Below are 72,089 nucleotides of genomic sequence, written 5' to 3' on the forward strand. Positions count from 1 at the left end.
GCTGGGGGCTTGGGGAGGCGAGAGGCGACCGGGGGCTCGAGAGGCAAGAGGCAATCGGGTGCTCGCGATAGGGGGCTCAGGGAGGCGAGAGGCAATCGGGGGCTCGAGGGGGCAGGTCGGGGTCGGGGAGGTGAGAGGTGGTCGGGGGCTTGCAGTCAGGAGCTCGAGGAGGTGGGAGGCAATCGAAGGCTCGAAGAGGCGGGTTAGGGGCTCAAGGAGGCGGCTGGGGGCTCAGAGAGACGAGAGTGGGCTCGAAGAGTTGGAAGGCAGCTTAGGGCTCTAGGAGGCGGTCGGATGCTTGCGGTCGGGGGCTTGAGGAGGCAGGAGACAGTCGAGTGCTCGCGGCTAGGGGCTCGGGGAGGCGGAGGTGGGGGAAAGAGGGGGTGGGGGAAAATAAGGGGGGGTGGGAGGGCATGCAGGAAAAAATGAGGGTGCACAGGAGAAAAAAATTTTTTTATTTTTTTGGATAGACTATTAGTGACAGCATTTTCTGTCACTAATGCCATCGCTAATACTATTAGCGACGGTGTTCCTGTCTCTAATGCCATCGCTAATTACTTTTAATTTTTTTTTAAAAAATTTATAATTAAATTTTTTAAAATCTATTTTAATCATAGTAATACATAAATCACTGCTATACAATATATGATAGTGGTTGCGCAACCGCTGCTATAGAGGTAGAATATAATTTTTTTTATGTTTTTGAATATAATATAATTTTAAAATTTAAAATTGATCTTCATCATTCATTATCTAAATAATTATTATTAGAGTATCATTACAAAAAATCACCTCGATCTAGTAGCCTAGCTATGTCGATCAATAAAATTTAATTTCGATGGTCATAAATGACTGCATGATGATCTGATAAATAGAGACTACCAATGAGTCTGAAAATTTACAACGATAATTTCAGTGATATTTGTAGTATACTATCAAAATTTTACTTTAATTGAACATCATTATCATATTCTATTTAGCATAAAATAATTTCGATCGTTAAATAAAAAATGAGTGATCAAAAGGTCAAACGATATCCCATTAAGATAATTTTTTAGATAAATAATCTTTGCTACTACTTTAATTATTTGTACGGTAGTGATCATAAAATTTAAATCATGTATATATAAACCATCCACATTAAATAGATCTTACAAAAGTACAAGTATAATTACTTAAGAATTTTGAGAATGAATATCAAGAGACATATAGTTTTAGATCGTTCGTATACACATGGTTTAAATTTTATGATCATCACTGTACAAATGATCAAAATAGTAACAAAGATAATTTATCTAAAAAATTATCTTATAATCAAATACCATTTGGCCTTTTGATCACTTATTTTTTATTTAACGGTCCAAATCATCCTGTGCTAAATTGACCATGATAATGATGTCCAATTGAAATAAAATTTTGATAGTATGCTACAAATATCATTGAGATTATCATTGTAAGTTTTCAGACCCATCGGTAGTCTCTATCTATCAAATCATCATACGATCGTTTGCGACTATCGAAATCAAATTTTTTTGATTGACATAGCTAGGGCTATTGGATCGAGATGATCTTGTGTGATGATACTCTAACGATAATTATTTAGATAATGAATGGTGAAGATGAACTTTAAATTTTAAAGTTATATCATATTCAAAGAAAATAGAAAAAATTATATTCTGCGTTCAATATTAGCGACAGTATATGCCGTCGTTAATACTTTTTCTGCCGTCGCTAATAATTTCAATAAATTAAAAAAAAATATTTTTAGAATGGTAGATGCCATCGTTAATGATTATTAGATGCGGCAATACCGTCGCTAATACTCTTTCTATTGTTGTTAATAATTTTATAAATATAAAAAAAAAATTACAATGGTGAATTCCATCACTAATAGCGCTATCGCTAATAATTATTAGCAACGGCTACCATTTCTGCCATCACTAAAGCTACTATTAGTGACGGCAAAAATATCGTCGCTAACAGCCATCGATAAAATAATTATTTATGATGAAAAAATTATCGTCGGTAATGCCGTCGCTAATGACCATCGCTAATACTTTAATTTTTTATAGTAAAAATATATAATTAGAGGTGAAAGTGGTATGGATATTATCCATCCAGATCCATTTTCATATTTGAATCACTCCGGATATAAATAAAAATTTAAAGATTCGACTAATATTCATATCCGTATCTATATCCATCAAAGAAAAATAGATATAAATATGGATAGATAACTATCCAATCCGTATCCGAATATTCGAATCTATATATAATTCTATATAATTTTATATATTACGTATTAATTTTTAAAAAATATATATAATATATAAACATATTATTAACTTGATTTATCATCTATTTAATAATATTTTTGATTCTGTAGTCATAAAGTTTAATTATCTAAGTAATATCTTAAATTATATCCATACTTTCAATATCCGAATTGTATCTTATCCATTTAAAACAAATATGGATATAAATTTTTTTATCTGAATAATATTCATATCCATATTTATATTCGTCAGATAAAATAAATATGGATATGATGGTATGTGATCGGATTTCAGCCTTAATATAATGGATAATATTTTGTGTTCCAACGAGATCCTATACGACTCAAGAAGATCAGGTATTGAATGAGGCAATATGCAAACTTGACTTTATAAAGGTTTTGATAGATTTAGTCATTTTTATTTCATTAGACTTCTCCTAAGAGGCAATTTCCTTCGAGATGGACTGTTTGGATTGCCAATCCACGTTTTTCCTCCAAAACTTCGGTCAATGTGAATGGTGAAGTTGGTAATTGTATTTTTGGTAGACGGAGGCTACCTCAAGCAAGGAGACCAACTCTCACCTTTCTTGTTCGTACTTGCAATGGGTCCTTTTTGTAAAATGCTGTGTGCAGCGACATCTGAAAGATTTTTTGAAGGCTTTGGGAATTTTTGGATCTATGGTGGCACCAAGATACTGCAATATACAAATGATACATCGGTGTTTTTTAAGACAGAAAAAGAGAACTGTACAGTTGCGAAAATTATCCATCGGTGTTTCTTAAGACGGAGGAAGAGAACTGTATAGTTGTGAAAATTATCCTCTTCTGTTGAGCTTATCTCGAGCTTGTGCATTAATTTTTGTAAAAGCTAATTTTTTTATATTGGACATAGATCTGAGAATGGGTCAAGGTGGGGTAAATGGCTCCATTGCCGATTTCTACTCTTCTTAAATACTTGGGCATTGCTGTTGAATGGTGCTAAACCTATCAAGTTGGACTAGCAAATTCTGTTGCAAAGAATTGAGAATAGATTGGCATCTTGGAGAAGTATCCCTTATTTGGAGGTAGACTTACTCAAATTAATTCAATTCTAATCTTATTGCTTTGGAGGTAGACTTAAATTAATTCAATTCTAATCTTATTGCCATGTCTTATGTGCTGTTGCCTCAGGTGCCAAATTCACATGGACTTGATCCACTCGCCAGCATTGGCCCTCTGTGGTGGAAGAAAACTTTGATTTGCTTGGCCAACATCATGTTATTGATATGCCCACCACAAACTCTAGCATGCACCTTACGCATCACTTGCTGGACTTCCTCCTTTGTTAAGCAGCGCAATAAAACATGGTTTAATAATTTTTTATAGAGTTGTTCTCTACACAACACAGCGGGTGGCTAGTCTTCAGACAATCTGATGGCCATCACAAACTCTGGATATGATTGGGGTACTTCACTACATGTCGATGTTCAAATTACCAATTTAGATCATCAAAAGGATCGACAAATGTAGACGTTCATTCCTTTGGATGAGTACCTCCAATGCTTATAGCTGCTCCTGCGAGATAAATTGGGAAGAGTGTGTGTTTGCAAAATGAAGAGGGGGTTGGGTTTCCAAGACATTTAGCATATATACCAAAAAAAAAAAACATTTAGCATATTAATAACGCATTGTTAGTAAAATGGGGATCGAGGTATCTTAGGTAAGACTTTGACATTTGCAGAATGAAAGATGAGTTGGATATTTTTAATGATAAGATTGTGTTATGAAAATTCAAATCATTTCTCAACCAATTAACCGAGATATCTCAATAGCAAAATCAATTGCTCTCTCTCTCTTGATACAGTCAGATAATCACACCAATCTAATGTCAGTACAGTTCAAAAAATCAACATACAAAATATCATGCAAGACCTCTAAATATCTTTTGTCTTGACGCCAAATCTAGTCTCTGATATAATTGGCAACAAAGGAGGCAACTCAATCTATGACGTTGTTTGCCTTCCAAAATACATGTCGAACAGTCATCACAATGAAGTAATTTAGAGACCTCCAGATGTCTCAGAGCAGAGGATAAACTTTCAGATGCTTTATCTCAATTTAGATCCATCCAATAACAGTAGCAAAATCATCCTCAATGAATATTCTCTCTGTCCAAAATACTTGTCGTACGCAGATGATATCTGTCCAGACGGCACAAAGCTTCACTCTGAGAACCAACGACTCGAAAAGGAGTGAATTCCAGCAGCCAGCAGTCTAATATCTGAGTCCTAGATGATGTAGCATACATCACTTCTGTCGTTCCTGATACTATCATCGAAATTGATCTTGACAAACTTCAAATATGGAAGCTCTCAGGATATGAAAAGAACCTCTTACTTGCTGTCTGCGCAGCAAGAAAATCTCAAGATCTTGGGATAGCAAGGGACTAGCCAGTATAGATGAAGACATCCCCCTCATCGGCATCTTATTATTGGTTCATTAATTCTAGAGGGGCGAAGTGCACGCTTGCATCCTCGCTTTAGAATGCCGCTGTGTCACTCACGGTAAAATGTTTTTCATGGCTTTACTAGGAAAAACGGCTCAATACTGGAGACACATTGGAAGGAAGCATGGAAGGAACGTGGGAGGTTGTGTATTGTGCCAGCACTTAGTGGAATCAGTGGACCTCCTATTCTTAGATTGCATCTTCTTTGCTACAATATGAAAACTTTCTGTCAAATGTCAGGAGTGCTGCAATCTCACAGCGAATTTGAGGGCCTTTGTTTGGGTTGAACGAAGCGGAATTTTACGAAAGCTGCACAGCCGATGGCCCTGATGCTCATGCTGCGATCATGCTAGAGAGAAAGGAACAATAAAATTTTCTTGAACAAACAATCTTCTATAGGCTCAGTTGCAACTCAAAGCCCTCACCTCTTCCCCTAATGGTCCAGTCTCTTTAATATGAAGTTGTTGAATAAGCATGCAAAGACTTGGCACCAGATTAAGAGAACACATGCTCTATTAAATAGGCTTCATAAAAATGTAGGTCTAGAGTTCCAGAACATCTTCTTATGATGTTTTCGGTATTTTTATTAAAATATTTCTTAAGCTCGGTGTTGGGATATACCGACTGACCCCTATACGCCGACTTATCCTCAGAATGGTGCGATCGACGTCCAACTCTACCCACCGGATGGACGGACGACTCCGACAATGACTGCCGACAATATCCGACCAAAGGTATGCCAGCCAAACAGGCCAATACTGTTTCCAACCGGCCGAACGGTCGAATCCAAATCACCAACTCACTGTCGGAGGTGGCAGCCGACGTCTGACTTCCACAAGGCACCAGATCAGCCGACGGTGTTTTCGAGTCATCACCCGATGTCCCAGCAACCAAATACCGACATATAGTCGGCCAGTCTGTCCAAACGCCGTACAACCGCTATGGGCTGTTGTCCTGTCAAGGACATGCTGCACAACTGCCATGGGGCATTATCCTGCCAAGGACATGGGTTAATTCCAATGACTTGACAACCCATGACGAATTGATAGCCTCCGACGATTTGACAACTCTCCAGTTGTCTACATCATTAATGGCGGGACCATAGGACTTTCCTTGCAGGTGTGCGTCCCCAGCGATCGGGCGATGAGGGGATTGGCCGCAACAGATTTGGCACGTCAAGAAGGGGTTCGACGGAGGTAAGACAGCGAGCTCCATAGAGCTTGAAAAATCTCTCGAGATGATAAAAATCAGGGCTCAGGATCGAGAGCTATCGGATCGGCGAGGCACTCTTCCCGCCAGGAAGAGGCCCCTCTTTTACCCTCTATGGCAGAATCCAGCTCTCCGCATCCGGTGGTGACCATGGAGGCACAGATTGCGGCGATCGTGCGGCAAATGACTGTTCTGACGGACGCGGTCAAAAACCTCCAGCAACAACCGACCCAGTTGCCGCAACCGCCGGCGGAACAACCGGCGGCGCACCCAATGCCGTCCAGAAGCAGCCGCCGACGCCCGCGTCAACTTCCGCCTCCTCCTCAAGAGCAGCCATCCCAGCACTCCCATCGAGAAGGGGAGAGGCCGCTACGGTGCGACACCCACCGGTCTCGGCATCCCTCTCCTTCCCAGCTGGAGCGAGCGAGGAGGAGAAGCGACCGCGGACACCGTCCGCCTCACTCTCAAATTCGTTAGGAGGTTTGACCCCTGAGATTTCTCAACACCGACGGTTGGACGACTACGAATGTAAGATCGAAGAAATCGACTGTTGGCTTGCCCAGTTCCAGATGGATGGTCAGAAGTCTTCAAACGACATCGACTTTCGGACAACCCAATCTCTCTCTCAATTTATCCTCGATGAATCGATCCCTAGTCGGTTCAAGATGCCTCATGTGGAGCCTTACGATGGCTCCACCGACCCAGTTGACCATCTGGAGAGCTACAAGACTCTCATGACAATTCAAGGGGCAATCGATGCCCTCCTCTACATCGGCTTTCCCGCCACACTATGTAAAGCTGCCAAGGCCTGGTACTCCGGCCTTCACTCAGGAGGTATCCAATCCTTCGGACAGCTCGAGCATTCTTTCGTGATCCATTTCAGCACCAGTCAGAAACCATCACGAACCTTGGACAGTCTTTTCTCCCTCAAGCAGGGAGAAAATGAGATGCTCCGACACTTTATGGCCTGATTCAACGCGGCGACACTTGAGGTTTGGGACTCAACGAAGACATGGCTATCTTGACCATGAAGAGGGAGCTAAGGGGGTCCCGATTCACATATTCCTTAGACAAAACTCTTCCCCGGACATATGCCAAATTGCTGAAACGTGCGTACAAATACATGCGAGTGGACGAAGGAGCTTCTGACCGGTGTCTGACCGAGAGCAGGGCCAAAAGGAGAAGCGGAAGAAAAATCGGGCTCCTGCTGAACCCAGCAGGCCCCCGACCGATAAACGGGTCTCGTCCCGACAACGAAACCCGAGATCGCCCCGACGGTGGAGTCCGAGACCGACGCATCGTAGGTATGACTCCTACACCCCTCTCTCTGCTCTTCATGCGCAGATCCTGATGGAGATCGAAGGAGCGAATACCTGCAACGGCCTCCACCTCTGAAGGCAAAGGGCTGCGACCGGAGAAAATACTGCCGATTCCATCGGAGCCACGGTCACAATACCGAGCAATGTATCCAACTCAAGGATGAAATAGAGGCCCTCATACGATGAGAGTATCTCAGAAAGTATCGAAGGGACTCATCGACTCGACCCCATCCCGACCGATGACCCCAACCGACTGAAGAGGCAGCAAACAATCAGCCTACTACCAGAGTCATCAACATGATCTCCAAACAACTGGACTGAGGGACGACTGCTGAAGGGGAGTCGACGAAGAAGCCACGCTAGGATGATGTAATCACCTTTACAGATGAAGATGCTTGGGGAATCCAAACTCCCCATGATGACGCTGTTGTTGTCTCGGCAACAATAACAAATTATGATGTAAAAAAGATTCCTGTTGATAATGAAAACTCGACTAACGTTTTGTTTTACTCGATCTTCTCCCGAATGTGACTATCGACCGACCGACTTAGGAGAGTCTCTACACCCCTAATAGGTTTCGCCGGGGAGGCCGTCGCAATGGAAGGAGAAATTGCTCTTCCCATGACAGCTGGGGCCAAATCACGATAAAGCACCGTCTACATGACCTTCACGGTCGTCCGAGTATCTTCGGCCTACAACGCCATACTTGGAAACCCGGACTAAACGCTCTCAGAGCGATAGTCTCAACATATCACTTGCTGGTCCAGTTCCCGACTAAAAACGGAGCTGGGGTAATGCGTGGGGATCAACAGCTCGCTCGGTGATGCTTCCAAATCTCAACTCGAAATAATAAATCGAAGATTTCCTATCGGTCAACAAGTTGGACCAACGAGAAGAGGAGGAACGGGGTGAACCGGCTGAACAGCTGATTTCCATCCCGATGGCAAAGAATCCTGAATAGGTGATTTGGATTGGGTCGCAGTTGTCTAACCCGGAGCGACAGCAGCTGATAGAGCTATTGAAAGCCAATGCTGACATATTCGCTTGATCGACAGCGGATATGTCCGGCATCCCTCCAAAAATAATGACTCACTGACTCAACATCGCCCCTGGCATGAGATCGGTGAGACAGAAGAAACGGTCTTTCGCCTCCAAAAGACAGAAGGCCATCGATGAGAAAGTAGACAAACTACTCGAGGCGGGCTTCATCAGAGAAACCACATATCCTGACTAACTCGCCAATGTCGTCATAGGGAAGAAAGCTAACGAAAAGTGGAGGATCTGTATCGACTACACCGACCTGAATCGAGCTTGCCCGAAAGATAGCTTTTCATTGCTGAAGATCGACCAACTGGTGGATGTGATGTTCGATCATCGACTGCTCAGCTTCATGGATGCCTTTGTCGGATATAACCAGATCCGGATGGTGCCCGAGGATGAAGAGCATATGACCTTCATGACCGTCAAGGACCTTTATTGTTACAGAGTGATGTCCTTCGATCTGAAGAATGCTGGAGCCACCTACCAGCACCTCGTCAATAAGGTCTTCAAAGCTCAAATCGAGCGTAACATGGAGGTGTACAGGGACGACATGCTGGTGAAGAGCGCACAAGCTTCAGATCATGTTGAAGACTTAGAAGAAATCTTTCGTACTCTTCGACGACATCAGATGAAGCTAAATCCGACCAAGTGTGCCTTCGGGGTGATTTCGGAGAAGTTCCTCGGGTTCTTCATTTTTCAACATGGAATTGAGGCCAACCCCGAGAAGATAAAGGTGATTATCGACATGCGGCACCCGAATACCAAAAAAGAAGTACAGCAGCTCAATAGAAGGATCATCGCTCTCAGCCGATTCATTTCTCGATCGGTTGAGAGATGCCTCCCGTTCTTCAAAACCCTGAGGCAGACAAAGGACTTCTCTTGGCCGAATGAGTGCCGGCAAGTCTTCGAAGATTTGAAGAAATATCTGACTTCTCCACCCCTGCTTGTAAAGTCAGAGGTCGGAGAAATATTGTACCTTTACTTGGCTACCGCCCTAGAGGCGGTTAGTTCGGTACTCGTCCAGGAGAACAAGAGCCAAATTCACCAACCGATATATTATACCAGCAAAATGCTCCACAAAGCTGAAACTCGATACTCAAGAGCGGAGAAGATGATATTTTCCTTGGTCATATTAGCGCAACGACTCCGTCTGTATTTTCAAGCGCACACCATCGTGGTCCTCACCGACCAACCCCTAAGGGCAATCCTGCATCGTCCTGATACATCAGGATGACTGACGAAATGGATGGTGAAGTTGAGCGAGTTCGACATCCAGTACCGACCGTGACTGCTTTGAAATTTCAAGTCCTGACCGACTTCATTGCGGAATGCCCGACAACTGACCAAATATCGGAAGACGGGAGCTCCAAAGAAGCTGCGACCTCTGAATATAACCCCGGGTCAACCTGGGTATTACACATAGACGGAGCTTCCAATGCTCAAGGGAGCGGGGCCGGGTTCCTACTTACCAACTCGAAGGGAGTAGTTATCGAGTACGCCCTCTGATTCAACTTCAAAACCTCTAATAATCAAGTCGAGTATGAAGCACTTCTCGCTGGCTTGAGAGTGGTGAAGGAGCTCGGGATCGACAGTCTTAGAGTCTTCTCTGACTTCCAGCTGATTGTAGGGCAAGTCAGAGGAAATTCGAAGCACGGAATCTGACCATGATAAAATATTTTCAGAAGGTGAGAGATCTCGTGGCGCACCTCAAGTATTTCGAGATCTCCCACATTCTCAGGATGGAGAATGCTCAGGCCGACGCACTCTCCAGGCTTGCGACATGCACCTACGGCGCTTTGGGCCGAACACTTGTAGAGAGTCTCGAGCAACTGAGCGTCGACAAGGCTGAGGAGGTGCTACAACTGACGATCGAGCCAAGCTGGATGGATCCGATCGTTCAGTATCTGACTGACGGAGCCAGTCCTGAAGATCCCACAGAAGCCAAGCAACTCCGATGGACGGCTTCCCAATATGTAATGATGGACGGATAACTCTACAAAAGGTCGTTCTTCCTTCCCTTGCTAAAGTGCCTAGAACCGACGGACATGGACTACGCACTCAGAGAGGTGCATGAAGGATCTGTGGAAGTCACCTGGGGGATAAATCCTTGGCCTACAAAATCCTACGGCAAGGTTACTACTGGCCCACCATGAAGAAAGATATGGCTGATTTGGTTCGGAGGTGTGAGCCATGTCAAAAGTACACCAACATACAACACCGGCCCGCCAACTAGCTGACTTCCATTGTCGCCCTGTGGCCCTTCGCCTAATGGGAATCGACGTACTCGATCCTTTCCCTCCGGCGTCTGGCCAAAGAAAGTTCATAGTCGTCGCAATCGACTACTTCACCAAGTGGGTGGAGGCCGAACCCCTGGTGCAAATCACCGAGCATAAGATGGAAGACTTTATCTAGAAGTCCATCATCTCTAAATTCGGACTGCCACACACTATCATCACCGACAATGGGTGACAGTTCGACAACCAAAGCTTCAAAGAGTTCTGTGCAAGATTTCATATCACGCACAAGCTGATCTCGATCGGGCATCTACAGTCCAGCAGAGAAGTCGAAGTAACCAATTGGATCATTCTGTATGGATTGAAAACTCGACTGAACGAAGCTAGAGGCCTCTGGGTCGAAGAATTGCACTCGATCCTGTGGGTATACCGAACGACACTCCGTGTTCCGATCGGAGAATCTCCTTTCAATTTGGCCTATGGGATGGAGGAAATAATCCCACTCGAGATCGGGCTGCCATCAACTAGAGTTGAGCAGTACTGCGAACCAGGCAACTCCGAATGTCGGAGAGCTGACCTGGACCTCCTACCCGAGCTCCGACCGAGGCTCAACTCCGCATGGCTTCCTATCGACAAAGAGTGGCCCGATACTATAATGCTAAAGTTAAGCCAAAGTTTTTCAGACCTGGAGACCTGGTTTTAAGAAAGCGGAAGTCTCGAAGCCTCTGGATCAAGGAAAACTGTCCCCGAACTGGGAAGGATCCTATAAGATAGCGGATACCTGCAGGCCGGGAGCCTACCGACTTGAGACCATGGAAGGGACGGCCATTCCCTGAACTTGAAATGTCGACAATCTGAAATTGTACGATCAGTGAATTCTGTATGCCCTTGCTCGAAATACAACTCAATTTCAAAATCTCAGAGTCTACAAAGTTCGGCTCTCCATCGTGGGTCGGCCCTCGTCAGAAGTACGAGCCCCGACGCCCCGACTGGGCCCAACGTTTCGTTGGGAACCTATGGCCCGATCGCCGATGACATATCGGACTCTTACGAGAACCGTTCCATCTACACTAACAGAAGGCCAGCGCTGGCGATGAAACCTCTCTAAGTTGAAGCCGCGCTCCTTCCATAGTCGACTCTCGATCAACGCGGCTGGCTAACTTGCCGACTTAGCTTCGACTAAGAAGAACAAAACGTCAAGACGACCGTGATCATACTTGCGACATACCGACTTGATCATGACCAGTCGAAGGATATTCGGCTTGCCACCGTTTATAATACATCACGACGTATACGCGGACCAAGGGCCGGACAACGGATATTCGACTTATCATCGTTATCCTAACCAAATACGTCGGATACTACTCGACTTTCAGATTCTACAGAATGATCATGTCGACAAGCTACGTTCGGAGATTGACTGACATCCGGCCCGACGTGCACGTCCGACCAAGGTCCGGGCGATGGACGCTCGACTTACAATCGGGACGGCTCTCAACCATCGGATCCTACGCTATCTGTATGACAGTCGGGATGTCGGCCTGCGATCGGGGCTTGCTCTGGCCTTAGCATGGCGCACGCTACTGACTACTTTGATCAACTATGCTGGATCCAACCGAATGTCCTAACGAGGTATGTCGGAGCTACGACCTATACACTCGGGAATGTCTCGGTGAGACATACATTTTGAACCGCATGCAGAAAAAAATTTGAAAAATCTTCGATTTTATTTAGTTGAAGTTAGACTTACAAAATTGGACCAAAGCCCGATTACAAGTATCAAAAGCGAAACAAAAACAAAATAAAAACAATGGAGCAGATACTCTGACTACTCGTCGGAATCGACTTCCTGCACCGGGAAGGGTTCGGGAGCGACCAGTGTACCCACTTGGGTCAGAGTGGGATCGGAGGTTGGAGCCACCTCACCTTCGGTAGCCCATTCCACCGGCCCAGGGACGGCCTCCTCCGCAGCCGTCTGATCCTCGGTATTGGATCGGCCTCCTCCTCTGTGGCTTGGTCCTCCGACCCCAGAGGGACGACACTGCTCAAGTCGAGTTCTAGGTGCAGCCTCTGAATTGCATCTCGGGCGTCTTCGTACCCCACTCGGTAGGAGGTGAAGCCGCTCTCGAGAAGCTCCTCCCGGTACTCGTCCGAGCCATGGAAGTCCTCCACCGTCCGGCTCAGCGCCTCTTTAGCTGACTCCGCCTTCGCTTTCACTTTGTCGGCATCGGCTTGGGCGGGGACAGATTCTCCTCGACTTTAGCCAGATTTTTCAAGCTGATCCAAAGTTGTTCGCGCTCGCCTCGAGCTCACTAATGCAACCATCTCGCTCACGCCGCAGCCAATGAACAGAACGGGTCTTGCGCTTGACCTGCTCGCGGGCCGACTGAAGTTCGGCCTCCGAGGCAGTCAGACCGTCGGTGAGTCAGAAAATCTCCTCTTTGAGCCTGGCCTCACGTTCGACCGACAGCTTCAGCTGTTCCACTAGCGTCTCCTTCTCAGCTTCGACGATTTTGGCCCTATCCTTCCAGGCCGTCCGGACGTCGCCAAACCTTCGGTACCCGCCTCCAACTCGGACATGTTGTAGATCAGCTGCAAGTAGAAGGCCGGTCGTTAGAAAAATAAAATGATGAAAATAATAATGGAGAGGAAAGAAAAAGAAGAACTCACCTCGATCATGGTTGGGTAGAATGAAGAGAGCATTTCGGTCACCGACTGACTCTTCAAGAGCTCCCTGTCAGTCGGGAGAATGGTTGCCTGACACAATCTCCTGACCAAATTATGGTTGGCCAGGACCGATGACCCCTCGAAAATCCGAATATCAGATGACACGACGTGGCCCGCCGACCTTGAGTCGTCCGCCGGTGCCATCGGAGCCTTCCCCTGATCAATCGCCCAGGCCTGAAGATCGGAGAAGGATGGAAAGCTTGAACTCGACTGAGTTCCTCCCGAGGGTGCGACGGGAGCCGCCGCAGGTCATTCGGGCTCTCATGCTTCGATCCGAACCTCTTCCACAAGCGAGGCCATCGATACTCCTTCGGCTGCCCCCTCTACCACCCCTTCCTTGGACGGTGCCTCGAGTGGCACCGTCGGCGCCGATAAGGCGATGACCGATTCAAAGCCCGACGCTCGTTCGGTGTCAGGCTGCGTAGCCGCCATCACAATGACAGTCGGGGATGATATCTGGGCCTCTTGGGTGGCCGCAAAGGTCCGACCCCGAGCATCGATCTCTTCCTCGCCGCATGCTGCCGAATATCGGTATCTGTTAGTCTTACTCTCGCGGCATGCCTGCAATTTCAGCAAAAAATTAGCACAAGTCCGAAGATGGATAAAAAGTCAAAAGACGACCGACAGACCAAACTGTACCTAAGCGGAGAATCGAACTTAGACCGACGTCATAGAGAGCTTGTTCGGTGACGAGCTCTCTCTGCTTCAGCACCGACACATCCTTCAGTCGATGAAAGTCCTCTCAGTCTTCTGCCTCCACCCGACTGTTTTCGTTCAGCTGAGTTCGAGGGTCGCCCCAGCGAGAAGGAAACCCCCAGGGTAGCGAAGAAGAAGCGAAGAAAAATTGATTCTTCCATCCATGGATCGACGATGGAAGACCGGTAATGAATGAAAGGCCCTTTCAGGGATTGAAGAACCACCACCCTCGGGCTTTCGAATGAGGTCGGAGGACGAAGAACGCCCGGAAGAGAGAGATGCGGGGAAAGGTCAGCAAGAGCCGACACAACAAAGTGAAGCTGATTATTAACCGGACTGAGTTTGGTGCCAGTTGCGCCGGACAAAGTCCGTAATAATCCAAGATATTCCGGACGAACTCCAAAATCGAGAAGCGAAGACCTATCCGAAGGTCCTCAACATAAAAGGCCACCTGACCCGGAGGCGGGTTGTTAATCCGACCCTCAACCCCAGGGGCGAAAAGTCAGAACTGCTCCGGGATACCATATTGCTCTCTAAGCCATTCGATGTTCGGCCCCGAAAGTGAAAAAGCCTCCACCTTCGGGGTCGATCGGGAATCATCGGTCGAGTTCTCCAACTGACTTCCTCGAGGAGAGGTTCTAACCATAACGCTAGCCCCAAGAAAAGAGAATAAAAAAGAAAATGCAAAGGGAGTGAGGATGCAAGGGGACAAGAATAAAAAGCTTCGAGAAGAGCTTTCAAAGGAGGATGGAAACAGCTACCTGAAATTGGGAGATAACTCGACAGGGCCTCAGCGCCAGAAACAGGGCAGTAAAAAGTGAAGCTTTGGATACGAGTGGCCTTATATATATAAGGCCCTTCGACGGTCGAGATGAAAGCACACCAAATGAGGGTTTCCCAGATGTTGACACGTGGCAGCGCCTGAGCCCTTCATCGGTCCGACGGTTCGACGTACCTGCCCCAGATCGAGCCACGTCGCCTCCATCCGCGCGAATGGTTCCGGCCCAATAGCCCCCCGACGCATGGCGAAAAAACCACATCTCGAAATTAATTAACCGACGGCGGTTTGCGTTCCCGATGAGATGTCTGACATCGGATTGTCCATTGGTACGGTCGCCAGAGTCGGGGCATGACGTGATGAAAAACCACTCCTTTCGTCCGAGGCCATCGCCCACGTGGTAACACGGGCCAACACGACATCGGACTCAGGAGTGGGGGGGCAACTGTTGGGATATACCGGCTGACCCCTATATGCCGACTTATCCTCGAAACGGTGCGATCGACGTCCGATTCTACCCACCGGACGGACAGACGACTCCGATAATGACTGCCAATAATATCCGGTCAAAGATATGCCGGCCAAACAGACCAATACTATTTCCAACCGACCGAAAGGTCGAACCCATATCACCGACTCACTGTCGGGGATGGCAGTCGATGTCCGACTTCCACAAGGCACCAGATCAGCCGACATGTTTTCGAGTCATCACCCGACGTTCTGGCAATCAAATACCGACATATAGTCGGTCAGTCCGTCCAAATACCGTACAACCGCTATGGGCTGTTGTCCTGCCAAGGACATGCTGTACGACCGCCATGGGGCATTGTCCTGTCAAGGATATGGGTTAATTCCAATGACTTGACAATCCACGATGATTTGATAGCCCCCGACGATTTGACAACTCTCCAGTTGTCTACACCATTAATGGCGGACCATACCGCATTCTACTATAAAACGGGATAAGGCAACAGTTTTGGTAAGCTCTCTCTCTCGCTGAGCCCCCTGGTTTTTTCACTGTTGCCTAGTCCCCTCTCTGACTTAAGCATCGGAGGGTCCCCGTCGAAGACATCTTCGGTTAGTGAGGACTTTTCTTACAGATGTGCATCTTCGATGATCGAGCGACGAGGGGATTAGCCGCAACACTCGATTTTATAAGGATCAATGAGAATCCAACATAAAGTTTTGGAATGTTTTTGGAATGCCTCAGAGTGTGCCAGAGCGCAAGTTCAAAAAACCTTCATGGTACTAAATGCATTCAAAAAATTCAGAATGCTGGATTCTTCATTATCCTTTTCAAGATGCACTGGGCTACTTCTAGTATGATACGAGGAAGAAAAATTCTGTACACCGCATGCGGTGCAATAAAAACGCACCATTCAATCACATTAGAACACGTAACACGAATAGATATTAATATTACTCTGCTTTTTCTTTCTCCAATTTCAATGATGAAAATATCCTTCCATTCATAAAATAAAAAAAAAATAATATTATTGCTTCTTGATATCTTGTATGACTGTCGTAAATATATATGACGTCTTGAATAATATATATAACTTTCTATGTATTTATAATATTCTGAACAATTTATATGACTTTTTGATGCGTTGTATGATTTTGTATATATATATATATATATTTTTTTTTTTTTTTTTTTTTTTTTATATATATATATATATATATACTAAACAACATATATAGCTTCTAATATTTTATATGACTTTTTGTGAATATATATAATATCCTAAACAATATATATGACTTTCTGATGTCTTATATGAATTTCTGTCAATCTATATTGACAAGAAGTCATATATATTATTCAGGATGTCATATATATTGATAAGGGATCATATAAGGCATTAGGAAGTCATATATGCTGTTTAGGACGTCATATATATTCAAAGAAGGTTATATATATTATTCAAATATCATATATATTCACAGAAAATTATATAAGGTATTAAAAAATTATATATATTATTTAAGATATCCTATATATTCATAAGAAATCATATATATTATTCAAAATATCATATATATTCACAGAAAATCATATAAAATATCGAAAAGCTATATATATTGTTCAAGATATTATAAATATACAAAAAGTTATATATATAATTCAAAACGTCATATATATTCATGAAAAGTCATACCATGCATTAAGAAGTAATAATACTATTTGTTCTTTGTTTTATGAAAGGATTGATATTTTTATCACTGATAATTGGAGAGAAAAAAAAATTGAACCGAATCAATATTCTGGTCATTGATTACCGTCAACCCATTATTCATAGGTCGGTCCGATAGAAATATCTATCCTATTATTAAGTGCGCTATGTACTCCAATGTGATGGCGTGGTGCGCATGTGGTATACAAAAAATTATTCAAATAAAAAATATTACAATTATCTTTAATTTTCTTTATCTATTCTATTTTTTCATTTCATATTTGTTTTCTTCAACTTCTGAACACAAACTTAATAAGGCTGTGACTACCATCTTTCTTTTTTTTTTCTTTTTTTTTCACTATTATATATATATATATTTTTTTTCACTTGAATAAAAGCTGGGTGGCTGTCTTTTTCCAGACTCTTTATTCTCAAAAATAAAAAATAAAAAACCACCAACTTCTGTCTTTTCTCCTATGTGGGTACAATCATAGGGATATTACACAATTTTCTTCTATTAGTAAAGAATGAGGTTAAATAATACAAAAAAAAAATCAATAGCTATATTATTTTATTTTTTTCTTTTTTAGATATTTTTATTTAATTTGATATTTTTCTTATATTACATTAGGCTATCACATCAACATTACAATTGTACATCTATAATTAATTGTCCCAAATGGCATTTGATCAAATGCTCATCTTATTATTTATTCTTGTGTTGTTAGAATATAGTACTACAAAACCAACAAGTACATCCACATAAATCTATTAGTTTGCTCTTTGAGCATCTAGACTAAGCTTTTATCTACCGTTAGGTTGAAAATAACAACAACCCTACTATTGCTTAATGCATCAAAAATATCATCAGCACCACAACTGCCGATGGAAGTTTTTGCTACCGTTGTTGATTAAAGCTTGCAACATCTTTGGTAAACATGATAAATACTTTTCCTATACCACCCATTCATAATAGCTTGTTTATACTGTAGTCTTTCTGGAAGGTCATTTATTGGACAAGATCATCCTTACTTTATTAAATAATGTGTTATTACTACTATATGGAACAAATGCTTAAAGAATCGAAGAAATGTTTTTAAAATGAGAAAAGAACTGAAGAAATTAATCATGATTTTGTAACTTGCCTCATTTGCATGAATTCCTCACAAATAAAACGTCTAAAAATCATTACAACTTTGCTTTAGATGGATGAGACCAAGAAGCAAGGTCACAAATAGACCATGAGGACCTTTTGGAAAATGGTTGAGTGATACATCTAGCCTTCTCACATTTTGTGCTTTCTTATCTCCTCAGGAGCCTATTGGAACTCTTCATCTGAGTCGGGAATCTCTTCTAATAAAGAATTTTTTTTTTCAATGAGAAATAAAATCACCAGTTAAAAATAATAATTATAATAATAATAAAACTCTTTCCCTTTGTTTTCTTCCAAAATCGTAACCAACTTGTGCCCTCTATTCCTAGAAGTTGGGACTCCTTGACCCCAACTTTCCAGGTTGACCACTTTATCTTGTAAAGCATATGATGCCCGGTCCCCGTGCAAGCCTTTTGCAAAAAGATGTACATAGAGAACAAACTTAGAGAGAAACTAAAACAGAATTTTACTAATATACACTCACGAAGTAAGCCAAGCTAGTACTCTTGGCTTCTACTCTTTCCGCAACTTAAGTCTCGCTTTACTCTGGATCACATTACTTGCCACTCAAATGGTAGATAGTGCCCCCATATCCTATGATTGTATCATTTATTTAGTTTATATTATTGAATTCCACTCATTAGATTCATATCTGAATTAATATCTATATTTGGATAAAAAAATATCAAGATCACTAATATCCACCTAATATCTATTTAAAATAAATATAAATATGTTTGATATCTTTGCATCTGCATTCTTTTAACACAAATATGGATATTAATTGTGATATCATTTTTTTCTACATCTTTTTAAAATAAATATAAATACTAATTACGATGTCTTTTTTCCTATACATCATTTTGATGTTGATTTAATGCTCACTGAAAAATAAGTAAAAATATGGATACAGAAATATCCATATTCAATGAGGATCCTATCTGTTTTCAGCCCTGTCAACCCTTAGGACAGAGTCACGAGAGAATATATCAAGAACGAACTAGGTGCTCCTGATCTAAAAAGAAAGAGGAGCAGTATTGGCCATGTTCATGTACATGATAAACTGTTAGCCTCATTTAGATAGGGAGACACCGATCCAACAATCGGGAAGCAGGCACCCTGAAAACCCCATAACTTTGAACAATCGTCTCGGACACAGTCTGGTGTGTTTTTCCCCGTCTAATTTTTCCATTTTGTAAGTGCCTTTTTCAGACTTTGTCTTCACTCAGATCTTTCCTTTTGCTGGCATGAATGCTTGTTTCAGATTAATATCAGTAAGTAATGAGCATGCCTTCTTTTCAATTTTATTTTTCAGATACCAGCCATGTGAAAAGTTGAATGCAAAATTCACCCAGCAGTAGATTGATCAATTTGGAACACCAAATAACTCACATTCTTGACACGGTGACTACAGAGCATGTCAACAAGAAACTTCTTTCCCTTATGTTCAGAAGTACAGATTAATGCTGGAAAAGTCGAAAACCATTACCAGATAGAAATATAGTAGGTCAAACAAAGAAAGATTACAGAGTTATTTCTACTATAACCTATATGTCTCTATTTAGCATCAAACTTGTTCAAAAATGCGCACATGCAAATAAAGATGATCGGATTGTTCCACCTGTAGATCATCGCCTTTTCTTTTCCTTTTTCATTCCCTTTGAAACTGCATGTATAGATCACCAGCAACGAACAGCCAGCAAGTACAATAGCACCAATTATCACCATTTTCCTGCACACAGTCTCTACATGTGAAAGGGGAGAAAGCATTGCAAATATGTGAAACTCAAGCTACGTATATTAGATAGATCCCACTACCCAGACACACACAACATAACAGTTGTATTATCACGGTTTAGTTTCTAACTGACATGGATTGGAGAAGGGTGCTTCTTCTCAGTTGTGCTAAAATTTGAAGTAAACAAGAGCATATGCCATTTATGTGCGACTCCAACTGTAACATAAAACAGTTGGGAGGTTCAGATATTTTTTGGAGATTACTTATCAAAAATTTGTACCTACACTGAAATAAGAAGAAACATGACAGACATGTTGAGAAATCAAAGTTTGCAAGCAACAGATCTTGGTTGTACTGCTGCACTGCTCCAAGAGATGCATGTATAGGGTTCACACCTTGAAAGAAGGAAACTTTATTAGGTCTAATTCCTGAAACAATCTTCCGAGAGAAGCTGTTACATAAATTGGCCCAAGGGTGGAAAACAAGCTAATTCCATCTTAGAAGAGGACATGAAGGTTTTGGATTTAGAGCAGAAATAAACCTGAAAGAAGATTCTCCAAAACAATGTTGGGAACCTACACATTCACAGTAAATCAGAAAATAACATACAAAAAACTGCATGTCCAGTACCTCCGATGGAGGATCAGATGTGTCATTTATGGATGATTTTCTTCCTACAAGAAAAATAACAACATGAGAAGATTGCGAAATGATAAATAACTAGAAAATCTAACCACAATAGGCAAATAGTTTTAGTGACAGTATACAGAGAAGGCAAAGAAACAAAATGGAATCTTTACATCCCCTAGAGTAGGGAGATCAATTAAGGAGATGAACTTGCAAGATCTTTGAAAAACAACACTATTACATGGGATTAGGAACACGAAAATGGCACTGGATATGATACGTGATCACATGGAAAATAACATAAATGGTGGGAAACTTGTGAAAAGTCTAATAAAAAAAACATCCACATAAAAAAAAATTGATGGTGGAATGTTAAGGTCCAAAAGATGACCAAAGGAAGACGGTCATGCTCTGAGAGCAACAACGGAGAAATGACAGAATCTTCAAAAGATATTTTAAATAAAGATATATATATATATCCTGTATTGTTATATATGATAGAATGGGCTCCAAAGAAGGGCACATAGGAAATTCTGCCAAAAATGATGGACAGCAAAAAATGAGTGCACTAAATAATGAAGATATCATAATTTGGCTAAATAATGGTGACATGTAGAAAAATGTACAGGCAATTTTTAAATAAAGACATAAGATGAATAAATTTAGAGAACACTGAGAAAGGCAACAAAGATTCAAGATGAGTGACTGCGTGCCATCACTTAGAAGAGAGAATAACGACATAGAGATGGAACAGGATGCAAAGGGATCAAATGAATTTGAAATTGATGTTTAGAAAATAATGGGGTTAACTAGGCTAATTTAGTTAACTAGCCAACAATCACATAATTCTTACATTGAAATCATGGATAATATCAATGATGGTGGGATAGGTACTCCATTGCTCCGATAAGGATATAGACAAAACATCAAATTGCACCTACAATCATATAATTGAACTTTTATGATGCATCATTGTGGAGTTTCAGGGTAATGTGATGGACCAAATGTTAAAATTATGACAGATATCTCACAGGCCCAATTTGATGTTATGCCACAAAAGTCATTTTCAACATGGATATTTTTTTCAAAATTAATAGAAAAATTCAAAGAGAGGTCAAAAATGTAGACAAAGTTATGCATCAACCTGGAGCCAAAAAATGATGATGGAGTACCATTAGGGCTCCTTTAATGTAAATTATGAAACTAAAGCATATGCAGGGCAATGTTATAAACCCAGTTACCTGGATCGAATCGCTAGGTTGACTGTGTCATGGATTTCCAGTTCCACCACATCTCAACCAGTTCTCCTTGGAAAAAGAAAAAAAGACAGAGAGCAGGCCCAGGCCCCACACCTCTTGTATTTTCTCTACCCTCTTGAAATTTGAAACACTAAACTCAACCTTTTCCCCCTCATCCTTCAGACACCGAACCAAATCCTCTCCTCCACACGCCCCGCGCCCCAACCCCACCCCCCCCCCCCCCCCGCATCCACCTCTACTGCACTATCTAAAATCATAAGATGGAGAGAGAGATCACCATACTCCATTGAATCTAAGTTACACCATCTTGGAGACAATGAGATAGGATTGCATCATCTCCAAGGCCAGAAGATGTGGCAGCCATTCCTCTAATCCAACGAGATCTGGCCACCATGCCCTTGATCTGGTGAGATGTAGCCACCTAGCCTCCAATTCATCGAGAACTACTCGCTTGCCCTTCACCAGTAAGATCTGACCACGTGGCCTCTTATCTGGTGAGATCCAGCCACCTGGCCTCTAGTCCCATGAGATCCGACACCTCACAGGTCCAACCACACCATCTTCTTGTTTGATCAGGCAATGTTCCACCCATAATTGGAGGAACTAATGAGGCCCTTGGGCAACTCGATCTGACATAGGCTATGGGCAACAAGTTGGGCGGGTCAACCTGGTCAACCTGCTCGACTCTCCAAACCTTAATGCAAGATATCAATAAAATTGTTAAGACCATGTATGAATTGTCCTGGACCAAGAATATGGTTTGGCCTTAAGACTAGATATCTTTAGACTTATCAATGATTAACTTACAGTTGATATTACAAAGATGATAAGGTGTGTGCTAGTTGATAATGGTATAGCGAAGCTCTTTTCCTCTTTTTATTTTTTTGAGGGGAGGGAATGGCAAGGGTGTTTTGGAGGTAGATATGGAAAGAGAAGGGAGAGAGGAGAGATCGTGCACAATGCAATCATTTTTGTTATCTTTAATCAATTATAGAAAGAAATAGAAAAACATAAATTACAAAATATATAACAGAGTCAGAGTAAGGTGGATGGAAGGGAGGTTCACATGTAGGTATATTATGCAACACATCCCCTTAAGGTTTAGTTTAAAAAAAAAAAAAAAAAAGAAAAAAAAAAGACAATACCAAAGACTACAATCTTTTAACTTTTGGGGTCTTTGACAGGGTCTAAGCACATAGGATACGCATGGCATATGAGATCTTCAAGTTGATGTCTAATATGTAGGGATGAGAATCTAAATCAGTACATTTGAGGATGATTATAATTTGCACTGACCGTTTTTCCCATTATTTAGAATCAATGAGATAGTATGAACATGTGACATCCAAATTCATGTAGGAAAGCAAATCAGATTTGGTTTTGATGGATCAAGGTGGAGGAGGCCAATGATAACATGTAATTTTTTGCACAAGTATTTCAAAAAGAAAGTAATAACAAAATGGCAAGTAAATATGTACAACTTCAAAAAAGTATTTATAGCTTTCAATTACGGTTCTTATTTTACTAAAAATTATTGTACTTTGATGCATAGTGACAATTACAGATCATAATGAATCATGCAGTCAAAAGTTGAAAATAACATGGACCAGAAATGATATTAATTAATATTCATCAAATTTAGAGTGATAGCATTTAAAATGGAAATAAAATTCACATATTAGGCATAATCTAAAGACTGTATGACTGAGAATAATGGCACTGAAATTATGAAGAGATTTGTGAAAGAGACATCAGGAAAAAATTTCTTTCGAGTGAATAGCATATTCAAAATTACTCATCACAGGAAAGGTGATCGAAAACTTGTCAAATTTTACAGCATAATGATAAAAAAGAAACTATAGCCAGCACAATCATTGTTTCTTATTTTAATGATAACTTAGTTCGAAACACAAGATTATTCCAAAACTTCCTCTAAACCAATTGATAGTAGTTAATGAAATAGCTAGCACCTAGAATATAAGTTGCCAAAGTTGGCATCAAGCTGATTCCTCAATTTCCCTCTTGCCCCCATTTTTTATGCCACAAAAAATATCAACAGCATAAAATTCATCATTCTCTCTGCTAAGTCTTGTTCTAACTTCAATTCTCACCAGCACACAGTCCTTCCAAAGCTTGACAACATGAATGTGATAAGTTCATATCAGTCATGGCATAAAAAGCATGCATAATTGTTTAAGATGAGACATAAGCAAACATTTTCTGCTTGTACTTCAGATAATTAGACCTTACAGTTAAACTATTCTATCATATTAGGGACATACAAGTTATGCACGGTCTGAGGACTTTTAATATAAAGTTATTTATTATGGTAAATCAAGGTCATGAGTTGAAACATCATAGTGATGCCGTTTATGTTGATTAAATTCAGAATATTTTTATGAGATCACAATATACATCAGGGAGATGCATGAAGCTTGTGCCTCATACCTTATTCATCAACTTTGGATTTTTCAACATTAGACATACCATCTAAGCATGAAATTAGTATTCTTTACAATGGTGATAATATATGAAGCTATTTATATTACATAAGGGCCTCTGTGCATTGGGTTTTTAGAATGTTAAGCCAGATATAGGATACCTAGACATTAGCAGTTGTACCACATTATATAACAACTAAAATTCTGCAACACAATCACTAAAAATAAATGGCAAAAGTATTAAGGACAGCATGAAAGGGTGTGCTAATGATACAATCATGTGCATCAGATTTTAGAGTGAAGGCTTATTTTGATTGAGATTATATGAGGCACAAAGCTCAACTTGTTCAGTGAGCCTTCATGAAGTTCACATATAAAAGGTCACTTCTATCCTGAGTCTAATAAATATGAATTTTTATGAAGCAATGAATGCAATGAACTCCCTATCAAGAAGCAATTTTTAAAAGCAACTCAAAAGTGTTCACAGGCTCCTTTGGTTGGTCTAACAACTCCACAGACTGGTTTAGTCTTATAGGGACTCCTGAATTCCCAGTCCTAGTTTGAGGATTTAGAATTGAAAAAAGATCCAAGAACAAAACTCGGTCCACATACAGTGTGTCCAAAGAGTTTATAAATTAGCAATGCCCAGAAAAGTTTAGCATGAAATAATGTTATATTCATTATATCGATGAGTACTCAGCAATGTTCCAGAGTCAAAATGTTTTAAAAATCTCACCATATCTTGAGATATGTTGTCAATTGAATTTTATACTAAAAGATCTATCAAAGTTTTCCACAGAAGCTAAAATATCACATAAAATTCATTGGATTATGGATGAAAGCTTTCATCTCAGATATCTTGCATTCTTGATTCTTTCAGATACCTGCTGGAGTATCAATATGTTTTTCCACTTGCATAGCAAGTAAATTACACATATAAATTATTTATGCTTGTAAAATATGACCGATTTCAGAGCATTGGAGATCAGCACTTCTTGAATAGTTTCTCTTTCACTGGCTACACTGAGGAAAGCCTCAAAAGGAAGTGGAAAAAAGAAAACAGTGGCAAGCAAAGCGGCATAACAGTATCTGGAAAATCTACACGGTCTTTGCTAAATGCAATTATTCACTACCTACAGTGAAATAGGTGTAAGTTCTAAACTAAAAATGTTTTGGACCATTTAGCACGGATATCTCAGAATAAACAATCAAATTAGTATTAAAAGCAGAGATCAAAGTGAAATAATTGTGCATTCTAGTATATTTTTTGGGGAGCAAAAACACAAACTTTCAAGATTTATGTATCTTCCTCATAAACAATCGCATACATCCATGATATTCATCGATCACGGAGAAAATCATATGCATGTACAGCAATAACCAAACCTGATCAATAGGCTTAAACCAACAGGCAATTAGAACAATATAACATAGAGAGAAGTTACTAAAATACCTTCTTTGCCCAGCTCTCCTTCAATACATTCCTCGGCTGTTGTTAAGAATCGAACCAAGAGTTCCCAAGACGGCGAAAGCAAGAAGTGGGCTCACATCGAGGGTATCAAACACCGGCGGAATTATGTTCCTGAAGAGATTGAGGTAAGGGTCGCAGAGGTCCCTAATGGCCGACAACGGCTGGCGGTCCCAGGGGATGTTTGGGAACCAGCTGAGAAGGACCCTAACCATGAGGACACCGCTGTAGATGTCGAGCCACTTGGCCATGCCCGAGGCGACCACGGTTAGCGGTGTGTTGAGGTACCCGCTGGGCCGGTCCTTGAGGGCGGCGAAGAAGAGAGGCCCCACAGCGCAGGCGAGGCTCCCCCGGAGGTCCCGGATCTCCGCGAGCTCCGACGTAGATGGGGCTGCCCGGGCGGCGGCGGCGGCGATACGGGCGGGAAGGGACAGGACGAGCTTGGAGACGGAGAGGGCGAGGGCGAGCAGGGAGGAGAGGGTGCGGGTGGAGTCGGAGAGGAGGGTGGGGGACGGCGGCGCGGGAGGGGCGAGGGAGGATGAGACGACGAGGGATTTGGAGTGCGGGGAGAGGCGGAGATGGAGGGAGTTGGGAGGGGGAAGGCGGCGGGGGAGGCGGAGTAGAGACGGGGCAGAGGTGAGGGGTTTGGGTGGCAGGAAGGCGGTGGGGTTAGGGTTAGGGTTTCGGAGCGAGACGGCGATGGAGGAGACGACGATCGCCATGGCTGGGTTTGGAGGTCGAGGACGCCAGCGGCCAAGAAAGCGAGAGAGAAACAAGGAGCTTCTCCGAGATGGGGCGGGGGGATAGCGGATCGATCGAGATTTTTCTGGAATGGAATTGCCTCTAAGATGGGGGATTAACGAATAATTCTTGTGGCAACATGGAAATTTCACGCGCGAAGCTTATAAAGATGCCGTGTGGATATTGTATTGGACTCAATACTGATGATCCCAGTGGAAAAGATACACATCAGCTTGGTAACATTTGTGTTAACTTTTCGAGTTGATTTAGCGTGTTTGATTCCTGGGAGTGAGTTGTTAGAGTACTCCACGTTCTGACTCGTTGAGCACTCCTGTCATGTGGTGCTGCCACGTGTTTTCCTGGTCTGAGGCCCCACTGCACCAGTGTGGGTGCGACAGTGAGGTCACTATCATAGGTCTCAAAAGTAGTTTGCTTTGCCAAGAACTTGGATGAAGTTTGTGCAAGGTCAAGGTTTAGGGATACCAAAGCATGAAACCTAAGCTGAATAACCTCGATAAAGAATGTCTTATGATCAAATTTAGGGGGACAAATGATGCATTTATTACCTAGATTGGCTTTCTTTCAATGTTTTGAATGTGCTTATGAGATTAGTTTGCATCTAATTTGTTGCAAGGGGATCGACAACCAAGTAGCAATAGTTGGAGCTTCTACAAAGTAAGAAGATCTTGTGACTAATATTCTGATGATAGTCCTGTGCATTAAAACAATTTTTATCTATTCCATCTAATTTTTCTATTTTAGGGGGGCAGCACATAGATGTGAAAATTGATGCTATGTATATTAGTTTAGCACTCTTTTCAAATCAGCATTAAAAATTCACATCAACTAAAATTCAACTTAGTACTTAAATAATAAATAAATATATTTTTTCTAAATAGATATTTAGATGAAAAATATGTCAATGCTACATTTACATGATACCGATAGGCTCCACCTCATCATTGATACGACAGTCATCATGAACTTGGGTATTTCTATGATAATCATGCGATGCTTCTAATTTTGAGGTTTAATAGAATAAAATACATGGATGGCCAAGCACTACTTTATCTATACATTTTAAACTAGTAGATTTTCTTTTATTTTATTTTATTCATACATATTAAATTATCCAATAACCTAAACACATAGATAAATTGGGAGAAAATTGCCTACAATCTCTATTTTTTTTTTAATATTGCTTCTTTCTAGGAAGTTCATGAATTGAATTTTTTTTTTTGATATAAAATGAATTGAATTTTGCTAAGACTCAGCTAGATTTTTGCTTTTTAAACCGGCCATATGTGCGTAGGGCTGAGTAAAAACACTCCTTCAAATTCATCCTTGTTCTCTCTTTCATTGCTTCTCACTCTTTAAACAAGTATAAAATAAGCAATTTGAACAATTGAAGTTGTAGTTACATTAGGGAAATAATCACAAAAAAGAACTAATATAATTTTTACCTATTTAGGATATTGGAAGTTGTGAAAAAATATAGAAGTGCTTTGATCAGATCCTACCAAATATTCCATTTATCATGGCAGATGGGATTCTTATTCAAAGTAAAAGCTTGATCGATGATAAATTAGGAAAAACTAAGTTAACCGCATGATAAAATGGCAAATCCTCTATTTAAAACACAACTAGAATATTTTTACTAAACGACTATTATAATAGTTTAACTTTTCAGGGTTTCTAAACAATAGTGTATCCCTTTTACAACTATCATTAATCTCCACGATGTCATTTAAAATTGGATTTGAATTCAGATCTCTTGGTTCAACTACCAAAACACTACACCAACTCTGTCGGCTAATAATACCATATATCAATCTTTTTCTTACGGTAGATGTTAGCTACCAATTTGGCACTAATCCCTCTAAGAGATTCTAGGTTTAATTTTGATGGTAAATATCTACTGTACTTTTGAAAATGAAATAGAGCTAAAAAAAATTTTTTTTGATATTTTTCTTGATGCATAAGTTAAGGACATCTTTATCATTCTTAATGGATATAAAATTGCATCCTTACTTATTATGTCAATAAAAACTCAACGACATTAAGTGGATATAAAAAAAAATATTGATTGAATCAGATCTACCACATTATTTTTGGATTAATTCAACCAAATTGCACTATGTCAACAAGAAAAAAATAAATCAACAATGGAAAGAGAGAAAATTAATTAATCATGATTTTCACCCTCTCTCCTCTCTCTGGAGGAGTCAATCGTGATTTTCACCTTCTCTTCTCTCTCTCCTTACCTTCAATCATCCTGCCTAGATAAAAATAAATAAATAAATGAAATATGCCATGGAACCCAACCTCCCTTTCTTCTCTATACATATCTCTCTCTCCTCTCTTCTGATCTTTTCCTCCCTCTCTCATTGGAACTCTAGTGCCAACTGTAACTGAGGACCACCGCAGCGATGGCCTGATCTCCAAGGCCGTTGTGAGATCCAAAAGAGTAGAAAGATCATACGCCTTGCACTCGGTGCTGGCCGTGATCGAGGATCACCACCATATTGGCTTGATCTCCATGATCGCCATCAGATTTTTATTGGATTAAACGATGACTTTTACCTCATGGCGCTGACAATGATCTTCCCACTATCCTTAGAGATCAAGTTGGCTTTGGCGGCCTCTACATCTTTTTTTTTTTTACCATCCAGACCAATCCTCCCTATTCTTCGACTCTGGTGGTGGCAGAGGCATTCCTTCTTCTCTTTTTCTCCGTTTGGTGGTGGTAGAGGCCTTGCCACTTCTCTCACTCTCATATTTAATCTTAATTTTCATAATCTATCTCTTCTTGTTGAGATTTGATGTCTCGAGATTCAGTCCACGTTGAGCCCACAGCGAGGTCCGAGATGACAAACGGAATCCAATGAGCTCAAGATCACCCCAAACGGAGTCCAGATGAAAGAGATACACTCGATTGAAGATGGCATGAAATCCGGAGTGGTGAAGGCTGGCGACAGCCGATGGCGGGCCGGCGGAGGCAGCGGTGGTGCGGTCGCATGCGGCAGCGCACGACCAGGCCACAAGCATGCGGCCCAATGCGCGGACGCGAGGGCGCGCACGGGCGTGGCCCTGGCCCATGCCCGCATGCGTGGGAGCAGGCGCGCGATAAATCCCAATCCACAATGGACTGGGCGATGCATGAGTGGGTACGTGGACCAGGAGCCCGTTTCCCATCAGTTTCTCATAGTTCACCATGGATCGGCAGCCGTTTCCTCAGTGTTTCTCGCGGTCTATGCATTTTCTGGAGGACCGAAGGTGCGATCAAACGGTGGTTCACTCTCCCGGTGATGATCTAATAGCCGAGAGCTTTTTCGATTCATTTTGGGCATGATCCAATGCGTCATTTTGATTGTTTGATGCAGATCGGATGGCCGAGAAGCTGCAGAAGTTCCGTCAGGAGTTGGATTCTGATAAAACCTGGGTTTTAAGCCTTTAAAAGGACCTATTTACAAAATAGAGGGTGTGCATGCGACTTTGTTCAATAGAGAACCCAGAGAGCAGAGGCGAGGCGCTAACAGAAGCAGGAGCAGGGGCTTCAGACAGACTGTTGGATAGTGAACAGCAGTTGCTTCAGAAGTTCAGAGGGATCTTCCTAGATGGAGAGCTTTTGCGAGGGAGAGCTTCTTATGAGGGAGAGATTGCATGTACGAGGATTGAGAGTATGATCTCTTGTAATTTTTTTTCTCATAGTGAAGCTTGCGTGCCTCGTGAAGGCGAGCTCTTTTTTGGCTGATTCACGTATTTGATTATTTCTATTTTATTTCTTCTCTCTTCCTGCTGCGACGTGCGGTATCAAAAAGGTCATGAGAGGTGGTATCCTGGCCAGACATCCCCAACAAATGGTATCAGAGCGAGGTGCTATCAAAATGTAGATTACGGTGGTGGTGAGCAAGATTGAAGATAGAGAAGACTGGATCAATCCAGATAGAGATCAACAAATTTAATGAAACGAGTAATTTCTCCTTGTGGCAGGCAAGAGTGAAGGACGTGCTCATCCAGCAAAGGTTGATCAATGCTCTCTTGTGCGAGAAGAAGCCGACCACCATGAAGGTGCAGGATTGGAGACAACTACAAATACAGGTGGTGAGTACCATCCGCATATACCTAATGAATGAGGTGGTGATCCATGTGCTTGGTGAGACTTCTCCAACGGTGCTATGGTCAAAGCTCGAAGAGCTGTACATGACGAAGTCTCTCACCAACACCTTTTTTCTCTGGAGACAGTTCTACCAGCTGCGGATGACTAAAAGACAGAGAGTGTAGGAGCATCTCAACCACTTTCAGAAGATCCTCACCGACCTTCTCAGCATTGGCGAGAAAGTTGAGGAGAAGATCAGAGCGCTAGTCTTGCCAGCATCGCTTCCCCTTTCATATGAGTCCTTGATGACTGCTCTTCTAGTGGAGAAAAGCACCATCAAGATGGACGAGGTCACTATGGTGATTCTCCAGAATGAGGTTCTCAGGAGGGAGAACCCAGCTTCGAGCTTAGGTGATGGCAGCTCAACTTTGGTGGTTTTTGGAAGAGCAGGAAGCGGTAGACGGAGCGATAGAAAATCACGACGAGGATGGTCCAAGTCCAGGACGAGAGATTTGAGCGAGACCAGATGTTACCGATGTGACGAGTTGAGGCATCTAACCAAAGATTGCTCTCAACTCAGGAATCGAATGAGGGCTACTACAGCGATGACCAGTAGCGACTCAGAGGGTGATGCCCTAAAAATATCTAACGATGTATCTACTTCTTCCTAGTAGTAGATTTTAGATTCTGCATGCACTTATCATGTATATTACAGAGAGGAGCAGTTTGACTCTCTGGAAAGCAGTGAGGGTATTGTTTATCTGTCGGATGGATTGAGTTGTGCGATTAGAGACATCAGGACGGTCAGCTGGAGAACATATGATGGTACAGTGAGGTGATTGAGAAAGTCCGATACATATTCGATTTTAGACGGAATCTTATTTCACTGAGTAAACTGGATTCGAGAGGCTACAAAATGGTAGCTGGTGGAGGAATCCTGAAGGTGCTGCACGACGATAGGATTGATCTAGAGGAGAAGAAGAGGATGAGCGGATATTACTACCTAATGGGGAGCCCAGTGTGAGATGGAGCTTTAGGAGCCAGAAGGAGCCCAGAGCTAGATGGAGCTCCAAATGGAGGTGGATCGAGCACGATATGTGATATTCAGAAGGATGATAGGCGATATCGCAAGGTGAGATTCTTATTGTCGCCGGATGATACTCCGAATAGATCTCAGATCAAGAAGAGTACAATATATGACGAAGATGAGATCGAGTGGCCTGGCTCAACTCCCATGTCTGTCCATCCATGATCAGCAAGTAATTGCCCAGAGCATGAGGGCAAGGAGATGCAGAAGCTCTCAGAGTTAAGAGGAGGCCGAATGTCGAGTTGAGATGGAGATTGTTAAGATTTAATATCTTAAGATTCGATCCATATTGAGCCCACAGTGAGGTCCGCGACGACGAACAGAGTCCAACGAGCCTAAGATCATCCCAAACAGAGTCTGGATGAAGGAGATACACTCGATTGAAAATGACACGAAATCTGAAGCGACGGAAGCAGGCGATAGCCGGCGACGGGCTGGCGAAGGCAGTAGTGGCGTGGCTGCACGCGGTAGGTGCGATCAGGCTGTGAGTGCGCTACCCAGCGCATGGGCGCGCATGCGCAGGAGCAGGCACATGATAAATCTCGATCCATCGCGGACCGAGCGGTGCATGGATCGGGAGCCCATTTTCCATCAGTTTCTCGCGATCCATCATGGACCGGCAACCGTTTTCCTAGTGTTTCTTGTGGTCTATATGTTTTCTGATGGATCGAAGGCACGATCGAATAGTCGTTCGCTCTCCCGATGATGATCCAATGGCTGAGAGCTTTTCTGATTCGTTTTGGGCATGATCCAGCACATTGTTTTGATCGTTTGATGTAGATCGGATGATCGAGAAGCTGCAGAAGTCCCATCAGGAGTTGGATTCTGATATAACCTAGGTTTTAAGCCTTTAAAAAGACCTGTTCACGAAACAGAGGGTGTGCGTGTGGCTTTGTTCGGCAGAGAACCCAGAGAGCAGAGGTGAGGCACCGACAAGAGCCGGAGCAGAGGCTTCAGGTAGACTGTTAGACAGCGGACAGTGGTCGTTTCAGGAATTCAGGAGGGTCTTCCTAGAAAAAGTTTTTATTATGGAGAGCTTCTTATGAGGGAGAGATTAGATGTACGAGGATTGAGGATGTAATCTCTTCTTGTAATTTTTTTTTTCATAGTGAAGCTTGCATGTCCCGTGGAGACGAGCCCTTTTTTGACTGATCCACGTATTTGATTGTTTTTGTTTTATTTCTTTTCTCTTCCTACTGCGACGTGTGGTATCGAAAAAATCTTAGGAGGTGATGTCCTGGCCAGACATCCTCAACATCTCTCTCTCCTCTCTTCTCTTCTCTCAGCAGCCATGACTTGAGCCTGCGGCCGGTGATACCACCGCCACCATGATACGTGGCAATCCCTCCATATCCTCGACTTTTCCATGATCCGATCTTTGTTGGATCAATCAAAGAAAAACTCCCAATTGATTTCTTGATAGAGAGGAGGAAATGTGAATATCTTGATTAATTTCTTTTTCCTCTTTCTTTTGGTGATTTATCTTTTTTTTCTTATCAATGTGTCAAAATTTGGCCGAATTGGCTCAAAAATGATACGATGAATATGGTTCAATCAATTACTTTTTGTGGATAGGGTTAAAGATTAGAACAGAACAAGTGACTTGTTGGCTTGAAAACTAGATGCTCACGAATGTCCGTTTGTCATTAAAAAAAAAAAAAGTCAAATCCTTACAGCGCAGCTAGAGAACTAATATAAAATACAAAACCAAAGTGCCTTGTAGATAAACATAGTGCTATATACTAATGACACCCCAAACAAAAGCCGCAAAAACCACGATTTAGTACATTTGATATCCACCCATGGACTAATCGCACTACTACTAGCGTGCCAGACTTGCTTTCACGCGAGGTCTCTACCGTTATTCATTAGTTTTCCATATTGTTTTTTCCTCTAGTCAAACATACCAAACATTACACAAAATCTATTGACTACACCATAATAATACACACACTTGCATTTGCAATTGTCAAAACACACAACTCCCTCCCTCAAGCATAGCACTCACGTCACATAGTTGGTGTGACCCAGATTGGAGGGGGCCAAATCCACTGGAAATCATACCCACCACAAGGCTTCAATCTCCCATCACTCAAATCAAACATTCCAACATCCGGAACCACATTGTGACACCTCTCAAACGACCAAGTGCCGTCGTCCGTAAGTAGACGCAATTCCCTTTCAGCTCCGGACATTCCCTCGTCGACACGCACAACGAACCATTCTTTCCCAGGAACAAAGCGAATCCGGTCAATCCCTCCTTCTGTTCCCTGACCCAGGCCCATCCATTCCGCCCAAGCCTTAGCTCGAACACCTCGACTCTGGTAGTCGTGTGCTCAACGTAGAGAGGACGAGGCTCCCAGCTGCAGCCCAAGCGAAGGGGATCCCGCCACCTCCTCACCTGCAACAGCTGCCCGGCCGGCAGCTCCACCAGGTACTTGGAGCAATCGGAATAGCCCAAGCTCGGCGCGACGATGGCCGACGTCGGCAGAGGGCCATGGAGGTCCCAAGCCTCCACCCTTCCCGTGGATTCGAGCGTGCAGCACTGCCCGCTAGAAGAAAATATGGCGTCCACCCAATACGATGAAGGGGTGTCCACCATCGTCCACTCCTCGTCTCCGGGCTGGGCGAAGGCCAGCTTGAACAATGGGTTATGGATCAGCATGACGGTGTGGTCTGAGGAGACGACAGCTTTCTCGTAGAAGAAATACCGGAGCTGGTCCGGTGCGAAGGATTCCGGCGCGAAGTCGTCGTCGTCGCCGCCTAAGTAGAGATTGTAGCTTGTGATGTGGCCTTTGCGGTCGCGAAGGGCTTCGACGAAGGGGAAGGTGGTGATGGAAGGGAGGGGAAGCTGAGCTCTGGTGATCGGATTCAGGAGGTGGAGCTCGGAGGTCTCGTCGGCGGCGATCAGCCAGCCATGGGAGGATCCGATGCAGAGGCGATCGGAGACCGGGGGGTCGGGCAGGGGAATTCTGTAGACTTTTCGCTCGGAGAGGCTGTAGAATTGGGCGGAGGATTTGGCGGAAGGGGAGGTGGCTCTGGGGTTGAAAGGAAGCATCAGCCATGGGGACTGTGCAGCGGGGGCGAAGAGGTTGGATTTGGTGGCGGACCGCCATGACGAGCAGACGAGGCCGCAACGGTGGTGGTCGGCGACGGGGAGACGCTCCAGGATGGAGCCCAAGAGATCGTGGGGGAGCTCCGACCAATCCATATATCGCTAGGTGCAGAAGATGACAAAAGGTGGCACAAATATTAGAGCAAAGCTCTCAGCGTTGCTTCTTTCTTTATATATATATAGGACTCGAGAGAGGAGAGGAGATGAGAACGAATTAAGCTGCCATCCTTCTTATCCGCAGCCCACTATTTTCTGGCTGGACCGGTATGCGGGTCGCCGGTGCGGGTCGAAACCGATGTGCTCGCAGTGTGGTGCGGAACGCAGACTAGGCGTGGTTGGCTCGGGGGAGCGGGGGAGTGAGGAAAGGAGAAGGAAAGGGCCAAAAGGAAATGAGTAAAGGAAGTAGAAGATGAGTTAGTCTGGCGTTGAAGGGATTCAAAAACCAACGGCTGACCCTGTTTGAGTCTCTAAAGCTGGAACGCTGCACTCTGTTTCTACTCTGTTTTTTTATAGCTTGGAAGGAAGGTTCACGAATTTGAGGTAGCTTCCATTATTTTTTTAATAGTACTAAAGTATGTCACGCTAGATCTCACAGAAAAAGTACGTCATGCTCTTTACGAGTTGAACCCGTGTGCGGTTGAGACAAGGCGGCGGTAAAAACTTGGTCGTTTGTATACTATTTATGCCGTATTCGGAACAGGTCGAGGGGTGGACCTCAATTCACCTTCCTTCGCGCGAATCCACCGTTGGATTACCCACCGCACGACAGATCGCAAAGCGATCCGAGCGCCTTGGTTCATCCGCCTGCACGGATTGAAAGCGTCCGGTGAATGATCCAACGGTGGATGCACGAGAAGGAAGGTGAATCCTTCGTTGCGGCAAAAGATGCGCCCGCCAAGGAGGAGGACGGGAACAGGCCTCGCTTTATTAACGTCCTGGGGGAGAAGAATAGGAGAGAAAAATATATATATATATATTTTTTTATAAAATTTTTTTATAAAAAAAAATTAAAAAAATATAAAATTTTTCAAATACATAATTTTTTTATCCTCTAAACCGAATGAAATTAGAAAAAAAAATTAAAAATCAATGAATCTTTTATACTTTTCATCTTACCTCTTTAATGATAAAGAATAAAATTAATATTGTATTTCAATCCCAAGACTTATTTCAAGCATCCCACTTAAGCCTTCCATTCAATTGAGACTCTCGTAAATGAAAAAAATTAATATTAAAAATAAAAAAAGATAAAAAAATTTAAAAAAATAAGATTTTTTTATCCTTTTCTTAAGTTTATTGGATTCCTTTTAAGGGTATAATAGTAAAAGAAGATTATAATATTTTTTTTCTTTTCCTTTCTTCTTTTGCTTCCAATCAAGAAGGAAAAAAATTACTTTCTTTTTTTTCTTTAAACTTTCAAATCAAAAAAAAAAAAAAATTTTTTTTTTTTTTTTTCTTACCTTACTAATATTTTCTTTTCTTTTTCTTTCTTCCCTAAACTTTCAACCAAAACGTAAAGTAAAAGCGGATATCACTTGCCATCCTCTCTTACAGTGGATGAAAAATCACGTAGTACCACCCTAAATGTATGCGTTCGTATTGCATGCACCAGGTGCAATTGGACCGTGCCAAATCCCATGGTGCAGAACACGCCACATCACCCCTTGTATTTCACCAATTCTCGATTGTGCGCTATCCACTGTGGATATGCTTCAAGATTTGGCCTGATTCACTTGCACCTGGTGCATGCGGTAATTTCTCCCTATGAGATGCATCGCAGGAGAGATGGCCTTATCTGCACAAAATGCTATTAATCTTTTGTTTGATAGAAATCATGAGAGAAGGAATGGATGAGATTAGAAAAATAGATGATTTCCGTCTATCTTTTGATTCAAAAAATTACAGAAAAGATAGATAAAAAGAAAGGATTGTTCATCCATCCTGATCCATCAATTTGTATCCTCTTAAATTGAGAAGATGCAAAGAAGAATGGATAAATATTAATAGATAGATTTTTATATTGAAAAATTATTCTTCATTAATTTTTTTGATAAAATTATAATATTTTTTCATTTTTTTCATTCATATTATTTATATATATATTTATATACACTATTAATCATATACTACTAAATTTTATTATTAATTTTTTAATTTTAATACATAATTTTAATAATTATAATTAAATAATTAAAATTATTTTCTATTTCACTATTTTATTTACTATTTTTAATTAACTATCTATATAATACTAATTAACTATTTAAGTTAAATTATGAATTAATTATATAATTAATTTATATTTAATTTACAAAATTATTTATTAAATTAAATTAAAAATAAATATTTATATATTTTTTATATAATTATAGATTGTAATGATTATAAATTTATATTTTGTTTATTTTTTTAGTATAAACAAGTATTATAAAGTGATAATAGTAATAATTTTATCAAAAAATAGTTTAGTAAAAATATTATATAAATATCATCTATTCTCTCTTTTATTCCTCCTATATTAAATAAATAAGAAAATTATTTCTATCCATCCTTCTATGTTTTTGAAAGTATGGATGGAAAATCCATCCATCCTCTCCTTCATCCATTCTTCTTCCTTCATCCATCATTTCTTTCATCCATCTTTCATACCAAATAGAGGGTTAGTGAATGCATATGAAAAAAGGCTACTCCCATTAGTGGGACTAGGGATTAGTCTAAGTACACCGATGCTTAAACATTTAACTATACAAACTATTATAGGTCAGATTAGATTATTTAATTAATAAAATGGTCGAATTTAGATTTAAATTTTTGATCATTTCAGTGATAGATCGGATTTGGGTTGATGGATTCCAAAACGATCGCCACCTATAACAGTTGGTGATTATAGATGTCTAAGTAATTGTATAGTTTTAGCGGTTTTTCTACTTTCCTGGTTGGAGGGAGATTAGTTTTTGATGTCTGGGGGTTATCGAAGTGATTTTTTCTGACAGGATAGTTATCTAAGTTTAAATAATTCTCGCATCAATACATATATTAGGGGGAAAACAAGCAGTTCAATGACTACAGAGAAGGAGCTATGCTCTTTCGGTTTCCCTGAAAAAGTGATGACTGGGGTTAAACATACAAAAGCTTTGTCAGCCCAACCATTGAATTCATGTTAGGGAAACTATAGTATGATTATTATTGAACGATCCACATTATTTACACCATTTAGCATTGAGATATAAATCAACAATGGTGGATACCCAAATAATTTTTTAGCATACGATAAAATCTTTCTAAATTAGATTGCTTACTCTTGCATGAATAAATTATTTTCATTTTTCTTCAATAACAATCTGAGCGGTACTTATTAGAATTATCTAGGTTAAACGCTGTTATATATTGCTCCAAATTACTCTTTCTTTGTATATCTCCCATGACAGTTGGAAATTCTAATTCGGGTGAATCTCTATTTTTTGAGAAGATTTTCTTTCTTTAAAAGGAGGCCGAGGGCATCTTTCTTTGCAGCGCAGGTTCGAGCATGCGGAGGAATTTCTAGGGTTTTTCTTGTGCGGGCCTGTTTCCTGGCCGTTCTCCCGCTTGTGCTCTTGTGGGGTTTGCTCTCTCTGGCCGTTCTCCGCTTGTGCTCTTGTGCGGATTTGCTCTCTGGCCGTTCTCCTGCTTGTGCTCTTGTGCGGGTTTGCTCTCTGGCCGTTCTCCCGCTTGTGCTCTTGTGCTGGTTGCTTCCTGGCTTTCTTCCGTTGGTGTTCTGTTGGTGGTCTACCTGTCTTCTTCCTTCTCGATTTCACGGATGCCCTGTGCTGCTTCGGTTGGTAAAGAGGTATTCATCTTGATTTTTTGCCGAGGGTTGAGAAAGGTATCTTCACCTCAGGTATTATTTTATCTTGATCTATTGCCGAGGCTGAGATTGTAGATCCGATTGGATCTTGGTTGCCTTCTATTCGATACTCTATTGCCTTCTTGTTGGTTTCGGATCAAGGTATTTTATACCTCATATTGTACCTAATTTTCGGGACGGATTTATAGTGGATTGCTCCTCCTCCCCGTGGATGTAGGCCTCTTGTGCCGAACCACGCAAATCTTGGTTTCTTTGTCTTTGTTTATTTATGCCTGCAATGTGTTTGGTGAATTGTCTCAAAGAGATTAGATATTAGATCACAAGCCTAGATCGATCCAATCCGGTGCACGTGGATTCAACAATTGGTATCAGAGTACTTGGATGGCTGGTGACAAGAAACAAAGTTTCTCAATGGCTAATGATCCGGCGTCTGTCTCTCACTCCACCACCATCGGCATGAAGTGGCCGTCTTTGATGGCACGGGAGATTTTTCACTATGGAAGGTAAGGATGAAATATTTGTTGGTTAAAGAAGGTGTTGCAAAAGCCTTAAGGTATGGATTCAATCCCGGGAGATAATGAAGCTGTTAAAGAAGAAATTAACGAGAGAGCCCTAGGAACCTTGTTTTCAGGTTCAAGTGATAAAGTCCTTCGCAATGTTGTGAACTAGATACAGCCAAAAGTGTATGGAAAAAACTAGACAGTTTATATATGGCAAAATCTCTGACTAATAGATTGTATTTGAGGGAAAAATTACACATATTTCGTATGACAGAAGGAACTTCACTTAAGAATCACTTGGATGAGTATAATAAGCTCCTGCTTGATCTAGTAAATGTTGGTGTCGATGTAGATGAAGAAGATAAGGCTTTGATTCTAATTTACTCTTTGCCCAAGTCCTTTGAGCATATTACCACTACCATACTTTATGGAAGAGAAACAATAAGTCTTGAAGAAGTAGAAGCTACTTTGTTATCCAATGAACTTAGATTAAAAGTACAGCTTCAGCATCAGGCTCAGACTCCAGCTCAAGGTCTTACTGTTAGAGTAGAGATGAACAGAAAAAAGATGGACAGGGTAGAAGTAAGTCCAAAAACAGATCAAAGTCTAGGCCCAAAAGACCAGGTATTTGTCACTATTGCAAAAAGCCAGGCCACTGGAAATCTGAATGTAGACTTCTACAATCTAAAAGGGAAAAGGAACAAAAGGATAAAGGAACAATCTCTGATACAGCATCAATTGCTGTTTCTTCAGGAAGTCATAGCAGTATATCAGATGATGCAGTATTCACAGCTGCCTGCAGTGTTAGTCATGCTGACACTTGGATCGTGGACTCTGGAGCATCCTTCCACATGACACCTCACAAGGAATGGTTCTCTTCCTTTAGATCTTGTGAAGGTGGTACTGTTCTTCTTGGAGATGATGGCATCTGTAATATAGAAGGTATTGGAACAATTCAAATTAAATCAAATTCAAATACCATGGTGATATTGGATGATGTCAGATATGTTCCTAAATTAAAAAAGAACCTTCTCTCAATACATACCTTTGACGGAGCAGGATATGAGGGCAGATGGGGTAGAAGATCTATAACTATCAATAAAGGGGTATTAACTTTATTGAGAGGTAAATTAAGTGGCACCTTTACTACCTGGATGGCAGTACAGTTGTTGGTCAGGCATCAGCAGTACAATCTTCTCTTGAGCAGTTGACACATTTATGGCACCAGAGACTAGGACACATTTCAGACAGAGGTCTACAGGAGCTGAGCAGACGTGGTCTGCTGAGTGGTCAGAAGATTGGTGCACTTGATTCTGTGAGCACTGTATATTTAAAAACAACACAGAGTCAGCTTCACTACAGGTGTGCATAGGACAACTGGTATATTAGACTATATTCATTCTGACCTATGGGGACCTGCCCCAATTATATCCAAGGGTGGATCAAGATATATACTTACTTTCATTGATGATTACTCCTGAAAAGGTGGATATATACCATTAAAAATAAGAGTGATGTATTTGAAACATTCAAATGGTGGAAGTCTATGGTCGAGAGGCAAACTGAAAGGAAGGTGAAAACTTTTTGGACTGATAATGGTTTAGAATTTTGTTCTACAGAATTTGATAACTTTTGCAAGTCAGAAGGCATTATTAGACATAGAACAACAGTGGGTACACCTCAACAGAATGGTGTGGCAGAATGCATGAACCGGACACTACTAGAGAGAGTCAGATCTATGCTATCTAGTTCTGGATTAAGTAGAGATTTTTGGGCAGAGGCTGCTCACACAGCCTGCTATATAATAAACTGATCTCCAGCATCAGCATTAAGCAGAAGACTCCGGAAGAGATGTGGACAGAAAGACCTACAGACTATTCAATACTCAGAATTTTTTAGGTGTCCAGCTTATGCACATGTAAGAGATGGAAAGTTGAACCCTCAGGCTAAAAAGTGCATATTTATTGGATATGCATATGGGTAAAGGGCTATAGATTATGATGCATAGAGCCTGGATCTCAAGGATTTCTAGTCAGCAGGGATGTGACATTTCATAAGACAGCCACTGCTTCAAGGCAGCTACAGCCTAATTCTTCTCAAAGTGATCAGGATCGGGGTCAGCAGGATAGGACTGTTGTAATATTGATCGGACTGTTAAATCACAGTAGCAGCAGTCAAGTGAAGATACTTACAATGAACATCAACAACAGACAGATGCACAGATTCAGACTCAGGAGGAGGTGACATTACAAGATCAGGATCAAATTGATAGTATTGCCACTCGAAGACCTAGGCGTCAGATCAGAGCATCTCAAAGGTATGGTTTTGAGGATTCTGCTTGTGCTGAGTTAGTCTATTATGCTCTGAGTGTTGCAGACACCATTGGTGATGAGCCGACCACATATCAAGAGGTTATTAGTAGTTCACGAGCTGATAAATGGACCATGGCTATGGTTGAAGAACTTCAGTCTCTAGAAAAGAATCAGACTTGGGAGTTAGTCAAATTACCAAAAGGTGAGAAGGCAATTGGCTGCAAATGGATCTTCAAAAGGAAAGAAGGAGCCACTCCTCAAGATTTTAGATATAAGGCCAGGTTAGTAGCAAAGGGATACAGTCAACGGGAGGGTATTGATTACAAGGAGGTATTTTCTCCTGTAGTCAAACACTCTTCTATCCGTGTGTTACTTGCTTTTGTTGTTTCTCAAAATTTGGAGCTGGAACAACTAGATGTTAAGACAGTTTTCTTCATGGTGATTTAGAGGAACAGATCTATATGCAACAACCACCTGGTTTTGAGGTTCCAAATGAAGAAGATCATGTATGCTTACTCAAGTGATCATTATATGGTCTCAAGCAGTCTCCAAGACAGTGGTACCGTAAATTTGATAGATTTATGGTCGACCATGGATACAGTAGATCTCCATATGACAGTTGTGTGTATCACCAGCAGCTTTCAGATGGTCTTTTGTTATTTTTATTATATATGGATGATATGTTAATTGCAGCCAAAGACATGTCAATCATCCAGAAACTGAAAGTCAAGCTCAGTACTGCATTTGATATGAAGGACCTTGGACCGGCAAAGAAGATACTTGGGATGGAGATTATTCGTGACAGGCAGTCAGGTAGATTTTTCTTACTCAGCATAGTTATATTGAAAAAGTCTTGGACAGATTTGGTATGTCTACAGTTAAGCCTGTCACTACCCCCTTTGCCAGTCATTTTAGACTTTCTGCCAGAGACTCTCCTCAGACTGAGGATGAGGAGAGATATATGTCTAGAGTGTCATATGTGAGCGCAGTTGGCAGCATCATGTATGCGATGGTCTGCACTCGACCTGATATTTCATAGGCAGTAAGCGTTGTAAGCAGATATATGGATAAGCCTGGAAAGGCTCACTAATCAGCTGTGAAATGGATACTTAGATATCTAAAAGGCACTTCTAAGTTGGGATTGATATTTACTGCACAGAGTAATTGCATAGTTACAGGATTTTGTGATTCAGATTATGCTTGTGACTGGGACAGGAGAAGATCTTTGACCGGATATGTGTTTACTCTTTCTGGATGTGCAGTCAGTTGGAAGGCTACTTTGCAGTCTACAGTTGCTTTATTTACCATTGAAGCAGAATATATGGCATTGACAGAGGCAGCAAAGGAAGCTGTTTGGCTAAAAGGGTTGGTACAGGATTTGGGTCTCGAACAGGATTGTTTAGACATTCATTGTGCCAGTCAAAGTGCTCTGCACCTTGCCAGAGACCAGATGTATCACGAACGAACAAAACATGTAGATGTCAGGTATCACTTCATCAGAGATCTGGTAGAGAAAGGTGATGTCAGACTTCAAAAAATATACACTACCCATAATCCAGCTGACATGTTCACTAAACCAATCCCTGCAATTAAGTTCAGGAATTTCTTAACTTGATTGGTATAAGCATTTGGTAATGCCCTGCGGGCTTGTGGTGAGGAGGAGGTTATAAAGAGTTTTTTTTTTTAAATTCACATCTGATATAAAAGGTACAATATTTATCGCAAGGAGGAGATTGTTATATATTGCTCCAAATTACTCTTTCTTTGTATATCTCCCGTGACAGTTGGAAATTCTAATTCGGGTGAATCTCTATTTTTTGAGAAGATTTTCTTTCTTTAAAAGGAGGCCGAGGGCATCTTTCTTTGCAGCGCAGGTTCGAGCGTGCGGAGGAATTTCTAGGGTTTTTCTTGTGCGGGCCTATTTCCTAGCCGTTCTCCCGCTTGTGCTCTTGTGTGGGTTTGCTCTCTGGCCGTTCTCCTGCTTGTGCTCTTGTGCGGGTTTGCTCTCTGGCCGTTCTTCCGCTTGTGCTCTTGTGCTGGTTGCTTCCTGGCTTTCTTCCGTTGGTGTTCTGTTGGTGGTCTACCTGTCTTCTTCCTTCTCGATTTCACGGATGTCCTGTGCTGCTTCGGTTGGTAAGGAGGTATTCATCTTGATTTTTTGCTAAGGGTTGAGAAAGGTATCTTCACCTCAGGTATTATTTTATCTTGATCTATTGCCGAGGCTGAAATTGGTAGATCCGATTGGATCTTGGTTGCCTTCTATTCGATACTCTGTTGCCTTCTTGTTGGTTTCGGATAAAGGTATTTTATACCTCATATTGTACCTAATTTTCGGGACGAATTTATAGTGGATTGCTCCTCCTCCCCGTGGATGTAGGCCTCTTGTGCCGAACCACGTAAATCTTGGTTTCTTTGTCTTTATTTATTTATGCCTGCAATGTGTTTGGTGAATTGTCTCAAAGAGATTAGATATTAGATCACAAGCCTAGATCGATCCAATCTGGTACGCGTGGCTTCAACAAACACCAATCGTTTACCTAGAACCTTTTCTTTATGTGGAGGAGGGGGTGCAGCCACGGCTATAACTCAATTTCTGATTCTTGATTAAATATTAAAATGCATAAACTGATTTGTTTTACTTATTCTATTTTCTAATCTCATCTAATCACCGCTTATACAAGACTAATATTTCTTTTTTTCCTTTCCTACAGTGTCCTGCTGGTGGCCATGAAAGAATGACTCATGGTATTTTATTGGGCTTCGCGCATACTCCTGTCGTAATTAGTGTTGTTGGGCCCAAAGTAGATGGGGAAGGGGATGAGATGCCAATTTTTAGATGAATCTTAAGTGTACATGCCAACAATGTTGAGCTCGCAGATTAATAGAAACTACATGCCAACAATCTTGAGCTCGCAGATTAATAGAAACTAAGTGCCTGCTTAGTGTTGGTTTGGTTTTCTTTTTGTGTTCAAAAACCCAAAAGAAAAATGAGCTAGGTTGAACAATATGTACAATGAAATCTTTTATATTTTGAAATTCTTTGCAAGATGTTTATTATTTGGTGGCAAAGATTGGTCGTTTTTTTAAAAAAAGGTGGAATCAAAAATAAGGAATAGCATAAATTTTGTGCGCATGCTGTTTTTAATATCAAACCTCATATAATACTTCACTAATTTGTAGAGACAAAAACATAAAACCAACAGCAATGTGAACAACCCTTATATTTAGTTCAGGACTAGATTAACCATCTCAGCATCAGATCCATACCGGTGCCAATTTATTATTGTATAGATATGATATTGATTTGGCATACCAAATATTAGTATATTTTTTGTATCATATACTTGATGCGAACTGATATGGTATGGTATGCACCATACCATCAGATTCGATATGACAATCTTGGTTCAGAATTTTGATAACATTATTGTCTTGTGGCAACACTCCTACAAATTCATTAATTATTATTATTATAGAAATAAAAACTCTTATTTCTGCTATCTGCTCTTTGAATTTGATATTATCCATCTATTTAGAAATCAATATTATATACACTTATCCATTCTTTAACAGAATCATGCCCTATTAACCAAAGTCTTATTTAGAGAGTGATAAAAGTTTATGAGCTATAAGCGGGAGTGCATTTGTGCATAAGCTGTCACGAGTGCTCTGTCATTTGATCATCGCTATCGATATTTTCTCTGCTCGTATGTCGCATGCTTAATACCACTTCGAATTGAATTCTTCCTCAAGTGACAAACAATGATACCATATGGAAAGCACTCAATATCAGGTTTCATATAAAAAAAAAAATTATTTATAAGTTTCTGGATGAATCCAAAATTATTTTTAAGTTTTTAAATTTTTTTAAATTAAATAAATTTTTTTTTGAAATGCTAAGAAATTATTTCTAAATTCCTGCCATCCACACACAGATGGTTACATAGAAATAACTCTTTAATATTATAAAATTTTTTTATTTAATTTAAAAAATTTAAAAATTTAAAAATAATTTTGAATTCATCTAGGAACCTATAGATAATTATCTCTTCTACAAATTTATTAGACTTTTGAGACAACGAAGAAAAGCATCCGAAGTTTCACCATTTCAAGTGCACCTAAATTGTTCAAATATTTTCTACGGTTGTCTTATGGGAGAAATTATTGATTCGATTAGATCCACTAACTTAGGATGAATAAAAAAGAATCTAAATTCCGAAGCTAACATGCGCTCCTCATTTGATTTTAAATTATTTAAATACAAAAGATAACGTGGCGAGCGGCTATTGGACTGGTCTATTAGACCTGATCCATTTAATTAATAATTAGACAAGGGGAAAAGAGCATGACGGACTTATTGGTTTGCGGTTGAACTAGCCCTTTAGCTGGGTAGTGGACCTGGTCCAACGAAACCTTTTTTCACTGGTTTATATACGAAGCTTGATAAGCTTCCCAAGACAACTGACAAGACCGGTGTCCGAATCTCAGAAGTGGCACGCAGACACTTTCCAGGAAGCTGCATTAGATACAGCTTCCGTATGTTGATGTTGTGATAGTATACAGTATGTTGTATTCCTTCTCTTCTTGCCGGATCCAAAGCATTCCGAATCTGATTGCATTGAGCTACTCCGTCTGTTAACAGTCACTGCCTCGCCTATATATTATATGTATAACGACATCTGTCGGTCTTTCTGACAGATACACGTGGAATAAAACAAGTTGAGGGAAGAAGGTAAAGGAAAATGAGCAAAACGAGAAGAGAATTATGCTTTCATTGCTGCTGGTGGTTATTAATACCTTCACTGCCCACTACTTCAGCCATATCATCTCAGCTCCTCACAAATAGTGATTGGTATGTCTCAATCTCTTAGCTTCCTAATGTGATAGCCTCGCAATCCATCTATGGTTTGAGCTTAAAGCACGGTTTCGTGATGTCATATGAAGTGTTCGTATTTCCTCGCATGGCTTCATGATTCTAGCCAGCTGCGAGAGTAGTTTGTTTTAGCATTTAAATTTGCACTATTACCTAGGTGCTTAAATCAGCAGATAAGTGCTTAATTTTTACTCAAAATAAATCCAAGATAAGAACTAGTGCTTGGAACATTTTACACTTTTACTGTTGGTTTTAATGTTTCTTTGCATTATTTTTTTTATTTTGAAGAACTAGTGTAATGTTGGTTATTTAACATATTGAAGGTGAGTAGAAGATGGAGATAGGAATGCTATCCTCCTTTCTTGTCCTACTACTTGCAATGCTGTCTCATGTGGATGCTAGGCTTGGGGTCGAGTCCAAGTTTATGGATCAAGGTGAGTGCAAGTAAATCATCAAATTAAAATCGCCATTGTAGTTTTTATTCAATACTAATCCAGATACGGGCACGGTCAAATTCACAATGGAGGTGGTGCTGCTACTGCTAAGAAAAAAGAAAACCTACTGCTAAGAAAAAAGCAAACCAATAAATAGCATTCAAATTTGATGCATACCCCCTTAATGAGACTATCAATTTCTATGAAACCCAACTTGCCTTCAATCATAACTAATAACTGACTTCTCCATAGGAAACAAGCTTTCTTCTATGGAAGGCCAGTCACCAAATTCCATTTGTAATTCATGCCTCGAGGCTTCAAGAAAAGCTGAGAAAGCCTTGAGTGATCCAAATCTGTTTGGGTATGCTGATTTGCTGTCAAGTGAAGTTTGCCATATTCTGCCTTCTGATCTCAAATCTAAGGTACAGATTTCCACCCAAATAGTTAGCTTTAATTTAGTAATCCATTTGACACTATTTTTCACTAAGCATGGCTTGCTTCATCCTTGCAGTGTCTACAAAAGTCAGAAGCATACATGCATCGAACTAGGTTGTCTTTGCAAGACCTTTTCAATGAAGAAAGTCTCTGCAACAGCACAGGGTTATGTTTGGATGAATCCATGCTTCAAACTGATAACAGTCTCATTTTTTTAAACAAGTTTTCTCCTGAGGTAACATGAGCTTTCATATAAAGTGAAATAAAATGCTTGTACACTGAACTACTACTGGTAACAGTATTCTTTTTTAATCCCAAGTTCCATGATATTGCATACTGTTTTATGGTTTTATTTGAAGCTAAATCTCTATTATTTACTACCAGACAGACGAGAAAACTTGTTTAGCATGCCGCAAAGCTGTCAAAGATCTTTTCATTCAATTAAAGATGCCCAAAATGAGGGTAATCATATTGTGCTTTGATGAATACATACATACATTATGTATGTATGTATGAAATATCCTCCTTTCCTTGTGTGAAGCACCTATTCTATTTTCACTTCTTACTCAGATGAAGATAATGGAGACTCTTATCGAGTACTGCGAAGAAGCAGACGAGAATGAAGAACAGGTGAGCATTCCGTCTCTTTAAACAATAATTGATGGTATGGTCCTCATTAGAATGTATAGCAAAGCACTAACAATTTTTGTTATCAATTTTCTAATTTTACAGTGCAAGCAAATGGTCTACAAGTATGTTCCTCTAATCCTGTCAAAACTTGACAAGCTGAAAACCAATGACTTGTGCCGTCTGATGAATCTCTGTGATGAGGGGATATCTCTGTTAAATGCCCGCTAAGTCAGCTAAGAATTTGGTAGCTTTATTTCTGTTGGAATGTTCAAAATAACCAAGCAAGGGGGACACTTGGACCTGGAGTATTGCATAATGTTATGTTCACACATCCTGTCTCCATCACTGCTGGGATTGTTGTGATCAGCCATGCGTTTTAGCTTTCATTTCCGAAAAATAGATGTATACTCTTCTTTTGGTACGAAAATTGTCTAATGAACATCAGAAATGTTTGGCTACAGTAGGGAATTTGATAAAGCTTTGCAATACATTGTTACCATCTCATCTAGTTGTCTGAAATGTAATTGGCTACCATAATTGAAATGGTGCTTTAGTTATTATCCAAGCTTATCTGAGATCATTATAAATCAATTGTTGTTCACTTATTGATAAAATTATGTCAGTCAAAGGAGGGTGAATAGAAGGCAAGTTCATCATCCATTAGCTCTGAACCCGTGTTCCAGTTTGCAGATGAATTTCAGTAATTCATCTCATATAATAAGACCTAGTGTGATCTCTGTGACAGAAACATGTGGGACACCATATAGAAGGATGACAAGGATTTGCAAGGGGCAACATAAAGAAATGAGTCATGCCTGAATGCATCCTAAAAGTGTCTCATATATCCAGCAAAATTGGGTCAGCTCCTACTCTGAGTAAAGAGTAGAAATCGAAAAGTATAAACCAGAGAACTAAGGTGGAACCAAGATATTCCATGCCTGTCTTTTGCAGCTATCACTTATGGTCCTATTATCAGGAATGCCCATATGGAAATTTTACGTGGACGCAAAAATTACTTCATGCATTCCATATGTACTGTGACACTTCTCTTGCATTTAGTTGGGATAAAGGAAGTGGCAGGAGGGGCAGAGCATAAGTAAAATGACTTGATGTCAATTATAGAGAAGATGAATTATTTCTCAAAAGAAATTATAGAGAAGATGGAGAGAAGGCTTGGCTATTGCAAAGTGAATAGGAGATTAACATTGATAAACTCCATTGAGCAATATGCCAAGTTGACATGTGTTGACTTTCTTCCTTCAATTGTGAGAAGATTGGCTAGAATTTGATGATGCTGAGGTCAGTTGGAATAGGGTGTGGAAGTGAAAAGTTATCAGTGGACGATGATAAAGACATATTTCCCTCAAAAGGTAAAACAAAATTACTAAAGACAGGAACTAACTGTTCCATAGAAGAGGTGGTGGAGACTGAAGATTGCAGAAAAAGGTGAATGAGGAGGCTTTGTCACAGGGAAATACTCAGTATCCAATGCAGTAGTCAAGCTAGAAAATTTGACAGAATTTCGGACTTTTATTAGAGTAGTGTTTTGAGGATAAAGGAGGTGATTCATGGTTTTGCTTTCTTTCTTTTTGTGTGTAACGACTCGGAAGATGCCAACAGTCATTTCTAATTACATACATCAGGAAGCCGAATCACATGCCATGAGCCACTACGAGAGCAACAAGCCACAAGTTGCTTATAAGTAGTTAGCATTGTCAGAAGGGTTCCATGTCTATCTCTTTTTCCATGTTATCCATTGAGAAAGCAAATGGATGATATGCAACAGTACTAGGGTTACCATGCTTCTAAATGACAAACAATGAGATAAATTTTGAGCCCCTAACAATTTCAGATTGCTGGATTGTAACACTGGAAGCTGTGGTGAATTCAGTTCTGCTGCATTGGCATAGACGAGCCACAAGGCACTGCATGGGGTCTCTGCAGCAGTCCTGAGGAAGGCTTAGAGAAGGCCTTCCTCTTGAATCAGCAGTCTTGCTTGATCCTTACATTTCTTTTTCGCACCATTACTCTTACCCCATATTATTGTTCGGTCTGTGCTTTCCAATATTTGCATGCATGATGTTTTCATCTTAACCTTTTTTTTTTTTTTTTTTGTGAGGCAAGTTTTCATCTTACTTCATATTTGAGCTTCTGAACAAGCATTATTCACCAGCGGACGGATGAGAAAATTTGTGAAGCATGTGAAATATCCGTCAAGGTGATTATTACTCATTTAACATAACAGACATGAGGGTAAGTCATGGTATTGACTGTTTTACTTATGCTTCCCTTCTGTCCATTTATTTTGTTAGGATTTAACGTCTTGAGATTCGGTCTATAATTGAGCCCACAGCGAGATCCGCAACTAAAAACGGAGTCCAATGAGACCAAGATCACCTCAAACGGAGCTCGAACGGAGGAGATGTGTAAGAGAAGTCGGCACGACATCTGGAGCGACGGGACCGCCGGCAGCCGACGGTGGGCCGGCGGAGCAGCGGCAGCACGGCTCAAGCGTGGCTGCGTGGGGCCTGGGTGCAGGCGCGCCAGCGCGTGGGCCGGCCCAGGCCCAGGTGCGTCGCTGGCAGCCTATTGCCGGTCCACTGTGGATCGGATGGTGCACAGCCCACCGCGTGGACTACATGGATATTTCCCATGCATTTCTTGCGATCCATGGCACTGTTTCGTGGATCGGCATGCGATTAGAGGCATGGGTAGTTTTCGATCATGATCCAATGGTCCAGAGCTTGATTAGGACTCCTACCCTATTCTAATCGGTTCTTAAGGCCTTTAAAAGGGCCTGATGCATGAAACAATGAAGTGGTGGTTCAGTTGTGGTCTGGTGTGTCGCGCGATCGTGGAAAACCCGAACCCAGCAAGGAAAGCAGACGCCATACAGTGAGGAGAAGAAGCAAGGAGGCTCCTAGACAGTGAACAACGGTCGCTTATGGGTTCAAGGGGTCTTTCTAAAGAAAGAGCTTTTGTGAGGAGAACTTCCTGTGATAGAAAAAATGGGCATACGAGGGTTGAGGGTGAGATCTCCTCTTGTCATATTTTTTTTTTCTCATAGTGAAGTTTGCATGACCTGTGGAGGCGAGTCTTTTTATGACTGATCCACGTATTTGATTATTTTTATTTTATTTCTTCTTTCTTCCTACTGCATCGCACCGTATCGAAAAGATCATGGGAGGTGGTGTCCTAGCAGACATCCATCAATAAGTGATATCAGAGCAAGACGGTACAAGGATACAGATTGCAACGTTGGTGAGTAAGACTGAAGATAAAGAAGACAGGAGCAATCAAGATGAAGATCAACAAGTTTGATAGAAAAAGCAATTTCTCCTTGTGGAGGCAAGGGTGAAGGACGTGCTCATCCAACAAGGGTTGATTGATGCTCTCTTGTGCGAAGAGAAGTCGACTACCATGGAGATGTGAGATTGAAAACGGCTAGAAATGCAGGCGGTGAGTACCATCCACATATACCTAACGGATGAGATGGTGATCCATGTGCTTAGCGAGACTTCTCCGACGGTGCTGTGGTCGAAGCTCGAGGAGTTGTACATGGTGAAGTATCTCACCAACACTCTTTTTCTCTGAGGTAGTTTTATCAACTGTGGATGGCTGAAGGACAGAGCATGCAGGAGCATCTTAGCTACTTTGAAAAGATCTCACCGACCTCCTCAGCGTTGGTGAGAATGTTGAGGAGAAGACCAAGGCACTGGTTTTGCTAGCGTCACTTTCTCCTTCGTATGAGTCCTTGATGACAGATCTTCTAATGGAGAAGAGCACCATCAAGATGGATGAGGTCACCCGGCGATACTCCAGAACGAGGTTCTCAGGAGGGAGAACCGAGCTTGAAGCTCAGGTGGGGTAGCTTAGCTTTGGTGGTTTCTGAAGAAGCAGGAGGTGGTAGACAAAGCGACAGAAGATCACGACGAAGACGGTCCAAGTCCAAGAGGGACTTGAGCAAGATCAGGTGTTACCGATGTGATGAGTTGGGACATCTAGCTAGAGACTGCTCTCAACTTAAAGATTGAACGATGGCCACTGTAGCGATGGCTAGTAATGATTCAAAGGAAGATGTCCTGAAGATATCTGACGAGGTATCTACTTCTTCCCAGCAGTGGATATTAGATTCTGCATGTATCCATCATGTATGTTGCAGAGATGAGTAGTTTGACTCCCTGGAGAACAATAAGGGCACTGTTTATCTGTCAGATGGATCGAGCTGTGCGATCAAAAGCATCAGAACGATCAGCTGGAGGACATATGATGGTGCAGTAAGAAGATTGAAAGAGATCCGATATATATCCGATTTCAGACAAATCTTATCTCACTGAGCAGACTGGATTTGAGAGGCTACAGGACGGTAGCTGGTGGAGGAATCCTGAAGTGTTACGTGGTGATAGAATTATTTTAGAAGGGAGAAGGAGAGGACATTATTATCTGAAGGGAAGTCCAATACAAGGTGGAGTTTCAAAAGCTAGATGAAGCCCAGAGCGAGATAGAGCTCCAGATGGAGGTGCATCGAGCATGAAATAGAAAATCCGAAAGGACGAGAAGTGACATCGTAAGGTGAGATACCTATTGCCACAGGATGATACCCTGAGCAGGTTTCAGGTCAGGAGGAGCACAGCATACAATGGAGATGGGATCGAGCGGCTTGGCTTGACTCCTATATTTGCCCATCTATGATCAACAGACAATTACCCCAAGGCATAGGGGCGAGGAGATCCAGAAGCTCTCGGAGTTAGGAAGAGGCCGAATGTCGAGTCGAGGTAAAGATTGTTAGAATTTGATGCCTCGAGATTCGATCTATATTGAGCCCACAGCGAGGTCCACGATGAAAAATGAAATTCAATGAGACCAAGATCACCTCAAACGGAGCTCGGATAGAGGAGATATGGGCGAGAGAAGTCGGCACGAAACTCGAAGCGGTAGAGAATCGCCAGCGGTCGATGAAGCGACGGCGGCGGCGACGCGGCCCAGGCTCAAGCGCATGCGGGCTGGCCCAGGCCCAAGCGCACTGCTGGCAGCCGTTGCCCGATCTACCATGGATCGGGCGGTGCACACCCACTGCATGGACTGCATGGGCATTTTTCACGCATTTCTCGCGGTTCATGGTACTGTTCCATGGACCGGTGCACGATCGGAGGGCATGGGTAGTTTCCAATCATGATCCAACGGTTCGGAGCTTGATTTGGGCTTGATTAGGACTCCTAACCCTATTCTAATTGGTTCTTAAGGCCTTTAAAAGGGCCTGATGCATGAAATAGTGAAGTGGTGGTTCGGTTGTGGCTTGGTGCATCGTGCGACTGTGGAAAACCTGAACCAGCGAGGAAAGCAAACACCGTACAGTGAGAAAAAGGAGCAAGGAGCTTCTGGATAGCGGACAACGGTCGTTCAGGGTCTGGGGGTTTTTTAGAGATAGAGTTTTTGTGAGGGAGAATTTTTGTGAGAGAAAAATTGGGTGTACGAGAGTTGAGGGTGAGATCTTCTTTGTAATATTTCTTTTTCTTATAGTGAAGTTTGCATATCCCATGAAGCGAGCTCTTTTTTGGCTGATCTACGTATTTATTATTTTTATTTTATTTTTTTTTTCTGTGTATCATATGATATCGAAAAGATTCTGAGAGAAGGTATCCTGGCCAGACATCTACCAATATATTTGTTACAGATGGGATAGTGTTTCCACCAATTAGGTGATGGCTATTGATGCTCTCATGAAATATTGTGAAAAGGCAGAGGAGGATGAAGAGCAAGTAAGAACTTCCATTTCCTAATTGCCTCCAATTCATCAACAAAAGATGCTACTTGCAGTGGTACAATAGAACAAAATTTTATGATCCTGGCTCTCTTTGGTGCAGTGCAAGAATGTATTTATAAATATGCATCTGCATTCATTAGCAAATTTGAGAGGCTGAGACCAAATAGGCAAATACCATGTGGCTCCATAATGAGTTTCTGTCATGAGAAGAAATATATGAGAGATGTTTCATTCAAATAATAATAATAATAATAATAATAATAATAATAATAATAATAAAGAAGAAGAAAAGAAGATAACCATTTGAGATACCAACCAAGTTAGCTTAAGATTGGTACCTTTATTAGGTGCAATGCATAAAGCGCCAGAACAAAGTGCATGTGCAATTGGAACCTTGTAGTATTTGCAGGACCATGTATTCGAGTAAGCCGTCATGAATTACTTCCATTTAATAGGCTACAAATCTTTAAAGACCGGTAGTATCTATGTATTTTCGCTTGCATGAATAGAATCACTTTGTGAGCATCAAGAATTATTTTTGTCATTTTCCTTTATTTGTTCAATCTTGGTTGAGGGAATTTGAGCTCAATAATGGAAAGATGGTCATCGGTACTCGGGCATAAAACATCCAAACGCATGCACTTGCGAATAATTAGATGCTTAGAATTCCCTTGATGGACACCTAAAACTTCTATAGTTTTGCCTCCAAAAGGAACACAGCTAGTCTGAAGTGGCTCATCTTAAATTATGTTATAATTCAAACTAAAAAGAAGATTGTTCAGTTAAAGGGGCAAGGAAGGTTATCCGGCAGTACCAGGGTGGAAAATTGTTAAGGTGGCAGGACTCTTATGGTCCAGACTCCAGATACAGCAATTAAAGGTGTAACAGTCTACATTCTCCAGTGAAACACCTGTAACCATAGCGATGGCAATGTCTTCGTACATGATGGGTTGTGAGAATTCCCCCTCTAGGTCATGGCTAAAACCATTGAGAGGCAGCATTCAGCAAGCTCCCCTGACAAGAACTAGTGAAATGGTTTCTGGTTGTCCTTGCTAGAAATGAGTCGGGATCCTCTGCTGCACGTATTTTGCACCAGGTGGATGGTGCATATCTAGAAGGGTGACATGTTGCCCGTCTCAGAAATGGACGACTGCCGCTAATCTCTCAAACTACTTATTTGGCACACCAGCAGTATTTAACATGTCAACGTGATAGATGACATTATGGGAATACATAATAAAATTCGTTTCCCATGGTAGTCGATTACAATTCAATTAAACTAATAACTAAAATTCAATTAAATTTAATTAAAATTTATTATCAAATTAATATTAAATTCAACTAATATTCTATAGAAAATCAGCGAAGACAATTTGCCTCAAGGTGTATTGTGCATTATTCTGAAATAATTTCCGACTCTCATGTGGGATCAATCTCGAGAACTCCATCTCAAAATATAACCAGAAAACTCTCTTATGGATACGATATAATGGGGATAACAGAACTTCAATCCAGTAGTTAAGAGTAATAAAAAATAAAAAAATAAATCAAGAAAAACTTAACAGCATAGTATTTAGGATAGAATAGAAGAGAATAAGAGAAGAGAGAACAAATTTTAGTCTTACTCTTTCCACTTCCTACTAAGAGCCCAATTTATAGGTCGAAGAACCAGCTATATGGACTAATCTAATATCTAGTTGGCTAACAGAAAAAAAATATTAATCAGACAATTAACGTCAAGCAACATTAATCATATTAGTCCACTAATAAATAAAAAAAATAGATATATTATTAAAAAAATAAATAGAGAAAAATAAAATATAAGCCCCGTTACAGCCATTGGCGCAATCACATGCTTGGAAGCCGAGCCACATGCATATGTAGTGTCGTCCAAAACTTTTAAATTTTTAATAAAGCCCAAGAGAAAAAGTTCATCATAAACCCCTTCTTGAGTTTTCTCCCATGTGAAACCAAACAAATTCAAAGTTAAAAATTGGTTAATGGAGAAAATTTTAAATTCTTCAATTCCCTCCAAAACATCATCAAACAACCATCCATTTCTGATATGAGTGACGCCTTGCCATCCAGACACGCACAGTCCTCTACAGTGCAGAATACACTCTACAAAAGATCCAAAGTCTGCTAAAATCCTAGGTTGAAATACCGATCGATATTTCTCCCAATATTTACCATAAAACCTACCCATAGAGGCATCTTACAACGATAGCAAAGACGAAAACACCATTTCGATCAATCCCTTCCGAAACCGATCTCAGTAAGCTCGGATGACTTCCGAGCACAAAATACACTCAAAGAATCCTCGTACCAAGTCCACACTCGGACCAGAAATCTAATAGAACTTGATTTAGCACCATAGAAACAAAACGATGTCTCTGTAAGAGAATTAATTTTGATTTGGATGATAGCATGCTATTAAGAAGAGAAAAAATCATTAAATTTTGGCAAGGAATTCATTCTACCTTAAAGATGCATTGCATACAGAATCCCATCATAAAACACTATTATAACATTTGTAAACAAATTACAAAAGTGATAAACGAAAAAAAAATTAAATCTTAGATAGAGAAACAATTGCAAAACATACAGACCAGGATGCTGCAAAATTTACAAGACAATCCTGCAACTGATGTAACAGAAACCCGTTGGAAGTCCCATGCCATCTCTGAGAAAAATTACAGTTCAAACGACCAATCAGCCTATATTACGTACGTACACGCATGTCTGATATATTGCTGGAAACAAAAAGTTTAGGCCCCCATTTTGATCGATGGTGTCAAGGAAATAATTGTCATGCAAGAACAAATCTCCCAAATCATATTTTCGAGGCCTTTGGCAACTGAGAAGCAAAAGCAGCCTGTTTGTAAGGAGGCAGAATCTGCAAACTATTTGACTTAATTAGTGAACTAGGGTATCTAAATAGGCACAAAGGTTGCATGAAGCACCGATTGAAACCCTGCTACTTCCTGATGACAAGCAAAATAATTTCAAAGCCAGTTAACAATGGCCATCCATAAAACGTCCACCACTATTTAAGCCGTCTTAATATCAAGTGGAAGCCAGTACAATGTTGCAGTTTATCATAATGAATCAAGTTCAGAACAGAGCATCATATGTCCTTGGTCATTGAGGTACTGATCCACCTTGAAACTGCTCCTACTGGATTGTTGAGCGCAGTACTAGAATCAGAGTAATCCTGTATTACATAAAGAAGATGGTATGAACATCAAAATACGCAACACTATATACAATGGAACAGAAACCCTATATAAAAATAAATAATGCTATTCCATATTTTAATCAGTTCTTTAGAAACTTAACAAGTCTTAAATTCATTTGATGTAACTAAAAAATTAAGATGCTTGCATTGCATCAAAACTTTGGAATTTATTTCTCCATAGTTGAAGCATTGGACAGCTAAAGGTTGCTTAAGACACAAATTCAGCAAAGTAAGCTAGGTCTCAATCTCTAGGGTGATGGAGCACCCTAAAATAATTGAAGATAACTGATATAAGAGGACTGGTGATAAGGGAGCAGCATGTTGTGACTGATATAAGAGGACTGGTCAACTATTGATGATAAGGATCCGTATTTTACGGATCCCATGTGCTGCCCACTGTATTGATCTGATTCTCAATGACACTGGCAAGCTTTGAAGGATGAAGCAAAGTAGTGGAGGCAGCCGAGACCATCACTGAATGCATAAAATCACAAGTGTAGGCATTAATGAGAAAGTACACTAGAGGAGACATGCTAAGATCAATAGTTACCTGCTTTGCCACACACTTAATTGCCCTTGGCAGCCTCATCAAGAAGAAGTTAGGATTATGAGCCATGTTCCAGTATGTGGATGCTGAGCTGATACACCCATGATGGCATGGAGGAGTACCATATAGAGAGGATATCAACAGGTTAGCGGTTCTAGAAACAGGCTAAGGAACACCACTTTATCATTTGCTTAACTGCTGAAATGAGAGATGCTCCCAAATGGCTTCCTCTGCCCCATGAAGATGACAGCCAAGGAAGAGATCAAAGAGGCTGATCTCATGCATGTTGATTATTACATCAACATCATTTCAGGTGAGATAAGCTACCCAGATAAGCAAGGACTTGCATCTACCTAGTAAGCCAGTATCACTTATTATGTATTACTAATACGATAATCAAAACAAAATTAAACACAAATCTTGGCAGCTTACTATCTCAACTTGAAGTACATCTATATAGTTTCTAGGATGGACACTGACAAGGGGCCTTTGAGTGCGCTAAGGAATGTTAAGCTTTTGAGTGCATTGAGGAATGTTATCCACAGGATGAAGGATGATGCATCGATCACTGCCTGAGCAATAAAAGAGGTAAGCGTTACTTGGATGTCAGTCACCTATTATAATATAGATTTGATTTGTGAATTTTGCACAACCATACATAAAGTATGTGCATCATAGACCAAAGAATAAAGAGGGCAATAATTCTCAGATAGAGGTCTAGGAGATAAATTTGTCCAGGTACTATTCTGCACTATATGATCTGATCGTGGGCCGGGCTTGGGCCCAGAAAATGTCAAATTTTACATAGGCCCGGCCCGTAGCCCGATTAAAAATGAATTAAGTTTAGGCCCGGGCCCAGCCCATGATCAGGTCTTAGTCTATATCTTTCACCTAATGTATCAAAACTAATCAGTGGCTGATGGGCAACATTTGTACTTATGTTTGCAGCTAAGTGGTGGTTTTATTATGGTGGGCCAATCCCACTTGTAGACAATTTCAGCTAGTGGGTGTGAGTGCAATTGGTCAACATTTGCATTGATCTGCAGCAAATAGAGAAACCATTTGACTCAAAAAAGACCAAATGCATTGGTATATGTGCACTGCACTAGAACCTGTGACTGACATTGAAATGACTTCAACAGGAACTCATTCTAATGTATCAGGAACCATTTTATGACTTTGTATATGATGAGGATCCTATCATAGGTTAATGAGCTTGATGAGCTAGGACCACCTAGATCAGCCTGTCTCATAGATGTGCAAGCCGAAGTGAATTCAGAGAACTGAATAGATTGACACATGTTAACATCAAGCTGATGCTCGGTAGCTGCAGTCACTGTAAAGTTCAGGGAGAAGCCAGTCAAAGGTCACAGTCTAGCTTGGAGTTGGAGATCTCCAGTCAAAGATTTGACAGGCAGATGTTAAGAAGAGGACACCGCAGTACTAGAACTAGCTAGGGCAGTAGGGCTAGCTAGGGAGGCAGAGCCAGGCAGGAAGGGAGAACCAGTCAAGGGGGCAGAACCAATCAATGTAGCCTACCCGTGTGAGTCAAAAAGAAGAGTCAGGGAGGTCAATCAACTAAGTGTACGAAGCCAGCATCCCAGACATCCACTCAAGCAATGCAAAAAAAAGGAAAGAAAGCAAATCCATTGGAAAGAGTGATTAGCAGCCAATTTACAGTGACTCCTAGGCTACCGAGCACTCCTATGATAGATTGCCCAAGTCATCTCGTGATAAAAGCAATGATAAGAATGACTCATCAAGTAATGATGAGTTCAATGTTCAAGGAGGAGGAAATGGACATAGAGGGAGTGGTATGCAATTTCCTTTGCTTCATTCATCGGTGAGTCTTGATTTGAGCATGCAAAGCATGATAGGGACCATAAACCTAAGGCTAGGGAGGACACCATAGCAGACAAGAGGAAAGGACCTAAAGGTGGTGTACATGATACCTATCTGGCTAATGAGGTGGTGCGTCAAGTGGAAATCTTGGACGTATGAGGATCTTCCAGCTACTCCGGACCATCATCCTATGTCAAATCATATCCTCCTGTGTGGGTTTATGATCCATATGGATAGTCTTCATGTTCGAGCAAGTATCATCCTCCTCAGACTTAGTCAGACCATGGATGAAACCTTGCTCAGTCCTTTTATGGATTTCCGCCTTTGTACCTAATAGAGCAGCAATATCAGCATGATCATTCGGTATAGACAGGCCACTATGATCCTAGATGGGCGCAATACCATCGGAGTCAAGTCCCCTAGCCCGACCACAAATGTGATTCAGACATGTATGAAAGACATTGACACTTGACTTGAAATTGACTAGATGCAGATATGTTGCATTTCAGATTTTTTTAATATAAGTGTTTTACATTTTAAATGCTATATTTAGTTAATTTAACATGTATTATACAGTCACACCATTCATTAGATAAGTAATATAAAAAATTACAGTATATTATATTTAAACATCAAAAAATAAGCTCACAAAATCCCATAGTTCACTTATAACAAAATAAAAGAAGTTTAAAAACCTTATATATATATATATATATTGCCGTATTAGTATGATTCGATTCTGTATCAGTATGATTCGATTCTGTATCGGTACCATACTGGTCTCCTACCATAGGCAGTTCAATACTGGCTACCGCAAAACTTGTTCCTATACACTTTGAATATACTATCACTTTAGAACAACATCCTACCATTACTTTAACAATCAAAACTTTATTAATAGCAAAAATAATCAAGTAGAGGAGGAATTCAAATGCAGAAGTAAACTATGGAAACCCTGCCATTAGCATGTTAGCACAAGGCTACCTCCTTGAGTCATTGCTAAATTATGGAAAACATAAGCCTGTAAAATTATGATTAATTTTACAGCATAAAATTAGAACATGTTCGAGTGAATTAACTAACAGCATAAACAATGTCTATAATTCCATATGCAGATTGAGTTTGTACCTGCCAGAAGAAGAGTAGCACAACATATCAAATATCTACAATATCCCAATCACCAAAGCCACTGCTCTTGTCCAGTTGGAGACTTCTTGCATCATACAGAACGTCAATATGAGCAGAATGAAGAATTGATATTCTAGCAACAGAATCACCTAAGGTATTGCTTAATCTTTCTGCCAATCTGCAGTCGGCGAACACAATGTGAAATGATAAATAAGTAAATCAATTTTTTAGAATATTAAAATTTCGGAGCAGGATGAAGAGGAAATCTGCTGTGGATGGCAGGTTGGGAACATAAGCTCTTTTTCTGGCAGCAGCACAAAAGCATTTTGAGTCCACGAACTCTGGCTCCATGTCATACAAGAATCATGAGATTGCTTGCCAAATGCCTTTTGGTGCCAGGGCCACATTTTAGAAGTATGGTGGACCTGTCGCTGCCTCAGGTATCTTTCTGTTTGCAATATGCATCCTCTGATTCACAAGCCCGAATCCAATCATTGGCCCTGAAATACAGATCATGGTCTATGGATTCATTGTCAGCCAGCAAACATTTCCTCTTGCCATTTGTCTTATCTGCATACCACCTTTGTTACCTCTCTTCAGCAGAACCTTAAATAGGAGATTCTCCTAAATGACAATTGGGTTCTTCTGCCATCTGTGCAGTGTCCATGGAATCTGCTAGCTCCAAAAGAGAAGCATTTGGACCACATCAATCTATGGCTGAAGATGCCTCATTTGCAGGGAAACACATTTCCACTAAAGTCAGCAATTTCCAATCTTTCTCAGACAAATCTTCCATGAATTCCTCACCTCCAAAGTCCTCCCTGTCAGAGGTCTACATCTGTTTTGTGTTTAAAACTTGTAAGAGAACACTCATTTGGGAAATTTTCATGGTCTGAAGTCAATGGAAAGTAAGTCTTAATAAATTAGTTAACCATGACGAGGGATTTTCTTAGGAAAGAAATGCCACAAAAACATATTTCACTAGGTGATTACCTGGCATGAATTTCAGCAATGGCATGGAATGGTTGAAAACATGAATCAGAAACCCAAGATACCTGCAAATATTTAGAATTACTGATTTGATATTGACAAAGTGCCAAGCATATTTTCCAGAACCTGTAGATCAGTAAGTAAAGGATATACCATTTGCTGCACTAATGATAACATTTGTGTCCGTGTTATTATCATGATTTAGACTTTCAACTACACTTTCAATCAGATTCCGTGGTTGTATGCTTGAGGCAATAGTCAATTGCGGTATCTCAAAGGTTCTCGTTTGCAAAATATGCTCTACTTGTTCCAAAAGCAACTCTGATTGGCTTTCAATAAATGTAAATGATTCCACTGTCTTTGCAGCCCTTGCTGCAAGTGTACTGAAAATGCAGCACAAATCGTTATCACGATTTGCTATAAGTGACTTTGAACTGTCAGCAGACGGATACTCGTGATGGTCTGTTACAGCTCCCAGCTTAGCATCTTTTCTCCACCGTTTCAAGATGTATCTTGGTGGAAGTTCTTTGATATTTCTATAGTCAAGTACTTTAAACACATGACGGCACTGAATTCCTGCAGATTCAAATTTTTTACAACTACAAAAAATTGAACTGTCTGATGAGTCATATCTAACAAAATGCTCTCTAGATTTTTCATCAACAATCACCTTATAATCTGATATTGTCCCAGCATCCCCACAGTGGTATACCATGCAGTCCATGTACATCTCAAACTCATTTTGAAACAGTTTAAAAACTGCAGGTGTGTACACATTTGCAGCTTGCTTCAACATACGCAAAGGGGGTACTTTCAAGATATTTTGACCAGCATGTGCATCAGCTTGTAACTCTAAGCACCTTCTCTCATTCAATAATGTGTCATAATGCTCAAAAAAAGGCAAAAGTTCTTGTTGTGGGCTCAAATGTTTCTTGAGCAGGCTGATCAGGTTTTCTTTTTGTAGACTGCTTTTGATGTCTGCGCAAAATACTTGTTTTCCATAAGGTAAAGCCCACGTAAGCCTATCTTCATATAGCTTTGCCAACCATTCATTATCATCGAGATCATATTTGTCTATCATTGCTCTCCATGCATATACAAACTCCTCTTCCTCTTCACAATCGAAGATACATTGACCAAAGTCATGTGCAAAAGTTTTGGAACCTTCGAAGACTTGGTTTAGGTGCATCATCGCATTTTGGTACACATGCCACACACATATTCGATGAGTGGTACGCGGCCAGGCTGCAACCAATGCATCAGTTATTTCCATGCATTGATCTGTTAGAACCGTCTTTGGTTGTTTACCGCGCATGGCATCCTTGAAGGTATCCAACAGCCACCGCAAAGATTCAACACTTTCGTCATAAAGCAATGCAGAACCAAAGATAATCATTTGCTTGTGATTATTTACACCGACAAATAATGCAAATGGCCTTCCACAATCACATGCTTTATAAGTCATGTCGAAGCATACCACATCGCCAAAGTACTGATAGTCCATTACGGACTTTGCGTCCGCCCAAAAGAAGTTAGCAATGCTATCATTCCCATCAACTCGGACAGCATAAAAGAACGACGGATTCTCAACTTGCATCCTTTGAAGGTATTCCAGCACGGCACCTGCATCACCCACCGGCATTGCCTTCCTACGCTTCAACTGGTGTTTATCACTGGAATCTGGTGGCATCCCTGAATCACCCGCAATTCTTTCCTTGACCTTTGCCCGGTGGGATCTGAGCAAGCGAGCGGTCGACGGGTTCGCGAGCAGGTGGTTATGATCCGGCACGAATTCGGTCACACGATATCTACCACTAGGAGTAATCTTGATGGTCATGCACGCAGAACAACCCGTCCTCGTCGCTGGCCGAGGCTTCTTCGGCTCGAACCCCTTCTTCTTCTGGCGGAAGCCCTGCTTGGAGCACACCAACGTCCTGGCAGCAAGAACATCCTTGGAAGTCGTCCACATTTTCGATTTCCGGACGCTGAATCCGACACAAGCAGCATACGAATTGTAGAAAGCATACGCCGCGTCTTCATTATCGAACTGCATATCCAGATGCGGAATCCATCCTGGATTTGGAGGCACATCGGCGTGCTCTGCGACTCCCATTGCCTGCTTATGTGCATCTCCAAACATAACAATTTCGAAAGAGTGATGAGAAACAAATTGGTGCAAACGAAAGCAATTAAAAGGAGTGTGAGTTCAGATTTTTATGGTTTAAGGACTGGCTTCTTGATCATCATCAGGCCAGATCTAGAAAACTGACCCAGTTAATTGTTCAGAAATAAACTTGGCCGGAAAAATTATAGAAAATAATAAAGAGGGGTGGGACTGAGTACCTGATTGATCGAGAATGACAGGGAGGGGAACACCGCACTAATTCCTCTTGGAGATGGGCAGGCAAGAAATCGAGAGAGAGATGGGGGGGCTGAGAGGTGGGAGACGGGAAGAAGCGAGGCTAGGGTTTGGTGGAGGGATGAGGCAGAGCGGTTCCGTGCGAGGAGAGAGTGTGTAGGATAGTGGGTGGGTGTCTCGGCCTCGGATTCACATTTGGCGGGTCCCATTCTCTCCTCCATTTAATACGTCACCGTCGGACGTGGCCGGAGGGCGGGCTGGCTGCCGTGCACAGGAGATTGACGCGTTTACGGCATGCAGTGGAGAGCCACGCCGGACTTGCGCATAGCTTTTTCCTTATACATATATATATATATATATATATATATATTTGCTATTTTATTTTTACTTTTGTTGGGTAGCCATTCAGGTGGAACTGTAGATAGTGGAATTATGCCTCAAACTTCCCGAGGTGCCAACATTAACGATCGGCACCCCAATGATTCACTTATTTTTAAAATTTTTTAAAAAAATAATAATATGCACCGATATGATCCTTGCTTTGCTTACAATTCAATGTTAATATTTTTTCTACATTTGAGCCATTCTTCCATCATATTTTTTTCAGATTACGATCTCTGCCCTGATTAATTTGAGGGCTGTCAGAATACTGTGATAACTTATGGTTTTGCTGATTAATGTTGATCTCAACTAGCTTTAGGGATTTTCCATTTTAAGCTTCAATCTTTATCGGATCTGCTGAATTTTCTTGCAAACAACTCGATGAGGATGGAGGCAAAAGTTGTAACTACTTATATAGTCTCTAATATGGGACTCTCGCAATTCTAGAGTCTTTCGGCAAGAGCATAAATCACTTCAAGATCTGTTCAGAAAATGTTTACTCTTTCTCCAAGACATCTCTCATCATATTCCCTCTTTTGCCTCTAATCATCCTACTCAGTCAAAGATCTGATGCACTCCTCAGCTGATTTCTCAACTACCTTTCCTTCTTAAAATTGTGACTTGGGTGCCTCCTTTCTTTAAAGTATTCTTGTTAAATTTCGATGGAACTGTGAGACATGATTCTGCAACTTCTGATTTTGTCCTCTGAAATCATGAGGGTGCCATTCTCTTGGTTGAAGGCAAACGTCTCTCTCTTTGTTCTATACCGTTTGCAGAACTTATTGGAGCCTCACTGGGAATTAAACTTGCCTTATCCTTTTTCAATCAACGTCGGATTTGGCTCCAAGGAGACTCCTCTGTGATTGTTTCTTGGCTGTCTCATTCCACTGATAATAAAATGCATGTTTCTCTTTAGTTGAAAGATCTTTCCATTCATGGATCCAATCTGGATTTATATCTAATGTATCCTACATATATAGAGAAGATAATCAAGTTGCAGATTGGGCTGCTGGCCACGCTATCCATGGAGATTTTTTGTTTTGTGCTGGGGATACTCTTCATCTCCAATTGGCTCAAATCTTAAATGCAGATGCTTTCCAAATTAATTATATCAGGCATGGCTAAACAACCTGCTGTCACTGTTCTGTATCATCATGCTCTTTTTTCTTCTCAGATATCTTATATCACCGCAATTGCTTCTTGGGAATGGCTTTTCTACTTGTTATGTCACTCCTCTCGCAATTATTCCTGCAATGGTATATTATGCATGCTTGATCTGTTGTTCATCTTTTTATCTTGGAAGCAAGCCAACGTTGGGCAAACTCAGAGCTTTATCATACTAAAGACAGATGTTACTCATATTAATAGGAGGAATTTTTTAAAAATCCACTTATGGAGAGGGCTTCCACTGCTCATTTTTGAAACCTGTCACAGCTATGATTGGGGGCATCGGTATTATCTTGCAATCTTTACTTCATATATTTGTTGTAGGAGAAGGGTTGCTTCTATTCCACTTGGCCTACATGCTTATTTTTATGGCATTACTTCTCTGTGCTTCAAAGTCTCCCTCTCTATTTCAGAATATTTCTATCATTTGCTCAATTATTGCTGTGTCTGTTACCAGCTCTGTTTTAATTTAACATTCAAACTTGTCTACTTGAAAATGATGCTAACATTTATTGAAGTCAAGAATCCATATAGTTTCTTTCTCCCAGATGATGTTTCTACTAATGGGCCTAACATTTCATTTAACTCTCCTCACCTATCAAGGGATATTCATTGCTGCTTCATCTACCTCCCAAATGATATCTTCCAACTGTTGGATGATAATGAGATTTGGCCCTTAATTCATACATTCTGTAACCCTCAATGTGAGCCATCTTATTTTTGTCCCTTCGCTGGATGCTAATTGGTGGGCATACACTAAATTGCTGGCACATCTGCCATGGTCTTCCTACTTGATGTCTCTAAGCTGTGGGTATTTTAAGGTCTCAACTGATATTTCAATGATCAAACTCACTAATGGGAATGGTTGGCACGAGTTATATATCGGACACATCTGACATAAATTAACTTATTTGCTTACTCAGTACTGCTGGTCCTATCAGTTACCAAATGATGTTATAATGAATAATATTACTGATGGAAATTGTGTATATCTGATACATCTAACACATTACTAGCTATAATTCATTTTAAGAGGCCTATGCTTCTTTTACTGGAACTCATGATCTATCAGCTGCTTCACAAAGGGAGCCTATGCTTGTTTTATAATGTACCTGTGCCCATGATAATATCTTATTTAAATATGTTCCTACACTCATGCTTGATCTACTACTTTATCAAGTTTAATACTATTTCCAAGCTACATGGTTTTATATGTTTTCATCATCATGAGACTTCATTGGGGGAAGTAATTATCTATTATCTGCTTTCCACTCCCACCTAGTTCCATCATTTCTGCTTAGTTGCCTACTCGATTTTCTCAAGTTTTAGAAATATACAGCAGGATTCCCTGTAATTTGCTGCTTTGCTCAGGATCTCCACAAAATCTTGTGGCTGCTGCCATTTTCATTATATGCAACTTCATTTGGGTTTTCACTTTCTAAGCTCTTTATCATAATTGTGACTGCTTCTCTGTCCAGATGGTTAAGAAATTTCAACAGCTACACTGAAACTCTTTTGGTCTACAGTCTTTTGTTCTCTTTGATTATTTATTTTCTTTCCATGATGTTCTGTGTTACCCTATGGTTGTTTACATCTTCTTTACCTATATCTTTTGATTGTATTTCACACTTGTACTTGATTTCATCTTAGCTTAATATATTTTGAGTCTTTAACCAAAAAAAAAAAAAAAAAGTTATATGGTGAATAATCCAACAAGATGATCTTTACTCATGTTTGGTGCTTTTTTTTTTCCAACCCTCTCGTGTATGCGCGTGCGCACTGCTTAAGACAGATGGCCATCAAATCTTTCCCACAGATATTCAAGTCATATTCATTGAGTTCATCTTGCCCTGTATATCCTACCAATTTTGGGCTCACTTGCAGCAGGATGAAAACGTTCATGCCTTGAATGATCCAGTGTGATATTTTGTTATGATTTATCAAAAAATGCAACTTTTGGTATAATGGTCTGGATTCCATGATAATAGATTGTATAATATAGAAAGTTATTAGAAAAGCTGACAGACGAAGAAAGGTAGCATTCTAGAGAGATTAGTTAAATAACCCTTCAAATTTTAATTCCAATTTGCCCATCCTTTTGTATTACCACAAATAATATTTTTAACAGTTCAATTTCAAACCTTTTTTTTTTAAAAAAAAAGCAGATTATTTGCAACTTAGACAAATACAATGACATATTCTCTCCCATTGTTTTTATGTTTAGATGATTTTACCATGCATTCTCACAATCTTTATCTATTATACACCTAATTCAGTCAAGTAATTTTACAACCCCATCCACGAAAGTTTCTTTTTTTTTAAAAAAAAAAAAGGAATTCCAAAAGGACAATTTGAATACAAACAAGAGATCATCTGATTTACAAGAAAACTAAGATTAGCGATTCATGCAGAGAAACTATCTTGTTTGGAATTTGTCAAAAAAATATTTATCACAAAGACCAAAGTTATACAATCCCCAGAAAAAGAGAGCTTTAAGAAATTTTTTTAAAAAAATCAAGATACTTTGTTTCCTGAAATCAGATACACTTTTGCTGACAAATATACAAGTCAAACAAACAATGCTGCTGGAAGCCTTGTACGGCCACTACGGGGACTCGTGCTCTTCATAGCTCTCCTATCCAAACTCGGAACGTTTATCCTGAGAGTGCAGATCATATTGAAACTAAAACTGATATCTGAATGATTGCCGCCACACTGCCAACACTAAAAGTAGGGTCACTCTGATGGCCAAATTTGAAATCTTACAGGATTTCCTGACTTGGAAAAGATAGCATTTACAACTACCCTAATTTGAACACAATAGCCAAAAATTGTGTTTTGCAGGGCAATGTTCTCAATGCTACATATAATCACATGATATTCAATTACAAAGTAGTGAATGATAATCTTACCACCCGTAGGAGCTCAGTCTGACAATCAAATAATTGGCCAGACTAGAAAAGAGACTACCAATGGCCCCAAAATGCTCCACGAGAGTTCTGCAGGAAAAGAATTTTTGCTTGGTACTGCCAATAAAAAGATGTGGATTTCGAGCTGACAATCACTGGGAAACAGCATGTAAATACTCTCCATGGGAATATTCATGCATCTGATATTACAATTCGATGGAGCTGACAATTTAATTGAGTGCCAGAACTTTTAACACCGGTGGAGTGGTGCAGGATAAACGTCCAGTGGCTGGTAACGCAAACGAGAATTAACAGGTAATGGTCCCTCCTAAGAAACAGATTTGAAAAAAGAAATATCAGGTAAAACTTACTTGACAAAAATGCAAACTATGGCAGGGAGCCAAACAGGCAACGCAGACTCAACAAATTCATGGAAAAAGAAGATAAACAGTATAAGAATACATCATCAACCATGTATATCGTCAAACTGGGAAATTAACAATTTATAAATGTAAATCAGGAATAGAAAACCCAGAAGAATACCTCATCCAGGTTTATTTGGAATGGTTCCGCTAGATCTTGAAGCATAACAGGAAACATTTGCTTCATTTTTTCCTTCACTTCCTGAATAGATAAATGCAACACTATCAGGGTTTAGAGCATTTATCAGCTAAGCAAAGGCTCTACTGAGATTTCAGTTGATAAAAAGAATAGTGAATAGTACTAATCTAAAAATCATAAGCTCTGCAAAGGTAATAAAACAAGCTATATGGGCTTCCCAAGTATGTGAACTGTGGCATATAAATTGTCATGTATAAGCCCAGTGAAATTTTCACTAATGATGAAAAAATTTCTATTCTCAACTGCCAAGGAAAAATGTTGATGAGTACTGCTGTAGTGTTATCATGACATTGTCAAGCTTACTAGATGGCCAAGGCATGCTGAACATCCAAAATCAAGCCCTAGGAGTCAACTAATACCCACCAAAAAAGACAGATGGCAAATATTATAGGGCTGCTCAATTCAAAGATGACAGACACTGCAAAGGCATACATGCAGTTCATCAATCCAGCTCCTCTTCTATTAGATATCTTCTATCACTCACGTGGAAAGCTGGAGTCATTGGATGATCGTCCCTACCCACACCCACACACCAACACTACAGAGGTGGTTCTGTTATTTATAAACGACACAACAAAAAAATCTTTCTTGTCAATTTCTAACATATTAATGCATGCACACACATGCAAAGGTGGTTCTTTTATTTATGAACCACAAATATTTTTCTTTCATGTCAAGTTTTAACATATTGGTGGTTGATTATTTCATCAAGTCAATTTTGACTTCAAAATACTTCAATGATTGCCCCTGTCAACAATAATATTGAAAGGTGTCGTGCGAGCAAGGTAGCAGTAGATTTGAAAAAGTGGTCACAAGTACATGATAACATTGTTCATTTGCAAATATACTTAGAATTAAGAGTATCAGTGTCAAGAATGATGAAAAAATAAAAGCAAAATAGGTATGTCATCTTTTTATACACACAAACATACATCAGAGAAAGATATCTTCATCTTCACAATCACAATGTATTGCAATCAAAATACTTATTTCTCATCTAATCTCTAAGAATAGCTTAGGCATATAACATGTATGATGATTGGCCAAGGTTTTCTGAAACCTGCGTCCCTAACTTGACTACAAAAACACCAAAGCGCCACATCTAACATCATTATGGTCTATTAGACTAACTGTTGGAAGAGTTTTGACTCCATACCCATCTTTGGAATCTGTAATTGAAGAATTTCACTTGTATTTAAAGCATCCAACACATCTAAATCAACAGTATCTGTCCAACATTGATTTCTATCCAACACATCTAAATCTCAATATTTGACACTACCCTCCCCAACTTCTACCCTATACTTGCGCATCAGACCCAGTCCACTTCACCTTTGAGGTGTTACCTAACCATGCTCAATATCTGGATCTAGAAAACTCCTTCACAATGTTGCTCTTGAACTCAAATCTCAAGAAAATCCAGCAGAAATGAAGTTCTCAATACAACTGCAAGATGAAGTGACTTAAGATTCATTTCTTGAAAGAATGTTGTCACAGGAATGTAGCATACCAGCTATCTTTGGAAAGAAACTTGTCTAAAACTTTTCCCTATGCCTGTGAAGCTTCCTATATGGTCAGGCATAAGATTGAAAAATTATATCCTCATGAAGTCAGAGCATTCACCTGTCTCTGAAATTAAAGTTCTCTGGTACCTTTCCTGATGCATGTGAAACCTTATGTCCTTGAAAAGAGTTATATGACAATTAAAAATTTTATCCACAGAATTTTTTGAGATTTTATGCAGCTTGTACAACTTTCATACCCAGACTGATCATTCCTAGAGAATGATGAATAAGCAGATGTTTGATCAACAAAATCAAAGCTAACAACTCAAAAGAAACAAAAAAAAAAAAAGAGGAAAGAAGAAAAAAATCTTCATGAACAAACGAAGGCGATGAAAGAACATGTTTAAAGAAACAATTTACTCTTTAATGATGACAGATGCTGATCAAGGACTGCTCATTTGCCTAATCTCAAGAGAACACTAAGGAGACCACTAAATTTCAAAGTCAGAAAAGCAAGTTTAACTCATACCAGTCCAGTGATCCTTGACTTTTCTAAAAGTTCTCTAGCAATCACGTCCAAGATATACCTATTCTGCAGTAAACCGTTTCATGGCAAGTTCTTCCGTCTCATCAATATACTGTCAAGAAAATACAAATTAACTATGAAAATTTTATTCAAAATTCCCAAGATTCATTAGGCATATAGAAGAAAACAAACGTAAGACAGAACTCAAAGCATTATCTAGTGTCACAATAGCCAATCTAGATAATCCTGAATTGCTAAAATACAATAAGTGGCTTGGATACGAGTGATTATAATGATGACTATTTCCTGCATTTTAATACCGTGGGATAGCACCATCCCATTTTTCCATGCCATGGGATACCTCACATACAAACACTGGAAGGTGGATATCCTGTCCAATCATGGTTTGTTTCTCATCTCGTACTATCCCAATACCCAGGACAGTGGAATGCCCCACCATTCCACCAGTATTTAACCTTGTTCCAGTCCTTCAAGTGCTTGTGTTGAGAAAAAGTCGAATCATTTGTGTAAGTTGTATAAGATACTCTCTAAAGTGATATCAAACCCCCCATTCTGATAACAGACCACAAACAGCGAGCAAATTAACAACACAAGGGTTTTGATGTACAAAATATAGAGATAGCTTATCAGGGATGTTAATTTGGGGCTGAATCTATACAAGAACCTGACAAACAATACTTGGATGTCAGGTTTGGATTCTAGGTGTCCTATCTAAACTTTGGGCCTATTTTTCTCATCAGGTTCATGTCTGGTTTGAGTCTCTCATTCTAGGCACCCCCAATAGCATCATTGCTCATATACTTTCCCCAAAAATTTCTGAGATTCAGCTTGGACATTACCTTCACTGAAAAAAACATTACACGCATTAGCAATTGAAGTCACAACATGATCACTCACATTCGTAATAGTTTGTACCTAATGATTTTTAACTAGTTCCACTTAATGGGACATCGAGGATCATGTTCTTTTTGAAATTATATATTTCATATGAGTTCAGAAGTTTCCATTTAAAAACAATTAATACATATTAAAACCTAACAAGCAACAAGCTAATTAATGTGCACTTGCTTTTCAAGTGTTTGTACATGCATATGTGTATGAACATATGAATCTACAATGTATGTGTACAAGATATAAACGTATATTTACGTATGTATGTGAACATTATGGTTTGCTATATTGGATTGTACCCGCCTAGTATGGGGAGTACTATGCCATACCAGTAGGGCATCAAGACTCAATATGCATCCTCATACTGAGTGACGGTACCAAGGTATGTGAGATTGCAAACCTTGGTATACATACACATACATATTCACTATAGGTATTGCATGTATGGTTGGATATGGGCCCAAGCAAACACAAGGCCCCAAGCAAGGGCCAGGGGCTGTAAC

General features: G+C 40.5%; 5 protein-coding genes across 17 annotated transcripts in view; 1 reads left to right on the top strand and 4 right to left on the bottom strand.

Annotated features, from left to right (window-relative positions):
• Positions 1-19,514: 19,514 nt before the first annotated feature.
• On the bottom strand, positions 19,515-26,461 carry LOC105056026 (ylmG homolog protein 1-2, chloroplastic). 5 transcript variants are annotated; one of them, XR_003802454.2, is made up of 4 exons: positions 25,613-26,461; positions 20,463-20,506; positions 20,117-20,227; positions 19,515-19,826 (listed from the first exon to the last, which is right to left on the bottom strand). XR_003802454.2 is itself a non-coding variant. In XM_010938091.4 (2 exons), the coding sequence occupies exon 1, from the start codon at positions 26,347-26,349 to the stop codon at positions 25,633-25,635; it is 717 nt and encodes a 238-aa protein (XP_010936393.1). In that variant the 5' UTR covers positions 26,350-26,459; the 3' UTR covers positions 19,515-19,826; positions 25,613-25,632. The 5 variants fall into 5 exon arrangements, 1 of the variants encoding a protein (XP_010936393.1); XR_012138620.1 differs by having other exon boundaries at positions 20,374-20,506; XR_012138619.1 differs by lacking the exon at positions 20,463-20,506.
• Positions 26,462-33,231: 6,770 nt separating this feature from the next.
• LOC105056040 (putative F-box protein At5g55150) lies at positions 33,232-35,144 on the bottom strand. The gene has a single exon (XM_010938103.4). The coding sequence runs from the start codon at positions 34,763-34,765 to the stop codon at positions 33,647-33,649; it is 1,119 nt and encodes a 372-aa protein (XP_010936405.2). The 5' UTR covers positions 34,766-35,144; the 3' UTR covers positions 33,232-33,646.
• A 10,985-nt stretch (positions 35,145-46,129) lies between these two features.
• Positions 46,130-48,262, top strand: LOC105056050 (uncharacterized). The gene is made up of 7 exons (XM_010938113.3): positions 46,130-46,177; positions 46,522-46,632; positions 46,885-47,054; positions 47,144-47,302; positions 47,452-47,529; positions 47,638-47,697; positions 47,800-48,262. The coding sequence occupies exons 2-7, from the start codon at positions 46,533-46,535 to the stop codon at positions 47,923-47,925; spliced, it is 693 nt and encodes a 230-aa protein (XP_010936415.2). The 5' UTR covers positions 46,130-46,177; positions 46,522-46,532; the 3' UTR covers positions 47,926-48,262.
• Positions 48,263-55,958: 7,696 nt separating this feature from the next.
• LOC105056059 (protein FAR1-RELATED SEQUENCE 5) lies at positions 55,959-63,880 on the bottom strand. Of its 9 annotated transcripts, none has more exons than XM_073251997.1 (7): positions 63,550-63,880; positions 61,360-63,325; positions 61,210-61,271; positions 60,217-61,108; positions 57,679-57,818; positions 57,250-57,595; positions 55,959-56,675 (listed from the first exon to the last, which is right to left on the bottom strand). In XM_073251997.1, exons 1-3 carry the CDS (start codon positions 63,784-63,786, stop codon positions 61,255-61,257), a joined length of 2,220 nt encoding a protein of 739 aa, XP_073108098.1. In that variant the 5' UTR covers positions 63,787-63,880; the 3' UTR covers positions 55,959-56,675; positions 57,250-57,595; positions 57,679-57,818; positions 60,217-61,108; positions 61,210-61,254. The 9 variants fall into 9 exon arrangements, with proteins under 9 accessions (XP_073108098.1, XP_073108097.1, XP_073108096.1 ...); XM_073251996.1 differs by having other exon boundaries at positions 57,250-57,599; XM_073251995.1 differs by having other exon boundaries at positions 57,250-57,818.
• Positions 63,881-67,519: 3,639 nt separating this feature from the next.
• LOC105056095 (ATP-dependent zinc metalloprotease FTSH 12, chloroplastic) overlaps positions 67,520-72,089 on the bottom strand; it is a 23,475-nt gene continuing 18,905 nt past the window's right edge. The window contains 4 exon segments of the mRNA XM_073252003.1: positions 67,520-68,350; positions 68,566-68,646; positions 70,678-70,755; positions 70,757-70,786. Of these exon segments, the coding sequence (XP_073108104.1) occupies positions 68,273-68,350; positions 68,566-68,646; positions 70,678-70,755; positions 70,757-70,786 (267 nt within the window). The 3' untranslated portion in view covers positions 67,520-68,272.

This window comes from Elaeis guineensis, chromosome 2 (assembly GCF_000442705.2).
Source record: "Elaeis guineensis isolate ETL-2024a chromosome 2, EG11, whole genome shotgun sequence".
Lineage (NCBI taxonomy): Eukaryota > Viridiplantae > Streptophyta > Magnoliopsida > Arecales > Arecaceae > Elaeis > Elaeis guineensis.

Excerpts from the sequence above, each read along its gene's own strand:
- LOC105056059 (XM_019855748.3), bottom strand. The coding sequence starts at position 63,786 with ATGGAGGAGAGAATGGGACCCGCCAAATGTGAATCCGAGGCCGAGACA. Across the intron at positions 63,326-63,549 it reads TGTCATTCTCGATCAATCAG|CAGGCAATGGGAGTCGCAGA; the intron begins GTACTCAGTCCC and ends GATGCACATAAG.
- LOC105056040 (XM_010938103.4), bottom strand. The coding sequence starts at position 34,765 with ATGGATTGGTCGGAGCTCCCCCACGATCTCTTGGGCTCCATCCTGGAG.
- LOC105056026 (XM_010938091.4), bottom strand. The coding sequence starts at position 26,349 with ATGGCGATCGTCGTCTCCTCCATCGCCGTCTCGCTCCGAAACCCTAAC.
- LOC105056050 (XM_010938113.3), top strand. The coding sequence starts at position 46,533 with ATGGAGATAGGAATGCTATCCTCCTTTCTTGTCCTACTACTTGCAATG. Across the intron at positions 46,633-46,884 it reads GTCCAAGTTTATGGATCAAG|GAAACAAGCTTTCTTCTATG; the intron begins GTGAGTGCAAGT and ends ACTTCTCCATAG. Across the intron at positions 47,530-47,637 it reads TAAAGATGCCCAAAATGAGG|ATGAAGATAATGGAGACTCT; the intron begins GTAATCATATTG and ends CTTCTTACTCAG.